Raw genomic sequence first — 69,718 nt, 5'->3', positions numbered from 1 at the left:
ACGAAAGAAAGCACAGAGCCCCAGATTCTATGTTGTCCTGGAGAGCTTGCAGAGCACTGGGGAAATGCAGGCAGAGAATTCCCTGCTAGCACCTTCTCTGTGCCTGGGAAGCAGAAGTGTTCACATTGCTTCGCAGAATCGCTTTAGTGCAGAAAAAACTAACACTTGTTCAGAAAGAAAGAAAGCACAGAGCCCCAGATTCTATGTTGTCCTGGAGAGCTTGCAGAGCACTGGGGAAATGCAGGCAGAGAATTCCCTGCTAGCACCTTCTCTGTTCCGGGGAAGCAGAAGTGTTCACATTGCTTCGCAGAATCGCTTTTGTGCAGAAAACAGTAACACTTGTTCAGAACGAAAGAAAGCAGAGAGCCCCAGATTTTATGTTGTCCTGGAGAGCTTGCAGAGCACTGGGGAAAGGCAGGCAGAGAATTCCCTGCTAGCACCTTCTCTGTGCCTGTTCACATTGCTTCGCAGAATCGCTTTTGTGCAGAAAACAGTAACACTTGTTCAGAATGAAAGAAAGCACAGAGCCCCAGATTCTATGTTGTCCTGGAGAGCTTGCAGAGCACTGGGGAAAGGCAGGCAGAGAATTCCCTGCTAGCACCTTCTCTGTGCCTGGGAAGCAGAAGTGTTCACATTGCTTCGCGGAATCGCTTTTGTGCAGAAAACAGTAACACTTGTTCAGAACGAAAGAAAGCAGAGCGCCACAGATTCTATGTTGTCCTGGAGAGCTTGCAGAGCACTGGGGAAAGGCAGGCAGAGAATTCCCTGCTAGCACCTTCTCTGTGCCTGGGAAGCAGATGTGTTCACATTGCTTCGCAGAATCGCTTTTGTGCAGAAAACAGTAACACTTGTTCAGAACGAAAGAAAGCAGAGAGCCCCAGATTTTATGTTGTCCTGGAGAGCTTGCAGAGCACTGGGGAAAGGCAGGCAGAGAATTCCCTGCTAGCACCTTCTCTGTGCCTGGGAAGCAGAAGTGTTCACATTGCTTCGCAAGAATCGCTTTTGTGCAGAAAACACTAACACTTGTTCAGAAGGAAAGAAAGCACAGAGCCCCAGATTCTATGTTGTCCTGGAGAGCTTGCAGAGCACTGGGGAAAGGCAGGCACAGAATTCCCTGGTAGCACCTTCTCTGTGCCTGTTCACATTGCTTCGCAGAATCGCTTTTGTGCAGAAAACACTAACACTTGTTCAGAACGAAAGAAAGCACAGAGCCCCAGATTCTATGTTGTCCTGGAGAGCTTGCAGAGCACTGGGGAAAGGCAGGCAGAGAATTCCTTGCTAGCACCTTCTCTGTGCCTGGGAAGCAGAAGTGTTCACATTGCTTCGCAGAATCGCTTTTGTGCAGAAAACAGTAACACTTGTTCAGAAGGAAAGAAAGCACAGAGCCCCTGATTCTATGTTGTCCTGGAGAGTTTGCAGAGCACTGGGGAAAGGCAGGCAGAGAATTCCCTGCTAGCACCTTCTCTGTTCCTGGGAAGCAGATGTGTTCACATTGCTTCGCAGAATCGCTTTTGTGCAGAAAACAGTAACACTTGTTCAGAACGAAAGAAAGCACAGAGCCCCAGATTCTATGTTGTCCTGGAGAGCTTGCAGAGCACTGGGGAAATGCAGGCAGAGAATTCCCTGCTAGCACCTTCTCTGTGCCTGGGAAGCAGAAGTGTTCACATTGCTTCGCAAGAATCGCTTTTGTGCAGAAAACAGTAACACTTGTTCAGAACGAAAGAAAGCAGAGAGCCCCAGATTCTATGTTGTCCTGGAGAGCTTGCAGAGCACTGGGGAAAGGCAGGCAGAGAATTCCCTGGTAGAACCTTCTCTGTGCCTGGGAAGCAGAAGTGTTCACATTGCTTCGCAAGAATCGCTTTTGTGCAGAAAACACTAACACTTGTTCAGAAGGAAAGAAAGCACAGAGCCCCAGATTCTATGTTGTCCTGGAGAGCTTGCAGAGCACTGGGGAAAGGCAGGCAGAGAATTCCTTGCTAGCACCTTCTCTGTGCCTGGGAAGCAGAAGTGTTCACATTGCTTCGCAGAATCGCTTTTGTGCAGAAAACAGTAACACTTGTTCAGAAGGAAAGAAAGCACAGAGCCCCAGATTTTATGTTGTCCTGGAGAGCTTGCAGAGCACTGGGGAAAGGCAGGCAGAGAATTCCTTGCTAGCACCTTCTCTGTGCCTGTTCACATTGCTTCGCAGAATCGCTTTTGTGCAGAAAACAGTAACACTTGTTCAGAACGAAAGAAGGCACAGAGCCCCAGATTCTATGTTGTCCTGGAGAGCTTGCAGAGCACTGGGGAAAGGCAGGCAGAGAATTCCCTGGTAGCACCTTCTCTGTGCCTGTTCACATTGCTTCGCACAATCGCTTTTGTGCAGAAAACAGTAACACTTGTTCAGAACGAAAGAAAGCACAGAGCCCCAGATTCTATGTTGTCCTGGAGAGCTTGCAGAGCACTGGGGAAAGGCAGGCAGAGAATTCCCTGCTAGCACCTTCTCTGTGCCTGTTCACATTGCTTCGCAGAATCGCTTTTGTGCAGAAAACACTAACACTTGTTCAGAACGAAAGAAAGCACAGAGCCCCAGATTCTATGTTGTCCTGGAGAGCTTGCAGAGCACTGGGGAAAGGCAGGCAGAGAATTCCTTGCTAGCACCTTCTCTGTGCCTGGGAAGCAGAAGTGTTCACATTGCTTCGCAGAATCGCTTTTGTGCAGAAAACAGTAACACTTGTTCAGAAGGAAAGAAAGCACAGAGCCCCTGATTCTATGTTGTCCTGGAGAGTTTGCAGAGCACTGGGGAAAGGCAGGCAGAGAATTCCTTGCTAGCACCTTCTCTGTGCCTGGGAAGCAGAAGTGTTCACATTGCTTCGCAGAATCGCTTTTGTGCAGAAAACAGTAACACTTGTTCAGAAGGAAAGAAAGCACAGAGCCCCAGATTCTATGTTGTCCTGGAGAGCTTGCAGAGCACTGGGGAAAGGCAGGCAGAGAATTCCCTGCTAGCACCTTCTCTGTGCCTGTTCACATTGCTTCGCAGAATCGCTTTTGTGCAGAAAACAGTAACACTTGTTCAGAACGAAAGAAAGCAGAGAGCCCCAGATTCTATGTTGTCCTGGAGAGCTTGCAGAGCACTGGGGAAAGGCAGGCAGAGAATTCCCTGCTAGCACCTTCTCTGTGCCTGGGAAGCAGAAGTGTTCACATTGCTTCGCAAGAATCGCTTTTGTGCAGAAAACACTAACACTTGTTCAGAAGGAAAGAAAGCACAGAGCCCCAGATTTGCTGTTGTCCTGGAGAGCTTGCAGAGCACTGGGGAAAGGCAGGCAGAGAATTCCTTGCTAGCACCTTCTCTGTGCCTGGGAAGCAGAAGTGTTCACATTGCTTCGCAGAATCGCTTTTGTGCAGAAAACAGTAACACTTGTTCAGAAGGAAAGAAAGCAGAGAGCCCCAGATTCTATGTTGTCCTGGAGAGCTTGCAGAGCACTGGGGAAAGGCAGGCAGAGAATTCCCTGCTAGCACCTTCTCTGTTCCTGGGAAGCAGAAGTGTTCACATTGCTTTGCAGAATCGCTTTTGTGCAGAAAACAGTAACACTTGTTCAGAACGAAAGAAAGCACAGAGCCCCAGATTCTATGTTGTCCTGGAGAGCTTGCAGAACACTGGGGAAATGGAGGCAGAGAATTCCCTGCTAGCACCTTCTCTGTGCCTGGGAAGCAGATGTGTTCACATTGCTTCGCAGAATCGCTTTTGTGCAGAAAACAGTAACACTTGTTCAGAAGGAAAGAAAGCAGAGAGCCCCAGATTCTATGTTGTCCTGGAGAGCTTGCAGAGTACTGGGGATAGGCAGGCATAGAATTCCTTGCTAGCACCTTCTCTGTGCCTGGGAAGCAGAAGTGTTCACATTGCTTCGCAAGAATCGCTTTTGTGCAGAAAACAGTAACACTTGTTCAGAAGGAAAGAAAGCACAGAGCCCCAGATTTTATGTTGTCCTGGAGAGCTTGCAGAGCACTGGGGAAAGGCAGGCAGAGAATTCCTTGCTAGCACCTTCTCTGTGCCTGTTCACATTGCTTCGCAGAATCGCTTTTGTGCAGAAAACAGTAACACTTGTTCAGAACGAAAGAAAGCACAGAGCCCCAGATTCTATGTTGTCCTGGAGAGCTTGCAGAGCACTGGGGAAAGGCAGGCAGAGAATTCCCTGCTAGCACCTTCTCTGTGCCTGGGAAGCAGAAGTGTTCACATTGCTTCGCAAGAATCGCTTTTGTGCAGAAAACACTAACACTTGTTCAGAAGGAAAGAAAGCACAGAGCCCCAGATTCTATGTTGTCCTGGAGAGCTTGCAGAGCACTGGGGAAAGGCAGGCACAGAATTCCCTGGTAGCACCTTCTCTGTGTCTGTTCACATTGCTTCGCACAATCGCTTTTGTGCAGAAAACAGTAACACTTGTTCAGAACGAAAGAAAGCACAGAGCCCCAGATTCTATGTTGTCCTGGAGAGCTTGCAGAGCACTGGGGAAAGGCAGGCAGAGAATTCCCTGCTAGCACCTTCTCTGTGCCTGGGAAGCAGAAGTGTTCACATTGCTTCGCAAGAATCGCTTTTGTGCAGAAAACACTAACACTTGTTCAGAAGGAAAGAAAGCACAGAGCCCCAGATTTTATGTTGTCCTGGAGAGCTTGCAGAGCACTGGCGAAAGGCAGGCAGAGAATTCCCTGCTAGCACCTTCTCTGTGCCTGTTCACATTGCTTCGCAGAATCGCTTTTGTGCAGAAAACACTAACACTTGTTCAGAACGAAAGAAAGCACAGAGCCCCAGATTCTATGTTGTCCTGGAGAGCTTGCAGAGCACTGGGGAAAGGCAGGCAGAGAATTCCCTGCTAGCACCTTCTCTGTGCCTGGGAAGCAGATGTGTTCACATTGCTTCGCAGAATCGCTTTTGTGCAGAAAACAGTAACACTTGTTCAGAAGGAAAGAAAGCAGAGAGCCCCAGATTCTATGTTGTCCTGGAGAGCTTGCAGAGCACTGGGGAAAGGCAGGCAGAGAATTCCCTGCTAGCACCTTCTCTGTTCCTGGGAAGCAGAAGTGTTCACATTGCTTCGCAGAATCGCTTTTGTGCAGAAAACAGTAACACTTGTTCAGAACGAAAGAAGGCACAGAGCCCCAGATTCTATGTTGTCCTGGAGAGCTTGCAGAGCACTGGGGAAAGGCAGGCAGAGAATTCCCTGGTAGCACCTTCTCTGTGCCTGGGAAGCAGAAGTGTTCACATTGCTTCGCAGAATTGCTTTTGTGCAGAAAACAGTAACACTTGTTCAGAACGAAAGAAAGCAGAGAGCCCCAGATTTTATGTTGTCCTGGAGAGCTTGCAGAGCACTGGGGAAAGGCAGGCAGAGAATTCCCTGCTAGCACCTTCTCTGTGCCTGTTCACATTGCTTCGCAGAATCGCTTTTGTGCAGAAAACAGTAACACTTGTTCAGAACGAAAGAAAGCAGAGAGCCCCAGATTCTATGTTGTCCTGGAGAGCTTGCAGAGCACTGGGGAAAGGCAGGCAGAGAATTCCTTGCTAGCACCTTCTCTGTGCCTGGGAAGCAGAAGTGTTCACATTGCTTCGCAGAATCGCTTTTGTGCAGAAAACACTAACACTTGTTCAGAACGAAAGAAAGCACAGAGCCCCAGATTCTATGTTGTCCTGGAGAGCTTGCAGAGCACTGGGGAAAGGCAGGCAGAAAATTCCCTGCTAGCACCTTCTCTGTTCCTGGGAAGCAGATGTGTTCACATTGCTTCGCAGAATCGCTTTTGTGCAGAAAACAGTAACACTTGTTCAGAAGGAAAGAAAGCAGAGAGCCCCAGATTCTATGTTGTCCTGGAGAGCTTGCAGAGCACTGGGGAAAGGCAGGCAGAGAATTCCCTGCTAGCACCTTCTCTGTTCCTGGGAAGCAGAAGTGTTCACATTGCTTCGCAGAATCGCTTTTGTGCAGAAAACAGTAACACTTGTTCAGAACGAAAGAAGGCACAGAGCCCCAGATTCTATGTTGTCCTGGAGAGCTTGCAGAGCACTGGGGAAAGGCAGGCAGAGAATTCCCTGGTAGCACCTTCTCTGTGCCTGGGAAGCAGAAGTGTTCACATTGCTTCGCAGAATTGCTTTTGTGCAGAAAACAGTAACACTTGTTCAGAACGAAAGAAAGCAGAGAGCCCCAGATTTTATGTTGTCCTGGAGAGCTTGCAGAGCACTGGGGAAAGGCAGGCAGAGAATTCCCTGCTAGCACCTTCTCTGTGCCTGTTCACATTGCTTCGCAGAATCGCTTTTGTGCAGAAAACAGTAACACTTGTTCAGAACGAAAGAAAGCAGAGAGCCCCAGATTCTATGTTGTCCTGGAGAGCTTGCAGAGCACTGGGGAAAGGCAGGCAGAGAATTCCTTGCTAGCACCTTCTCTGTGCCTGGGAAGCAGAAGTGTTCACATTGCTTCGCAGAATCGCTTTTGTGCATAAAACAGTAACACTTGTTCAGAACGAAAGAAAGCAGAGAGCCCCAGATTCTATGTTGTCCTGGAGAGCTTGCAGAGCACTGGGGAAAGGCAGGCAGAGAATTCCCTGCTAGCACCTTCTCTGTGCCTGGGAAGCAGAAGTGTTCACATTGCTTCGCAAGAATCGCTTTTGTGCAGAAAACACTAACACTTGTTCAGAAGGAAAGAAAGCACAGAGCCCCAGATTCTATGTTGTCCTGTAGAGCTTGCAGAGCACTGGGGAAATGCAGGCAGAGAATTCCTTGCTAGCACCTTCTCTGTGCCTGGGAAGCAGAAGTGTTCACATTGCTTCGCAGAATCGCTTTTGTGCAGAAAACAGTAACACTTGTTCAGAACGAAAGAAAGCAGAGAGCCCCAGATTCTATGTTGTCCTGGAGAGCTTGCAGAGCACTGGGGAAAGGCAGGCAGAGAATTCCCTGCTAGCACCTTCTCTGTGCCTGGGAAGCAGAAGTGTTCACATTGCTTCGCAAGAATCGCTTTTGTGCAGAAAACAGTAACACTTGTTCAGAAGGAAAGAAAGCACAGAGCCCCAGATTCTATGTTGTCCTGGAGAGCTTGCAGAGCACTGGGGAAAGGCAGGCAGAGAATTCCCTGGTAGCACCTTCTCTGTGCCTGTTCACATTGCTTCGCAGAATCGCTTTTGTGCAGAAAACACTAACACTTGTTCAGAAGGAAAGAAAGCAGAGAGCCCCAGATTCTATGTTGTCCTGGAGAGCTTGCAGAGCACTGGGGAAAGGCAGGCAGAGAATTCCCTGCTAGCACCTTCTCTGTGCCTGTTCACATTGCTTCGCAGAATCGCTTTTGTGCAGAAAACAGTAACACTTGTTCAGAACGAAAGAAAGCACAGAGCCCCAGATTCTATGTTGTCCTGGAGAGCTTGCAGAGCACTGGGGAAAGGCAGGCAGAGAATTCCTTGCTAGCACCTTCTCTGTGCCTGGGAAGCAGAAGTGTTCACATTGCTTCGCAGAATCGCTTTTGTGCAGAAAAAAGTAACACTTGTTCAGAACGAAAGAAAGCACAGAGCCCCAGATTCTATGTTGTCCTGGAGAGCTTGCAGAGCACTGGGGAAAGGCAGGCAGAGAATTCCCTGCTAGCACCTTCTCTGTGCCTGGGAAGCAGAAGTGTTCACATTGCTTCGCAGAATCGCTTTCGTGCAGAAAACAGTAACACTTGTTCAGAACGAAAGAAAGCAGAGAGCCCCAGATTCTATGTTGTCCTGGAGAGCTTGCAGAGCACTGGGGAAATGCAGGCAGAGAATTCCCTGCTAGCACCTTCTCTGTGCCTGGGAAGCAGAAGTGTTCACATTGCTTCGCAGAATCGCTTTAGTGCAGAAAACACTAACACTTGTTCAGAAAGAAAGAAAGCACAGAGCCCCAGATTCTATGTTGTCCTGGAGAGCTTGCAGAGCACTGGGGAAATGCAGGCAGAGAATTCCCTGCTAGCACCTTCTCTGTTCCGGGGAAGCAGAAGTGTTCACATTGCTTCGCAGAATTGCTTTTGTGCAGAAAACAGTAACACTTGTTCAGAAGGAAAGAAAGCACAGAGCCCCAGATTCTATGTTGTCCTGGAGAGCTTGCAGAGCACTGGGGAAAGGCAGGCATAGAATTCCTTGCTAGCACCTTCTCTGTGCCTGGGAAGCAGAAGTGTTCACATTGCTTCGCAGAATTGCTTTTGTGCAGAAAAAAGTAACACTTGTTCAGAAGGAAAGAAAGCAGAGAGCCCCAGATTTTATGTTGTCCTGGAGAGCTTGCAGAGCACTGGGGAAAGGCAGGCAGAGAATTCCCTGCTAGCACCTTCTCTGTGCCTGTTCACATTGCTTCGCAGAATCGCTTTTGTGCAGAAAACAGTAACACTTGTTCAGAACGAAAGAAAGCACAGAGCCCCAGATTCTATGTTGTCCTGGAGAGCTTGCAGAGCACTGGGGAAAGGCAGGCAGAGAATTCCCTGCTAGCACCTTCTCTGTGCCTGGGAAGCAGAAGTGTTCACATTGCTTCGCAGAATCGCTTTTGTGCAGAAAACAGTAACACTTGTTCAGAACGAAAGAAAGCAGAGAGCCCCAGATTTTATGTTGTCCTGGAGAGCTTGCAGAGCACTGGGGAAAGGCAGGCAGAGAATTCCCTGCTAGCACCTTCTCTGTGCCTGTTCACATTGCTTCGCAGAATCGCTTTTGTGCAGAAAACAGTAACACTTGTTCAGAAGGAAAGAAAGCACAGAGCCCCAGATTCTATGTTGTCCTGGAGAGCTTGCAGAGCACTGGGGAAAGGCAGGCAGAGAATTCCCTGCTAGCACCTTCTCTGTGCCTGGGAAGCAGAAGTGTTCACATTGCTTCGCAGAATCGCTTTTGTGCAGAAAACAGTAACACTTGTTCAGAACGAAAGAAAGCAGAGCGCCCCAGATTCTATGTTGTCCTGGAGAGCTTGCAGAGCACTGGGGAAAGGCAGGCAGAGAATTCCCTGCTAGCACCTTCTCTGTGCCTGGGAAGCAGAAGTGTTCACATTGCTTCGCAGAATCGCTTTTGTGCAGAAAACAGTAACACTTGTTCAGAACGAAAGAAAGCAGAGAGCCCCAGATTTTATGTTATCCTGGAGAGCTTGCAGAGCACTGGGGAAAGGCAGGCAGAGAATTCCCTGCTAGCACCTTCTCTGTGCCTGGGAAGCAGAAGTGTTCACATTGCTTCGCAAGAATCGCTTTTGTGCAGAAAACACTAACACTTGTTGAGAAGGAAAGAAAGCACAGAGCCCCAGATTCTATGTTGTCCTGGAGAGCTTGCAGAGCACTGGGGAAAGGCAGGCACAGAATTCCCTGGTAGCACCTTCTCTGTGCCTGTTCACATTGCTTCGCAGAATCGCTTTTGTGCAGAAAACAGTAACACTTGTTCAGAATGAAAGAAAGCACAGAGCCCCAGATTCTATGTTGTCCTGGAGAGCTTGCAGAGCACTGGGGAAAGGCAGGCAGAGAATTCCCTGCTAGCACCTTCTCTGTGCCTGGGAAGCAGATGTGTTCACATTGCTTCGCAGAATCGCTTTTGTGCAGAAAACAGTAACACTTGTTCAGAACGAAAGAAAGCAGAGAGCCCCAGATTTTATGTTGTCCTGGAGAGCTTGCAGAGCACTGGGGAAAGGCAGGCAGAGAATTCCCTGCTAGCACCTTCTCTGTGCCTGTTCACATTGCTTCGCAGAATCGCTTTTGTGCAGAAAACAGTAACACTTGTTCAGAATGAAAGAAAGCACAGAGCCCCAGATTCTATGTTGTCCTGGAGAGCTTGCAGAGCACTGGGGAAAGGCAGGCAGAGAATTCCCTGCTAGCACCTTCTCTGTGCCTGGGAAGCAGAAGTGTTCACATTGCTTCGCAGAATCGCTTTTGTGCAGAAAACAGTAACACTTGTTCAGAACGAAAGAAAGCAGAGCGCCCCAGATTCTATGTTGTCCTGGAGAGCTTGCAGAGCACTGGGGAAAGGCAGGCAGAGAATTCCCTGCTAGCACCTTCTCTGTGCCTGGGAAGCAGAAGTGTTCACATTGCTTCGCAGAATCGCTTTTGTGCAGAAAACAGTAACACTTGTTCAGAACGAAAGAAAGCAGAGAGCCCCAGATTTTATGTTGTCCTGGAGAGCTTGCAGAGCACTGGGGAAAGGCAGGCAGAGAATTCCCTGCTAGCACCTTCTCTGTGCCTGGGAAGCAGAAGTGTTCACATTGCTTCGCAAGAATCGCTTTTGTGCAGAAAACACTAACACTTGTTGAGAAGGAAAGAAAGCACAGAGCCCCAGATTCTATGTTGTCCTGGAGGGCTTGCAGAGCACTGGGGAAAGGCAGGCACAGAATTCCCTGGTAGCACCTTCTCTGTGCCTGTTCACATTGCTTCGCAGAATCGCTTTTGTGCAGAAAACACTAACACTTGTTCAGAACGAAAGAAAGCACAGAGCCCCAGATTCTATGTTGTCCTGGAGAGCTTGCAGAGCACTGGGGAAAGGCAGGCAGAGAATTCCTTGCTAGCACCTTCTCTGTGCCTGGGAAGCAGAAGTGTTCACATTGCTTCGCAGAATCGCTTTTGTGCAGAAAACAGTAACACTTGTTCAGAAGGAAAGAAAGCACAGAGCCCCTGATTCTATGTTGTCCTGGAGAGTTTGCAGAGCACTGGGGAAAGGCAGGCAGAGAGTTCCCTGCTAGCACCTTCTCTGTTCCTGGGAAGCAGATGTGTTCACATTGCTTCGCAGAATCGCTTTTGTGCAGAAAACAGTAACACTTGTTCAGAACGAAAGAAAGCACAGAGCCCCAGATTCTATGTTGTCCTGGAGAGCTTGCAGAGCACTGGGGAAATGCAGGCAGAGAATTCCCTGCTAGCACCTTCTCTGTGCCTGGGAAGCAGAAGTGTTCACATTGCTTCGCAAGAATCGCTTTTGTGCAGAAAACAGTAACACTTGTTCAGAACGAAAGAAAGCAGAGAGCCCCAGATTCTATGTTGTCCTGGAGAGCTTGCAGAGCACTGGGGAAAGGCAGGCAGAGAATTCCCTGGTAGAACCTTCTCTGTGCCTGGGAAGCAGAAGTGTTCACATTGCTTCGCAAGAATCGCTTTTGTGCAGAAAACAGTAACACTTGTTCAGAAGGAAAGAAAGCACAGAGCCCCAGATTCTATGTTGTCCTGGAGAGCTTGCAGAGCACTGGGGAAAGGCAGGCAGAGAATTCCTTGCTAGCACCTTCTCTGTGCCTGGGAAGCAGAAGTGTTCACATTGCTTCGCAGAATCGCTTTTGTGCAGAAAACAGTAACACTTGTTCAGAAGGAAAGAAAGCACAGAGCCCCAGATTTTATGTTGTCCTGGAGAGCTTGCAGAGCACTGGGGAAAGGCAGGCAGAGAATTCCTTGCTAGCACCTTCTCTGTGCCTGTTCACATTGCTTCGCAGAATCGCTTTTGTGCAGAAAACAGTAACACTTGTTCAGAACGAAAGAAGGCACAGAGCCCCAGATTCTATGTTGTCCTGGAGAGCTTGCAGAGCACTGGGGAAAGGCAGGCAGAGAATTCCCTGGTAGCACCTTCTCTGTGCCTGTTCACATTGCTTCGCAGAATCGCTTTTGTGCAGAAAACAGTAACACTTGTTCAGAACGAAAGAAAGCACAGAGCCCCAGATTCTATGTTGTCCTGGAGAGCTTGCAGAGCACTGGGGAAAGGCAGGCAGAGAATTCCTTGCTAGCACCTTCTCTGTGCCTGGGAAGCAGAAGTGTTCACATTGCTTCGCAGAATCGCTTTTGTGCAGAAAACAGTAACACTTGTTCAGAAGGAAAGAAAGCACAGAGCCCCTGATTCTATGTTGTCCTGGAGAGTTTGCAGAGCACTGGGGAAAGGCAGGCAGAAAATTCCCTGCTAGCACCTTCTCTGTTCCTGGGAAGCAGATGTGTTCACATTGCTTCGCAGAATCGCTTTTGTGCAGAAAACAGTAACACTTGTTCAGAACGAAAGAAAGCACAGAGCCCCAGATTCTATGTTGTCCTGGAGAGCTTGCAGAGCACTGGGGAAATGCAGGCAGAGAATTCCCTGCTAGCACCTTCTCTGTGCCTGGGAAGCAGAAGTGTTCACATTGCTTCGCAGAATCGCTTTTGTGCAGAAAACAGTAACACTTGTTCAGAACGAAAGAAAGCAGAGAGCCCCAGATTCTATGTTGTCCTGGAGAGCTTGCAGAGCACTGGGGAAAGGCAGGCAGAGAATTCCCTGCTAGCACCTTCTCTGTGCCTGGGAAGCAGAAGTGTTCACATTGCTTCACAGAATCGCTTTTGTGCAGAAAAAAGTAACACTTGTTCAGAAGGAAAGAAAGCACAGAGCCCCAGATTTTATGTTGTCCTGGAGAGCTTGCAGAGCACTGGGGAAAGGCAGGCAGAGAATTCCCTGCTAGCACCTTCTCTGTGCCTGTTCACATTGCTTCGCAGAATCGCTTTTGTGCAGAAAACACTAACACTTGTTCAGAAGGAAAGAAAGCACAGAGCCCCAGATTCTATGTTGTCCTGGAGAGCTTGCAGAGCACTGGGGAAAGGAAGGCAGAGAATTCCTTGCTAGCACCTTCTCTGTGCCTGGGAAGCAGAAGTGTTCACATTGCTTCGCAGAATCGCTTTTGTGCAGAAAACAGTAACACTTGTTCAGAAGGAAAGAAAGCACAGAGCCCCAGATTCTATGTTGTCCTGGAGAGCTTGCAGAGCACTGGGGAAAGGCAGGCAGAGAATTCCCTGCTAGCACCTTCTCTGTGCCTGTTCACATTGCTTCGCAGAATCGCTTTTGTGCAGAAAACAGTAACACTTGTTCAGAACGAAAGAAAGCAGAGAGCCCCAGATTCTATGTTGTCCTGGAGAGCTTGCAGAGCACTGGGGAAAGGCAGGCAGAGAATTCCCTGCTAGCACCTTCTCTGTGCCTGGGAAGCAGAAGTGTTCACATTGCTTCGCAAGAATCGCTTTTGTGCAGAAAACACTAACACTTGTTCAGAAGGAAAGAAAGCACAGAGCCCCAGATTTGCTGTTGTCCTGGAGAGCTTGCAGAGCACTGGGGAAAGGCAGGCAGAGAATTCCTTGCTAGCACCTTCTCTGTGCCTGGGAAGCAGAAGTGTTCACATTGCTTCGCAGAATCGCTTTTGTGCAGAAAACAGTAACACTTGTTCAGAAGGAAAGAAAGCAGAGAGCCCCAGATTCTATGTTGTCCTGGAGAGCTTGCAGAGCACTGGGGAAAGGCAGGCAGAGAATTCCCTGCTAGCACCTTCTCTGTTCCTGGGAAGCAGAAGTGTTCACATTGCTTTGCAGAATCGCTTTTGTGCAGAAAACAGTAACACTTGTTCAGAACGAAAGAAAGCACAGAGCCCCAGATTCTATGTTGTCCTGGAGAGCTTGCAGAACACTGGGGAAATGGAGGCAGAGAATTCCCTGCTAGCACCTTCTCTGTGCCTGGGAAGCAGATGTGTTCACATTGCTTCGCAGAATCGCTTTTGTGCAGAAAACAGTAACACTTGTTCAGAAGGAAAGAAAGCAGAGAGCCCCAGATTCTATGTTGTCCTGGAGAGCTTGCAGAGTACTGGGGATAGGCAGGCATAGAATTCCTTGCTAGCACCTTCTCTGTGCCTGGGAAGCAGAAGTGTTCACATTGCTTCGCAAGAATCGCTTTTGTGCAGAAAACACTAACACTTGTTCAGAAGGAAAGAAAGCACAGAGCCCCAGATTTTATGTTGTCCTGGAGAGCTTGCAGAGCACTGGGGAAAGGCAGGCAGAGAATTCCTTGCTAGCACCTTCTCTGTGCCTGTTCACATTGCTTCGCAGAATCGCTTTTGTGCAGAAAACAGTAACACTTGTTCAGAACGAAAGAAAGCACAGAGCCCCAGATTTTATGTTGTCCTGGAGAGCTTGCAGAGCACTGGGGAAAGGCAGGCAGAGAATTCCCTGCTAGCACCTTCTCTGTGCCTGGGAAGCAGAAGTGTTCACATTGCTTCGCAAGAATCGCTTTTGTGCAGAAAACACTAACACTTGTTCAGAAGGAAAGAAAGCACAGAGCCCCAGATTTTATGTTGTCCTGGAGAGCTTGCAGAGCACTGGGGAAAGGCAGGCACAGAATTCCCTGGTAGCACCTTCTCTGTGTCTGTTCACATTGCTTCGCACAATCGCTTTTGTGCAGAAAACAGTAACACTTGTTCAGAACGAAAGAAAGCAGAGAGCCCCAGATTCTATGTTGTCCTGGAGAGCTTGCAGAGCACTGGGGAAAGGCAGGCAGAGAATTCCCTGCTAGCACCTTCTCTGTGCCTGGGAAGCAGAAGTGTTCACATTGCTTCGCAAGAATCGCTTTTGTGCAGAAAACACTAACACTTGTTCAGAAGGAAAGAAAGCACAGAGCCCCAGATTTTATGTTGTCCTGGAGAGCTTGCAGAGCACTGGCGAAAGGCAGGCAGAGAATTCCCTGCTAGCACCTTCTCTGTGCCTGTTCACATTGCTTCGCAGAATCGCTTTTGTGCAGAAAACACTAACACTTGTTCAGAAGGAAAGAAAGCAGAGAGCCCCAGATTCTATGTTGTCCTGGAGAGCTTGCAGAGTACTGGGGATAGGCAGGCATAGAATTCCTTGCTAGCACCTTCTCTGTGCCTGGGAAGCAGAAGTGTTCACATTGCTTCGCAAGAATCGCTTTTGTGCAGAAAACACTAACACTTGTTCAGAAGGAAAGAAAGCACAGAGCCCCAGATTTTATGTTGTCCTGGAGAGCTTGCAGAGCACTGGGGAAAGGCAGGCAGAGAATTCCTTGCTAGCACCTTCTCTGTGCCTGTTCACATTGCTTCGCAGAATCGCTTTTGTGCAGAAAACAGTAACACTTGTTCAGAACGAAAGAAAGCACAGAGCCCCAGATTCTATGTTGTCCTGGAGAGCTTGCAGAGCACTGGGGAAAGGCAGGCAGAGAATTCCCTGCTAGCACCTTCTCTGTGCCTGGGAAGCAGAAGTGTTCACATTGCTTCGCAAGAATCGCTTTTGTGCAGAAAACACTAACACTTGTTCAGAAGGAAAGAAAGCACAGAGCCCCAGATTTTATGTTGTCCTGGAGAGCTTGCAGAGCACTGGGGAAAGGCAGGCACAGAATTCCCTGGTAGCACCTTCTCTGTGTCTGTTCACATTGCTTCGCAGAATCGCTTTTGTGCAGAAAACAGTAACACTTGTTCAGAACGAAAGAAAGCAGAGAGCCCCAGATTCTATGTTGTCCTGGAGAGCTTGCAGAGCACTGGGGAAAGGCAGGCAGAGAATTCCCTGCTAGCACCTTCTCTGTGCCTGGGAAGCAGAAGTGTTCACATTGCTTCGCAAGAATCGCTTTTGTGCAGAAAACACTAACACTTGTTCAGAAGGAAAGAAAGCACAGAGCCCCAGATTTTATGTTGTCCTGGAGAGCTTGCAGAGCACTGGCGAAAGGCAGGCAGAGAATTCCCTGCTAGCACCTTCTCTGTGCCTGTTCACATTGCTTCGCAGAATCGCTTTTGTGCAGAAAACACTAACACTTGTTCAGAACGAAAGAAAGCACAGAGCCCCAGATTCTATGTTGTCCTGGAGAGCTTGCAGAGCACTGGGGAAAGGCAGGCAGAGAATTCCTTGCTAGCACCTTCTCTGTGCCTGGGAAGCAGAAGTGTTCACATTGCTTCGCAGAATCGCTTTTGTGCAGAAAACAGTAACACTTGTTCAGAAGGAAAGAAAGCACAGAGCCCCTGATTCTATGTTGTCCTGGAGAGTTTGCAGAGCACTGGGGAAAGGCAGGCAGAAAATTCCCTGCTAGCACCTTCTCTGTTCCTGGGAAGCAGATGTGTTCACATTGCTTCGCAGAATCGCTTTTGTGCAGAAAACAGTAACACTTGTTCAGAACGAAAGAAAGCACAGAGCCCCAGATTCTATGTTGTCCTGGAGAGCTTGCAGAGCACTGGGGAAATGCAGGCAGAGAATTCCCTGCTAGCACCTTCTCTGTGCCTGGGAAGCAGAAGTGTTCACATTGCTTCGCAGAATCGCTTTTGTGCAGAAAACAGTAACACTTGTTCAGAACGAAAGAAAGCAGAGAGCCCCAGATTCTATGTTGTCCTGGAGAGCTTGCAGAGCACTGGGGAAAGGCAGGCAGAGAATTCCCTGCTAGCACCTTCTCTGTGCCTGGGAAGCAGAAGTGTTCACATTGCTTCACAGAATCGCTTTTGTGCAGAAAAAAGTAACACTTGTTCAGAAGGAAAGAAAGCACAGAGCCCCAGATTTTATGTTGTCCTGGAGAGCTTGCAGAGCACTGGGGAAAGGCAGGCAGAGAATTCCCTGCTAGCACCTTCTCTGTGCCTGTTCACATTGCTTCGCAGAATCGCTTTTGTGCAGAAAACACTAACACTTGTTCAGAAGGAAAGAAAGCACAGAGCCCCAGATTCTATGTTGTCCTGGAGAGCTTGCAGAGCACTGGGGAAAGGAAGGCAGAGAATTCCTTGCTAGCACCTTCTCTGTGCCTGGGAAGCAGAAGTGTTCACATTGCTTCGCAGAATCGCTTTTGTGCAGAAAACAGTAACACTTGTTCAGAAGGAAAGAAAGCACAGAGCCCCAGATTCTATGTTGTCCTGGAGAGCTTGCAGAGCACTGGGGAAAGGCAGGCAGAGAATTCCCTGCTAGCACCTTCTCTGTGCCTGTTCACATTGCTTCGCAGAATCGCTTTTGTGCAGAAAACAGTAACACTTGTTCAGAACGAAAGAAAGCAGAGAGCCCCAGATTCTATGTTGTCCTGGAGAGCTTGCAGAGCACTGGGGAAAGGCAGGCAGAGAATTCCCTGCTAGCACCTTCTCTGTGCCTGGGAAGCAGAAGTGTTCACATTGCTTCGCAAGAATCGCTTTTGTGCAGAAAACACTAACACTTGTTCAGAAGGAAAGAAAGCACAGAGCCCCAGATTTGCTGTTGTCCTGGAGAGCTTGCAGAGCACTGGGGAAAGGCAGGCAGAGAATTCCTTGCTAGCACCTTCTCTGTGCCTGGGAAGCAGAAGTGTTCACATTGCTTCGCAGAATCGCTTTTGTGCAGAAAACAGTAACACTTGTTCAGAAGGAAAGAAAGCAGAGAGCCCCAGATTCTATGTTGTCCTGGAGAGCTTGCAGAGCACTGGGGAAAGGCAGGCAGAGAATTCCCTGCTAGCACCTTCTCTGTTCCTGGGAAGCAGAAGTGTTCACATTGCTTTGCAGAATCGCTTTTGTGCAGAAAACAGTAACACTTGTTCAGAACGAAAGAAAGCACAGAGCCCCAGATTCTATGTTGTCCTGGAGAGCTTGCAGAACACTGGGGAAATGGAGGCAGAGAATTCCCTGCTAGCACCTTCTCTGTGCCTGGGAAGCAGATGTGTTCACATTGCTTCGCAGAATCGCTTTTGTGCAGAAAACAGTAACACTTGTTCAGAAGGAAAGAAAGCAGAGAGCCCCAGATTCTATGTTGTCCTGGAGAGCTTGCAGAGTACTGGGGATAGGCAGGCATAGAATTCCTTGCTAGCACCTTCTCTGTGCCTGGGAAGCAGAAGTGTTCACATTGCTTCGCAAGAATCGCTTTTGTGCAGAAAACACTAACACTTGTTCAGAAGGAAAGAAAGCACAGAGCCCCAGATTTTATGTTGTCCTGGAGAGCTTGCAGAGCACTGGGGAAAGGCAGGCAGAGAATTCCTTGCTAGCACCTTCTCTGTGCCTGTTCACATTGCTTCGCAGAATCGCTTTTGTGCAGAAAACAGTAACACTTGTTCAGAACGAAAGAAAGCACAGAGCCCCAGATTTTATGTTGTCCTGGAGAGCTTGCAGAGCACTGGGGAAAGGCAGGCAGAGAATTCCCTGCTAGCACCTTCTCTGTGCCTGGGAAGCAGAAGTGTTCACATTGCTTCGCAAGAATCGCTTTTGTGCAGAAAACACTAACACTTGTTCAGAAGGAAAGAAAGCACAGAGCCCCAGATTTTATGTTGTCCTGGAGAGCTTGCAGAGCACTGGGGAAAGGCAGGCACAGAATTCCCTGGTAGCACCTTCTCTGTGTCTGTTCACATTGCTTCGCACAATCGCTTTTGTGCAGAAAACACTAACACTTGTTCAGAACGAAAGAAAGCAGAGAGCCCCAGATTCTATGTTGTCCTGGAGAGCTTGCAGAGCACTGGGGAAAGGCAGGCAGAGAATTCCCTGCTAGCACCTTCTCTGTGCCTGGGAAGCAGAAGTGTTCACATTGCTTCGCAAGAATCGCTTTTGTGCAGAAAACACTAACACTTGTTCAGAAGGAAAGAAAGCACAGAGCCCCAGATTTTATGTTGTCCTGGAGAGCTTGCAGAGCACTGGCGAAAGGCAGGCAGAGAATTCCCTGCTAGCACCTTCTCTGTGCCTGTTCACATTGCTTCGCAGAATCGCTTTTGTGCAGAAAACACTAACACTTGTTCAGAAGGAAAGAAAGCAGAGAGCCCCAGATTCTATGTTGTCCTGGAGAGCTTGCAGAGTACTGGGGATAGGCAGGCATAGAATTCCTTGCTAGCACCTTCTCTGTGCCTGGGAAGCAGAAGTGTTCACATTGCTTCGCAAGAATCGCTTTTGTGCAGAAAACACTAACACTTGTTCAGAAGGAAAGAAAGCACAGAGCCCCAGATTTTATGTTGTCCTGGAGAGCTTGCAGAGCACTGGGGAAAGGCAGGCAGAGAATTCCTTGCTAGCACCTTCTCTGTGCCTGTTCACATTGCTTCGCAGAATCGCTTTTGTGCAGAAAACAGTAACACTTGTTCAGAACGAAAGAAAGCACAGAGCCCCAGATTCTATGTTGTCCTGGAGAGCTTGCAGAGCACTGGGGAAAGGCAGGCAGAGAATTCCCTGCTAGCACCTTCTCTGTGCCTGGGAAGCAGAAGTGTTCACATTGCTTCGCAAGAATCGCTTTTGTGCAGAAAACACTAACACTTGTTCAGAAGGAAAGAAAGCACAGAGCCCCAGATTTTATGTTGTCCTGGAGAGCTTGCAGAGCACTGGGGAAAGGCAGGCACAGAATTCCCTGGTAGCACCTTCTCTGTGTCTGTTCACATTGCTTCGCACAATCGCTTTTGTGCAGAAAACAGTAACACTTGTTCAGAACGAAAGAAAGCAGAGAGCCCCAGATTCTATGTTGTCCTGGAGAGCTTGCAGAGCACTGGGGAAAGGCAGGCAGAGAATTCCCTGCTAGCACCTTCTCTGTGCCTGGGAAGCAGAAGTGTTCACATTGCTTCGCAAGAATCGCTTTTGTGCAGAAAACACTAACACTTGTTCAGAAGGAAAGAAAGCACAGAGCCCCAGATTTTATGTTGTCCTGGAGAGCTTGCAGAGCACTGGCGAAAGGCAGGCAGAGAATTCCCTGCTAGCACCTTCTCTGTGCCTGTTCACATTGCTTCGCAGAATCGCTTTTGTGCAGAAAACACTAACACTTGTTCAGAACGAAAGAAAGCACAGAGCCCCAGATTCTATGTTGTCCTGGAGAGCTTGCAGAGCACTGGGGAAAGGCAGGCAGAAAATTCCCTGCTAGCACCTTCTCTGTTCCTGGGAAGCAGATGTGTTCACATTGCTTCGCAGAATCGCTTTTGTGCAGAAAACAGTAACACTTGTTCAGAAGGAAAGAAAGCAGAGAGCCCCAGATTCTATGTTGTCCTGGAGAGCTTGCAGAGCACTGGGGAAAGGCAGGCAGAGAATTCCCTGCTAGCACCTTCTCTGTTCCTGGGAAGCAGAAGTGTTCACATTGCTTCGCAGAATCGCTTTTGTGCAGAAAACAGTAACACTTGTTCAGAACGAAAGAAGGCACAGAGCCCCAGATTCTATGTTGTCCTGGAGAGCTTGCAGAGCACTGGGGAAAGGCAGGCAGAGAATTCCCTGCTAGCACCTTCTCTGTGCCTGGGAAGCAGAAGTGTTCACATTGCTTCGCAGAATTGCTTTTGTGCAGAAAACAGTAACACTTGTTCAGAACGAAAGAAAGCAGAGAGCCCCAGATTTTATGTTGTCCTGGAGAGCTTGCAGAGCACTGGGGAAAGGCAGGCAGAGAATTCCCTGCTAGCACCTTCTCTGTGCCTGTTCACATTGCTTCGCAGAATCGCTTTTGTGCAGAAAACAGTAACACTTGTTCAGAATGAAAGAAAGCAGAGAGCCCCAGATTCTATGTTGTCCTGGAGAGCTTGCAGAGCACTGGGGAAAGGCAGGCAGAGAATTCCTTGCTAGCACCTTCTCTGTGCCTGGGAAGCAGAAGTGTTCACATTGCTTCGCAGAATCGCTTTTGTGCAGAAAACAGTAACACTTGTTCAGAACGAAAGAAAGCAGAGAGCCCCAGATTCTATGTTGTCCTGGAGAGCTTGCAGAGCACTGGGGAAAGGCAGGCAGAGAATTCCCTGCTAGCACCTTCTCTGTGCCTGGGAAGCAGAAGTGTTCACATTGCTTCGCAAGAATCGCTTTTGTGCAGAAAACACTAACACTTGTTCAGAAGGAAAGAAAGCACAGAGCCCCAGATTCTATGTTGTCCTGGAGAGCTTGCAGAGCACTGGGGAAAGGCAGGCAGAGAATTCCCTGCTAGCACCTTCTCTGTTCCTGGGAAGCAGAAGTGTTCACATTGCTTCGCAGAATCGCTTTTGTGCAGAAAACAGTAACACTTGTTCAGAAGGAAAGAAAGCACAGAGCCCCAGATTCTATGTTGTCCTGGAGAGCTTGCAGAGCACTGGGGAAATGCAGGCAGAGAATTCCCTGCTAGCACCTTCTCTGTGCCTGGGAAGCAGATGTGTTCACATTGCTTCGCAGAATCGCTTTTGTGCAGAAAACAGTAACACTTGTTCAGAACGAAAGAAAGCACAGAGCCCCAGATTCTATGTTGTCCTGGAGAGCTTGCAGAGCACTGGGGAAAGGCAGGCAGAGAATTCCTTGCTAGCACCTTCTCTGTGCCTGTTCACATTGCTTCGCAGAATCGCTTTTGTGCAGAAAACAGTAACACTTGTTCAGAACGAAAGAAGGCACAGAGCCCCAGATTCTATGTTGTCCTGGAGAGCTTGCAGAGCACTGGGGAAAGGCAGGCAGAGAATTCCCTGGTAGCACCTTCTCTGTGCCTGGGAAGCAGAAGTGTTCACATTGCTTCGCAGAATCGCTTTTGTGCAGAAAACAGTAACACTTGTTCAGAACGAAAGAAAGCACAGAGCCCCAGATTCTATGTTGTCCTGGAGAGCTTGCAGAGCACTGGGGAAAGGCAGGCAGAGAATTCCCTGCTAGCACCTTCTCTGTGCCTGGGAAGCAGAAGTGTTCACATTGCTTCGCAGAATCGCTTTTGTGCAGAAAACAGTAACACTTGTTCAGAACGAAAGAAAGCACAGAGCCCCAGATTCTATGTTGTCCTGGAGAGCTTGCAGAGCACTGGGGAAAGGCAGGCAGAGAATTCCCTGCTAGCACCTTCTCTGTGCCTGGGAAGCAGAAGTGTTCACATTGCTTCGCAGAATCGCTTTTGTGCAGAAAACAGTAACACTTGTTCAGAACGAAAGAAAGCACAGAGCCCCAGATTTTATGTTGTCCTGGAGAGCTTGCAGAGCACTGGGGAAAGGCAGGCAGAGAATTCCTTGCTAGCACCTTCTCTGTGCCTGGGAAGCAGAAGTGTTCACATTGCTTCGCAAGAATCGCTTTTGTGCAGAAAACAGTAACACTTGTTCAGAAGGAAAGAAAGCACAGAGCCCCAGATTTTATGTTGTCCTGGAGAGCTTGCAGAGCACTGGGGAAAGGCAGGCACAGAATTCCCTGCTAGCACCTTCTCTGTGCCTGTTCACATTGCTTCGCAGAATCGCTTTTGTGCAGAAAACAGTAACACTTGTTCAGAACGAAAGAGAGCACAGAGCCCCAGATTCTATGTTGTCCTGGAGAGCTTGCAGAGCACTGGGGAAAGGCAGGCAGAGAATTACCTGCTAGCACCTTCTCTGTGCCTGGGAAGCAGAAGTGTTCACATTGCTTCGCAGAATTGCTTTTGTGCAGAAATCAGTAACACTTGTTCAGAAAGAAAGAAAGCACAGAGCCCCAGATTTTATGTTGTCCTGGAGAGCTTGCAGAGCACTGGGGAAAGGCAGGCAGAGAATTCCCTGCTAGCACCTTCTCTGTGCCTGTTCACATTGCTTCGCAGAATCGCTTTTGTGCAGAAAACAGTAACACTTGTTCAGAACGAAAGAAAGCACAGAGCCCCAGATTCTATGTTGTCCTGGAGAGCCTGCAGAGCACTGGGGAAAGGCAGGCAGAGAATTCCCTGCTAGCACCTTCTCTGTGCCTGTTCACATTGCTTCGCAGAATCGCTTTTGTGCATAAAACAGTAACACTTGTTCAGAACGAAAGAAAGCAGAGAGCCCCAGATTCTATGTTGTCCTGGAGAGCTTGCAGAGCACTGGGGAAAGGCAGGCAGAGAATTCCCTGCTAGCACCTTCTCTGTGCCTGGGAAGCAGAAGTGTTCACATTGCTTCGCAAGAATCGCTTTTGTGCAGAAAACAGTAACACTTGTTCAGAAGGAAAGAAAGCACAGAGCCCCAGATTTTATGTTGTCCTGGAGAGCTTGCAGAGCACTGGGGAAAGGCAGGCACAGAATTCCCTGCTAGCACCTTCTCTGTGCCTGTTCACATTGCTTCGCAGAATCGCTTTTGTGCAGAAAACAGTAACACTTGTTCAGAACGAAAGAGAGCACAGAGCCCCAGATTCTATGTTGTCCTGGAGAGCTTGCAGAGCACTGGGGAAAGGCAGGCAGAGAATTCCCTGGTAGCACCTTCTCTGTGCCTGGGAAGCAGAAGTGTTCACATTGCTTCGCAGAATCGCTTTTGTGCAGAAAACAGTAACACTTGTTCAGAAGGAAAGAAAGCACAGAGCCCCAGATTTTATGTTGTCCTGGAGAGCTTGCAGAGCACTGGGGAAAGGCAGGCAGAGAATTCCTTGCTAGCACCTTCTCTGTGCCTGGGAAGCAGAAGTGTTCACATTGCTTCGCAGAATCGCTTTTGTGCAGAAAACACTAACACTTGTTCAGAACGAAAGAAAGCACAGAGCCCCAGATTTTATGTTGTCCTGGAGAGCTTGCAGAGCACTGGGGAAAGGCAGGAAGAGAATTCCCTGCTAGCACCTTCTCTGTGCCTGTTCACATTGCTTCGCAGAATCGCTTTTGTGCAGAAAAAAGTAACACTTGTTCAGAACGAAAGAAAGCACAGAGCCCCAGATTCTATGTTGTCCTGGAGAGCTTGCAGAGCACTGGGGAAAGGCAGGCATAGAATTCCTTGCTAGCACCTTCTCTGTGCCTGGGAAGCAGAAGTGTTCACATTGCTTCGCAGAATCGCTTTTGTGCAGAAAACAGTAACACTTGTTCAGAAGGAAAGAAAGCACAGAGCCCCAGATTCTATGTTGTCCTGGAGAGCTTGCAGAGCACTGGGGAAAGGCTGGCAGAGAATTCCTTGCTAGCACCTTCTCTGTGCCTGGGAAGCAGAAGTGTTCACATTGCTTCGCAGAATCGCTTTTGCGGAGAAAACAGTAACACTTGTTCAGAACGAAAGAAAGCACAGAGCCCCAGATTTTATGTTGTCCTGGAGAACTTGCAGAGCACTGGGGAAAGGCAGGCAGAGAATTCCCTGCTAGCACCTTCTCTGTGCCTGTTCACATTGCTTCGCAGAATCGCTTTTGTGCAGAAAACAGTAACACTTGTTCAGAACGAAAGAAAGCACAGAGCCCCAGATTCTATGTTGTCCTGGAGAGCTTGCAGAGCACTGGGGAAAGGCAGGCAGAGAATTCCCTGCTAGCACCTTCTCTGTGCCTGGGAAGCAGAAGTGTTCACATTGCTTCGCAGAATCGCTTTTGTGCAGAAAACAGTAACACTTGTTCAGAACGAAAGAAAGCAGAGAGCCCCAGATTTTATGTTGTCCTGGAGAGCTTGCAGAGCACTGGGGAAAGGCAGGCATAGAATTCCTTGCTAGCACCTTCTCTGTGCCTGGGAAGCAGAAGTGTTCACATTGCTTCGCAAGAATCGCTTTTGTGCAGAAAACAGTAACACTTGTTCAGAACAAAAGAAAGCACAGAGCCCCAGATTCTATGTTGTCCTGGAGAGCTTGCAGAGCACTGGGGAAAGGCAGGCAGAGAATTCCCTACTAGCACCTTCTCTGTGCCTGGGAAGCAGAAGTGTTCACATTGCTTCGCAGAATCGCTTTTGTGCAGAAAACAGTAACACTTGTTCAGAACGAAAGAAAGCACAGAGCCCCAGATTCTATGTTGTCCTGGAGAGCTTGCAGAGCACTGGGGAAAGGCAGGCAGAGAATTCCCTGCTAGCACCTTCTCTGTGCCTGGGAAGCAGATGTGTTCACATTGCTTCGCAGAATCGCTTTTGTGCAGAAAACAGTAACACTTGTTCAGAACGAAAGAAAGCAGAGAGCCCCAGATTTTATGTTGTCCTGGAGAGCTTGCAGAGCACTGGGGAAAGGCAGGCAGAGAATTCCCTGCTAGCACCTTCTCTGTGCCTGGGAAGCAGAAGTGTTCACATTGCTTCGCAAGAATCGCTTTTGTGCAGAAAACAGTAACACTTGTTCAGAAGGAAAGAAAGCACAGAGCCCCAGATTTTATGTTGTCCTGGAGAGCTTGCAGAGCACTGGGGAAAGGCAGGCAGAGAATTCCCTGCTAGCACCTTCTCTGTGCCTGTTCACATTGCTTCGCACAATCGCTTTTGTGCAGAAAACACTAACACTTGTTCAGAAGGAAAGAAAGCACAGAGCCCCAGATTCTATGTTGTCCTGGAGAGCTTGCAGAGCACTGGGGAAAGGCAGGCAGAGAATTCCTTGCTAGCACCTTCTCTGTGCCTGGGAAGCAGAAGTGTTCACATTGCTTCGCAGAATCGCTTTTGTGCAGAAAACAGTAACACTTGTTCAGAAGGAAAGAAAGCACAGAGCCCCAGATTCTATGTTGTCCTGGAGAGCTTGCAGAGCACTGGGGAAAGGCAGGCAGAGAATTCCCTGCTAGCACCTTCTGTGTGCCTGGGAAGCAGAAGTGTTCACATTGCTTCGCAGAATCGCTTTTGTGCAGAAAACAGTAACACTTGTTCAGAACGAAAGAAAGCAGAGAGCCCCAGATTCTATGTTGTCCTGGAGAGCTTGCAGAGCACTGGGGAAATGCAGGCAGAGAATTCCCTGCTAGCACCTTCTCTGTGCCTGGGAAGCAGAAGTGTTCACATTGCTTCGCAGAATCGCTTTTGAGCAGAAAACAGTAACACTTGTTCAGAATGAAAGAAAGCAGAGAGCCCCAGATTCTATGTTGTCCTGGAGAGCTTGCAGAGCACTGGGGAAAGGCAGGCATAGAATTCCTTGCTAGCACCTTCTCTGTGCCTGGGAAGCAGAAGTGTTCACATTGCTTCGCAAGAATCGCTTTTGTGCAGAAAACAGTAACACTTGTTCAGAAGGAAAGAAAGCACAGAGTCCCAGATTTTATGTTGTCCTGGAGAGCTTGCAGAGCACTGGGGAAAGGCAGGCAGAGAATTCCCTGCTAGCACCTTCTCTGTGCCTGTTCACATTGCTTCGCACAATCGCTTTTGTGCAGAAAACACTAACACTTGTTCAGAAGGAAAGAAAGCACAGAGCCCCAGATTCTATGTTGTCCTGGAGAGCTTGCAGAGCACTGGGGAAAGGCAGGCAGAGAATTCCCTGCTAGCACCTTCTCTGTTCCTGGGAAGCAGAAGTGTTCACATTGCTTCGCAGAATCGCTTTTGTGCAGAAAACAGTAACACTTGTTCAGAAGGAAAGAAAGCACAGAGCCCCAGATTCTATGTTGTCCTGGAGAGCTTGCAGAGCACTGGGGAAATGCAGGCAGAGAATTCCCTGCTAGCACCTTCTCTGTGCCTGGGAAGCAGATGTGTTCACATTGCTTCGCAGAATCGCTTTTGTGCAGAAAACAGTAACACTTGTTCAGAACGAAAGAAAGCACAGAGCCCCAGATTCTATGTTGTCCTGGAGAGCTTGCAGAGCACTGGGGAAAGGCAGGCAGAGAATTCCTTGCTAGCACCTTCTCTGTGCCTGTTCACATTGCTTCGCAGAATCGCTTTTGTGCAGAAAACAGTAACACTTGTTCAGAACGAAAGAAGGCACAGAGCCCCAGATTCTATGTTGTCCTGGAGAGCTTGCAGAGCACTGGGGAAAGGCAGGCAGAGAATTCCCTGGTAGCACCTTCTCTGTGCCTGGGAAGCAGAAGTGTTCACATTGCTTCGCAGAATCGCTTTTGTGCAGAAAACAGTAACACTTGTTCAGAACGAAAGAAAGCACAGAGCCCCAGATTCTATGTTGTCCTGGAGAGCTTGCAGAGCACTGGGGAAAGGCAGGCAGAGAATTCCCTGCTAGCACCTTCTCTGTGCCTGGGAAGCAGAAGTGTTCACATTGCTTCGCAGAATCGCTTTTGTGCAGAAAACAGTAACACTTGTTCAGAACGAAAGAAAGCACAGAGCCCCAGATTCTATGTTGTCCTGGAGAGCTTGCAGAGCACTGGGGAAAGGCAGGCAGAGAATTCCCTGCTAGCACCTTCTCTGTGCCTGGGAAGCAGAAGTGTTCACATTGCTTTGCAGAATCGCTTTTGTGCAGAAAACAGTAACACTTGTTCAGAACGAAAGAAAGCAGAGAGCCCCAGATTTTATGTTGTCCTGGAGAGCTTGCAGAGCACTGGGGAAAGGCAGGCAGAGAATTCCTTGCTAGCACCTTCTCTGTGCCTGGGAAGCAGAAGTGTTCACATTGCTTCGCAAGAATCGCTTTTGTGCAGAAAACAGTAACACTTGTTCAGAAGGAAAGAAAGCACAGAGCCCCAGATTTTATGTTGTCCTGGAGAGCTTGCAGAGCACTGGGGAAAGGCAGGCACAGAATTCCCTGCTAGCACCTTCTCTGTGCCTGTTCACATTGCTTCGCAGAATCGCTTTTGTGCAGAAAACAGTAACACTTGTTCAGAACGAAAGAGAGCACAGAGCCCCAGATTCTATGTTGTCCTGGAGAGCTTGCAGAGCACTGGGGAAAGGCAGGCAGAGAATTACCTGCTAGCACCTTCTCTGTGCCTGGGAAGCAGAAGTGTTCACATTGCTTCGCAGAATTGCTTTTGTGCAGAAATCAGTAACACTTGTTCAGAAAGAAAGAAAGCACAGAGCCCCAGATTTTATGTTGTCCTGGAGAGCTTGCAGAGCACTGGGGAAAGGCAGGCAGAGAATTCCCTGCTAGCACCTTCTCTGTGCCTGTTCACATTGCTTCGCAGAATCGCTTTTGTGCAGAAAACAGTAACACTTGTTCAGAACGAAAGAAAGCACAGAGCCCCAGATTCTATGTTGTCCTGGAGAGCCTGCAGAGCACTGGGGAAAGGCAGGCAGAGAATTCCCTGCTAGCACCTTCTCTGTGCCTGTTCACATTGCTTCGCAGAATCGCTTTTGTGCATAAAACAGTAACACTTGTTCAGAACGAAAGAAAGCAGAGAGCCCCAGATTCTATGTTGTCCTGGAGAGCTTGCAGAGCACTGGGGAAAGGCAGGCAGAGAATTCCCTGCTAGCACCTTCTCTGTGCCTGGGAAGCAGAAGTGTTCACATTGCTTCGCAAGAATCGCTTTTGTGCAGAAAACAGTAACACTTGTTCAGAAGGAAAGAAAGCACAGAGCCCCAGATTTTATGTTGTCCTGGAGAGCTTGCAGAGCACTGGGGAAAGGCAGGCACAGAATTCCCTGCTAGCACCTTCTCTGTGCCTGTTCACATTGCTTCGCAGAATCGCTTTTGTGCAGAAAACAGTAACACTTGTTCAGAACGAAAGAGAGCACAGAGCCCCAGATTCTATGTTGTCCTGGAGAGCTTGCAGAGCACTGGGGAAAGGCAGGCAGAGAATTCCCTGGTAGCACCTTCTCTGTGCCTGGGAAGCAGAAGTGTTCACATTGCTTCGCAGAATCGCTTTTGTGCAGAAAACAGTAACACTTGTTCAGAAGGAAAGAAAGCACAGAGCCCCAGATTTTATGTTGTCCTGGAGAGCTTGCAGAGCACTGGGGAAAGGCAGGCAGAGAATTCCTTGCTAGCACCTTCTCTGTGCCTGGGAAGCAGAAGTGTTCACATTGCTTCGCAGAATCGCTTTTGTGCAGAAAACACTAACACTTGTTCAGAACGAAAGAAAGCACAGAGCCCCAGATTTTATGTTGTCCTGGAGAGCTTGCAGAGCACTGGGGAAAGGCAGGAAGAGAATTCCCTGCTAGCACCTTCTCTGTGCCTGTTCACATTGCTTCGCAGAATCGCTTTTGTGCAGAAAAAAGTAACACTTGTTCAGAACGAAAGAAAGCACAGAGCCCCAGATTCTATGTTGTCCTGGAGAGCTTGCAGAGCACTGGGGAAAGGCAGGCATAGAATTCCTTGCTAGCACCTTCTCTGTGCCTGGGAAGCAGAAGTGTTCACATTGCTTCGCAGAATCGCTTTTGTGCAGAAAACAGTAACACTTGTTCAGAAGGAAAGAAAGCACAGAGCCCCAGATTCTATGTTGTCCTGGAGAGCTTGCAGAGCACTGGGGAAAGGCTGGCAGAGAATTCCTTGCTAGCACCTTCTCTGTGCCTGGGAAGCAGAAGTGTTCACATTGCTTCGCAGAATCGCTTTTGCGGAGAAAACAGTAACACTTGTTCAGAACGAAAGAAAGCACAGAGCCCCAGATTTTATGTTGTCCTGGAGAACTTGCAGAGCACTGGGGAAAGGCAGGCAGAGAATTCCCTGCTAGCACCTTCTCTGTGCCTGTTCACATTGCTTCGCAGAATCGCTTTTGTGCAGAAAACAGTAACACTTGTTCAGAACGAAAGAAAGCACAGAGCCCCAGATTCTATGTTGTCCTGGAGAGCTTGCAGAGCACTGGGGAAAGGCAGGCAGAGAATTCCCTGCTAGCACCTTCTCTGTGCCTGGGAAGCAGAAGTGTTCACATTGCTTCGCAGAATCGCTTTTGTGCAGAAAACAGTAACACTTGTTCAGAACGAAAGAAAGCAGAGAGCCCCAGATTTTATGTTGTCCTGGAGAGCTTGCAGAGCACTGGGGAAAGGCAGGCATAGAATTCCTTGCTAGCACCTTCTCTGTGCCTGGGAAGCAGAAGTGTTCACATTGCTTCGCAAGAATCGCTTTTGTGCAGAAAACAGTAACACTTGTTCAGAACAAAAGAAAGCACAGAGCCCCAGATTCTATGTTGTCCTGGAGAGCTTGCAGAGCACTGGGGAAAGGCAGGCAGAGAATTCCCTACTAGCACCTTCTCTGTGCCTGGGAAGCAGAAGTGTTCACATTGCTTCGCAGAATCGCTTTTGTGCAGAAAACAGTAACACTTGTTCAGAACGAAAGAAAGCACAGAGCCCCAGATTCTATGTTGTCCTGGAGAGCTTGCAGAGCACTGGGGAAAGGCAGGCAGAGAATTCCCTGCTAGCACCTTCTCTGTGCCTGGGAAGCAGATGTGTTCACATTGCTTCGCAGAATCGCTTTTGTGCAGAAAACAGTAACACTTGTTCAGAACGAAAGAAAGCAGAGAGCCCCAGATTTTATGTTGTCCTGGAGAGCTTGCAGAGCACTGGGGAAAGGCAGGCAGAGAATTCCCTGCTAGCACCTTCTCTGTGCCTGGGAAGCAGAAGTGTTCACATTGCTTCGCAAGAATCGCTTTTGTGCAGAAAACAGTAACACTTGTTCAGAAGGAAAGAAAGCACAGAGCCCCAGATTTTATGTTGTCCTGGAGAGCTTGCAGAGCACTGGGGAAAGGCAGGCAGAGAATTCCCTGCTAGCACCTTCTCTGTGCCTGTTCACATTGCTTCGCACAATCGCTTTTGTGCAGAAAACACTAACACTTGTTCAGAAGGAAAGAAAGCACAGAGCCCCAGATTCTATGTTGTCCTGGAGAGCTTGCAGAGCACTGGGGAAAGGCAGGCAGAGAATTCCTTGCTAGCACCTTCTCTGTGCCTGGGAAGCAGAAGTGTTCACATTGCTTCGCAGAATCGCTTTTGTGCAGAAAACAGTAACACTTGTTCAGAAGGAAAGAAAGCACAGAGCCCCAGATTCTATGTTGTCCTGGAGAGCTTGCAGAGCACTGGGGAAAGGCAGGCAGAGAATTCCCTGCTAGCACCTTCTGTGTGCCTGGGAAGCAGAAGTGTTCACATTGCTTCGCAGAATCGCTTTTGTGCAGAAAACAGTAACACTTGTTCAGAACGAAAGAAAGCAGAGAGCCCCAGATTCTATGTTGTCCTGGAGAGCTTGCAGAGCACTGGGGAAATGCAGGCAGAGAATTCCCTGCTAGCACCTTCTCTGTGCCTGGGAAGCAGAAGTGTTCACATTGCTTCGCAGAATCGCTTTTGAGCAGAAAACAGTAACACTTGTTCAGAATGAAAGAAAGCAGAGAGCCCCAGATTCTATGTTGTCCTGGAGAGCTTGCAGAGCACTGGGGAAAGGCAGGCATAGAATTCCTTGCTAGCACCTTCTCTGTGCCTGGGAAGCAGAAGTGTTCACATTGCTTCGCAAGAATCGCTTTTGTGCAGAAAACAGTAACACTTGTTCAGAAGGAAAGAAAGCACAGAGTCCCAGATTTTATGTTGTCCTGGAGAGCTTGCAGAGCACTGGGGAAAGGCAGGCAGAGAATTCCCTGCTAGCACCTTCTCTGTGCCTGTTCACATTGCTTCGCACAATCGCTTTTGTGCAGAAAACACTAACACTTGTTCAGAAGGAAAGAAAGCACAGAGCCCCAGATTCTATGTTGTCCTGGAGAGCTTGCAGAGCACTGGGGAAAGGCAGGCAGAGAATTCCTTGCTAGCACCTTCTCTGTGCCTGGGAAGCAGAAGTGTTCACATTGCTTCGCAGAATCGCATTTGTGCAGAAAACAGTAACACTTGTTCAGAAGGAAAGAAAGCACAGAGCCCCAGATTCTATGTTGTCCTGGAGAGCTTGCAGAGCACTGGGGAAAGGCAGGCAGAGAATTCCCTGCTAGCACCTTCTGTGTGCCTGGGAAGCAGAAGTGTTCACATTGCTTCGCAGAATCGCTTTTGTGCAGAAAACAGTAACACTTGTTCAGAACGAAAGAAAGCACAGAACCCCAGATTCTATGTTGTCCTGGAGAGCTTGCAGAGCACTGGGGAAATGCAGGCAGAGAATTCCCTGCTAGCACCTTCTCTGTGCCTGGGAAGCAGAAGTGTTCACATTGCTTCGCAGAATCGCTTTTGTGCAGAAAACAGTAACACTTGTTCAGAACGAAAGAAGGCACAGAGCCCCAGATTCTATGTTGTCCTGGAGAGCTTGCAGAGCACTGGGGAAAGGCAGGCAGAGAATTCCTTGCTAGCACCTTCTCTGTGCCTGGGAAGCAGAAGTGTTCACATTGCTTCGCAGAATCGCATTTGTGCAGAAAACAGTAACACTTGTTCAGAAGGAAAGAAAGCACAGAGCCCCAGATTCTATGTTGTCCTGGAGAGCTTGCAGAGCACTGGGGAAAGGCAGGCAGAGAATTCCCTGCTAGCACCTTCTGTGTGCCTGGGAAGCAGAAGTGTTCACATTGCTTCGCAGAATCGCTTTTGTGCAGAAAACAGTAACACTTGTTCAGAACGAAAGAAAGCACAGAACCCCAGATTCTATGTTGTCCTGGAGAGCTTGCAGAGCACTGGGGAAATGCAGGCAGAGAATTCCCTGCTAGCACCTTCTCTGTGCCTGGGAAGCAGAAGTGTTCACATTGCTTCGCAGAATCGCTTTTGTGCAGAAAACAGTAACACTTGTTCAGAAGGAAAGAAAGCAGAGAGCCCCAGATTCTATGTTGTCCTGGAGAGCTTGCAGAGCACTGGGGAAAGGCAGGCAGAGAATTCCCTGCTAGCACCTTCTCTGTGCCTGGGAAGCAGAAGTGTTCACATTGCTTCGCAAGAATCGCTTTTGTGCAGAAAACAGTAACACTTGTTCAGAAGGAAAGAAAGCACAGAGCCCCAGATTTTATGTTGTCCTGGAGAGCTTGCAGAGCACTGGGGAAAGGCAGGCAGAGAATTCCCTGCTAGCACCTTCTCTGTGCCTGTTCACATTGCTTCGCAGAATCGCTTTTGTGCAGAAAACACTAACACTTGTTCAGAACGAAAGAAAGCACAGAGCCCCAGATTCTATGTTGTCCTGGAGAGCTTGCAGAGCACTGGGGAAAGGCAGGCAGAGAATTCCTTGCTAGCACCTTCTCTGTGCCTGGGAAGCAGAAGTGTTCACATTGCTTCGCAGAATCGCTTTTGTGCAGAAAACAGTAACACTTGTTCAGAAGGAAAGAAAGCACAGAGCCCCTGATTCTATGTTGTCCTGGAGAGTTTGCAGAGCACTGGGGAAAGGCAGGCAGAAAATTCCCTGCTAGCACCTTCTCTGTTCCTGGGAAGCAGATGTGTTCACATTGCTTCGCAGAATCGCTTTTGTGCAGAAAACAGTAACACTTGTTCAGAACGAAAGAAAGCACAGAGCCCCAGATTCTATGTTGTCCTGGAGAGCTTGCAGAGCACTGGGGAAATGCAGGCAGAGAATTCCCTGCTAGCACCTTCTCTGTGCCTGGGAAGCAGAAGTGTTCACATTGCTTCGCAGAATCGCTTTTGTGCAGAAAACAGTAACACTTGTTCAGAACGAAAGAAAGCAGAGAGCCCCAGATTCTATGTTGTCCTGGAGAGCTTGCAGAGCACTGCAGAAAGGCAGGCAGAGAATTCCCTGCTAGCACCTTCTCTGTGCCTGGGAAGCAGAAGTGTTCACATTGCTTCATAGAATCGCTTTTGTGCAGAAAACAGTAACACTTGTTCAGAAGGAAAGAAAGCACAGAGCCCCAGATTTTATGTTGTCCTGGAGAGCTTGCAGAGCACTGGGGAAAGGCAGGCAGAGAATTCCCTGCTAGCACCTTCTCTGTGCCTGTTCACATTGCTTCGCAGAATCGCTTTTGTGCAGAAAACACTAACACTTGTTCAGAAGGAAAGAAAGCACAGAGCCCCAGATTCTATGTTGTCCTGGAGAGCTTGCAGAGCACTGGGGAAAGGCAGGCAGAGAATTCCCTGCTAGCACCTTCTCTGTGCCTGTTCACATTGCTTCGCAGAATCGCTTTTGTGCAGAAAACACTAACACTTGTTCAGAACGAAAGAAAGCACAGAGCCCCAGATTCTATGTTGTCCTGGAGAGCTTGCAGAGCACTGGGGAAAGGCAGGCAGAGAATTCCTTGCTAGCACCTTCTCTGTGCCTGGGAAGCAGAAGTGTTCACATTGCTTCGCAGAATCGCTTTTGTGCAGAAAACAGTAACACTTGTTCAGAACGAAAGAGAGCACAGAGCCCCAGATTCTATGTTGTCCTGGAGAGCTTGCAGAGCACTGGGGAAAGGCAGGCAGAGAATTACCTGCTAGCACCTTCTCTGTGCCTGGGAAGCAGAAGTGTTCACATTGCTTCGCAGAATTGCTTTTGTGCAGAAATCAGTAACACTTGTTCAGAAAGAAAGAAAGCACAGAGCCCCAGATTTTATGTTGTCCTGGAGAGCTTGCAGAGCACTGGGGAAAGGCAGGCAGAGAATTCCCTGCTAGCACCTTCTCTGTGCCTGTTCACATTGCTTCGCAGAATCGCTTTTGTGCAGAAAACAGTAACACTTGTTCAGAACGAAAGAAAGCACAGAGCCCCAGATTCTATGTTGTCCTGGAGAGCCTGCAGAGCACTGGGGAAAGGCAGGCAGAGAATTCCCTGCTAGCACCTTCTCTGTGCCTGTTCACATTGCTTCGCAGAATCGCTTTTGTGCATAAAACAGTAACACTTGTTCAGAACGAAAGAAAGCAGAGAGCCCCAGATTCTATGTTGTCCTGGAGAGCTTGCAGAGCACTGGGGAAAGGCAGGCAGAGAATTCCCTGCTAGCACCTTCTCTGTGCCTGGGAAGCAGAAGTGTTCACATTGCTTCGCAAGAATCGCTTTTGTGCAGAAAACAGTAACACTTGTTCAGAAGGAAAGAAAGCACAGAGCCCCAGATTTTATGTTGTCCTGGAGAGCTTGCAGAGCACTGGGGAAAGGCAGGCACAGAATTCCCTGCTAGCACCTTCTCTGTGCCTGTTCACATTGCTTCGCAGAATCGCTTTTGTGCAGAAAACAGTAACACTTGTTCAGAACGAAAGAGAGCACAGAGCCCCAGATTCTATGTTGTCCTGGAGAGCTTGCAGAGCACTGGGGAAAGGCAGGCAGAGAATTCCCTGGTAGCACCTTCTCTGTGCCTGGGAAGCAGAAGTGTTCACATTGCTTCGCAGAATCGCTTTTGTGCAGAAAACAGTAACACTTGTTCAGAAGGAAAGAAAGCACAGAGCCCCAGATTTTATGTTGTCCTGGAGAGCTTGCAGAGCACTGGGGAAAGGCAGGCAGAGAATTCCTTGCTAGCACCTTCTCTGTGCCTGGGAAGCAGAAGTGTTCACATTGCTTCGCAGAATCGCTTTTGTGCAGAAAACACTAACACTTGTTCAGAACGAAAGAAAGCACAGAGCCCCAGATTTTATGTTGTCCTGGAGAGCTTGCAGAGCACTGGGGAAAGGCAGGAAGAGAATTCCCTGCTAGCACCTTCTCTGTGCCTGTTCACATTGCTTCGCAGAATCGCTTTTGTGCAGAAAAAAGTAACACTTGTTCAGAACGAAAGAAAGCACAGAGCCCCAGATTCTATGTTGTCCTGGAGAGCTTGCAGAGCACTGGGGAAAGGCAGGCATAGAATTCCTTGCTAGCACCTTCTCTGTGCCTGGGAAGCAGAAGTGTTCACATTGCTTCGCAGAATCGCTTTTGTGCAGAAAACAGTAACACTTGTTCAGAAGGAAAGAAAGCACAGAGCCCCAGATTCTATGTTGTCCTGGAGAGCTTGCAGAGCACTGGGGAAAGGCTGGCAGAGAATTCCTTGCTAGCACCTTCTCTGTGCCTGGGAAGCAGAAGTGTTCACATTGCTTCGCAGAATCGCTTTTGCGGAGAAAACAGTAACACTTGTTCAGAACGAAAGAAAGCACAGAGCCCCAGATTTTATGTTGTCCTGGAGAACTTGCAGAGCACTGGGGAAAGGCAGGCAGAGAATTCCCTGCTAGCACCTTCTCTGTGCCTGTTCACATTGCTTCGCAGAATCGCTTTTGTGCAGAAAACAGTAACACTTGTTCAGAACGAAAGAAAGCACAGAGCCCCAGATTCTATGTTGTCCTGGAGAGCTTGCAGAGCACTGGGGAAAGGCAGGCAGAGAATTCCCTGCTAGCACCTTCTCTGTGCCTGGGAAGCAGAAGTGTTCACATTGCTTCGCAGAATCGCTTTTGTGCAGAAAACAGTAACACTTGTTCAGAACGAAAGAAAGCAGAGAGCCCCAGATTTTATGTTGTCCTGGAGAGCTTGCAGAGCACTGGGGAAAGGCAGGCATAGAATTCCTTGCTAGCACCTTCTCTGTGCCTGGGAAGCAGAAGTGTTCACATTGCTTCGCAAGAATCGCTTTTGTGCAGAAAACAGTAACACTTGTTCAGAACAAAAGAAAGCACAGAGCCCCAGATTCTATGTTGTCCTGGAGAGCTTGCAGAGCACTGGGGAAAGGCAGGCAGAGAATTCCCTACTAGCACCTTCTCTGTGCCTGGGAAGCAGAAGTGTTCACATTGCTTCGCAGAATCGCTTTTGTGCAGAAAACAGTAACACTTGTTCAGAACGAAAGAAAGCACAGAGCCCCAGATTCTATGTTGTCCTGGAGAGCTTGCAGAGCACTGGGGAAAGGCAGGCAGAGAATTCCCTGCTAGCACCTTCTCTGTGCCTGGGAAGCAGATGTGTTCACATTGCTTCGCAGAATCGCTTTTGTGCAGAAAACAGTAACACTTGTTCAGAACGAAAGAAAGCAGAGAGCCCCAGATTTTATGTTGTCCTGGAGAGCTTGCAGAGCACTGGGGAAAGGCAGGCAGAGAATTCCCTGCTAGCACCTTCTCTGTGCCTGGGAAGCAGAAGTGTTCACATTGCTTCGCAAGAATCGCTTTTGTGCAGAAAACAGTAACACTTGTTCAGAAGGAAAGAAAGCACAGAGCCCCAGATTTTATGTTGTCCTGGAGAGCTTGCAGAGCACTGGGGAAAGGCAGGCAGAGAATTCCCTGCTAGCACCTTCTCTGTGCCTGTTCACATTGCTTCGCACAATCGCTTTTGTGCAGAAAACACTAACACTTGTTCAGAAGGAAAGAAAGCACAGAGCCCCAGATTCTATGTTGTCCTGGAGAGCTTGCAGAGCACTGGGGAAAGGCAGGCAGAGAATTCCTTGCTAGCACCTTCTCTGTGCCTGGGAAGCAGAAGTGTTCACATTGCTTCGCAGAATCGCTTTTGTGCAGAAAACAGTAACACTTGTTCAGAAGGAAAGAAAGCACAGAGCCCCAGATTCTATGTTGTCCTGGAGAGCTTGCAGAGCACTGGGGAAAGGCAGGCAGAGAATTCCCTGCTAGCACCTTCTGTGTGCCTGGGAAGCAGAAGTGTTCACATTGCTTCGCAGAATCGCTTTTGTGCAGAAAACAGTAACACTTGTTCAGAACGAAAGAAAGCAGAGAGCCCCAGATTCTATGTTGTCCTGGAGAGCTTGCAGAGCACTGGGGAAATGCAGGCAGAGAATTCCCTGCTAGCACCTTCTCTGTGCCTGGGAAGCAGAAGTGTTCACATTGCTTCGCAGAATCGCTTTTGAGCAGAAAACAGTAACACTTGTTCAGAATGAAAGAAAGCAGAGAGCCCCAGATTCTATGTTGTCCTGGAGAGCTTGCAGAGCACTGGGGAAAGGCAGGCATAGAATTCCTTGCTAGCACCTTCTCTGTGCCTGGGAAGCAGAAGTGTTCACATTGCTTCGCAAGAATCGCTTTTGTGCAGAAAACAGTAACACTTGTTCAGAAGGAAAGAAAGCACAGAGTCCCAGATTTTATGTTGTCCTGGAGAGCTTGCAGAGCACTGGGGAAAGGCAGGCAGAGAATTCCCTGCTAGCACCTTCTCTGTGCCTGTTCACATTGCTTCGCACAATCGCTTTTGTGCAGAAAACACTAACACTTGTTCAGAAGGAAAGAAAGCACAGAGCCCCAGATTCTATGTTGTCCTGGAGAGCTTGCAGAGCACTGGGGAAAGGCAGGCAGAGAATTCCTTGCTAGCACCTTCTCTGTGCCTGGGAAGCAGAAGTGTTCACATTGCTTCGCAGAATCGCATTTGTGCAGAAAACAGTAACACTTGTTCAGAAGGAAAGAAAGCACAGAGCCCCAGATTCTATGTTGTCCTGGAGAGCTTGCAGAGCACTGGGGAAAGGCAGGCAGAGAATTCCCTGCTAGCACCTTCTGTGTGCCTGGGAAGCAGAAGTGTTCACATTGCTTCGCAGAATCGCTTTTGTGCAGAAAACAGTAACACTTGTTCAGAACGAAAGAAAGCACAGAACCCCAGATTCTATGTTGTCCTGGAGAGCTTGCAGAGCACTGGGGAAATGCAGGCAGAGAATTCCCTGCTAGCACCTTCTCTGTGCCTGGGAAGCAGAAGTGTTCACATTGCTTCGCAGAATCGCTTTTGTGCAGAAAACAGTAACACTTGTTCAGAACGAAAGAAGGCACAGAGCCCCAGATTCTATGTTGTCCTGGAGAGCTTGCAGAGCACTGGGGAAAGGCAGGCAGAGAATTCCTTGCTAGCACCTTCTCTGTGCCTGGGAAGCAGAAGTGTTCACATTGCTTCGCAGAATCGCATTTGTGCAGAAAACAGTAACACTTGTTCAGAAGGAAAGAAAGCACAGAGCCCCAGATTCTATGTTGTCCTGGAGAGCTTGCAGAGCACTGGGGAAAGGCAGGCAGAGAATTCCCTGCTAGCACCTTCTGTGTGCCTGGGAAGCAGAAGTGTTCACATTGCTTCGCAGAATCGCTTTTGTGCAGAAAACAGTAACACTTGTTCAGAACGAAAGAAAGCACAGAACCCCAGATTCTATGTTGTCCTGGAGAGCTTGCAGAGCACTGGGGAAATGCAGGCAGAGAATTCCCTGCTAGCACCTTCTCTGTGCCTGGGAAGCAGAAGTGTTCACATTGCTTCGCAGAATCGCTTTTGTGCAGAAAACAGTAACACTTGTTCAGAAGGAAAGAAAGCAGAGAGCCCCAGATTCTATGTTGTCCTGGAGAGCTTGCAGAGCACTGGGGAAAGGCAGGCAGAGAATTCCCTGCTAGCACCTTCTCTGTGCCTGGGAAGCAGAAGTGTTCACATTGCTTCGCAAGAATCGCTTTTGTGCAGAAAACAGTAACACTTGTTCAGAAGGAAAGAAAGCACAGAGCCCCAGATTTTATGTTGTCCTGGAGAGCTTGCAGAGCACTGGGGAAAGGCAGGCAGAGAATTCCCTGCTAGCACCTTCTCTGTGCCTGTTCACATTGCTTCGCAGAATCGCTTTTGTGCAGAAAACACTAACACTTGTTCAGAACGAAAGAAAGCACAGAGCCCCAGATTCTATGTTGTCCTGGAGAGCTTGCAGAGCACTGGGGAAAGGCAGGCAGAGAATTCCTTGCTAGCACCTTCTCTGTGCCTGGGAAGCAGAAGTGTTCACATTGCTTCGCAGAATCGCTTTTGTGCAGAAAACAGTAACACTTGTTCAGAAGGAAAGAAAGCACAGAGCCCCTGATTCTATGTTGTCCTGGAGAGTTTGCAGAGCACTGGGGAAAGGCAGGCAGAAAATTCCCTGCTAGCACCTTCTCTGTTCCTGGGAAGCAGATGTGTTCACATTGCTTCGCAGAATCGCTTTTGTGCAGAAAACAGTAACACTTGTTCAGAACGAAAGAAAGCACAGAGCCCCAGATTCTATGTTGTCCTGGAGAGCTTGCAGAGCACTGGGGAAATGCAGGCAGAGAATTCCCTGCTAGCACCTTCTCTGTGCCTGGGAAGCAGAAGTGTTCACATTGCTTCGCAGAATCGCTTTTGTGCAGAAAACAGTAACACTTGTTCAGAACGAAAGAAAGCAGAGAGCCCCAGATTCTATGTTGTCCTGGAGAGCTTGCAGAGCACTGCAGAAAGGCAGGCAGAGAATTCCCTGCTAGCACCTTCTCTGTGCCTGGGAAGCAGAAGTGTTCACATTGCTTCATAGAATCGCTTTTGTGCAGAAAACAGTAACACTTGTTCAGAAGGAAAGAAAGCACAGAGCCCCAGATTTTATGTTGTCCTGGAGAGCTTGCAGAGCACTGGGGAAAGGCAGGCAGAGAATTCCCTGCTAGCACCTTCTCTGTGCCTGTTCACATTGCTTCGCAGAATCGCTTTTGTGCAGAAAACACTAACACTTGTTCAGAAGGAAAGAAAGCACAGAGCCCCAGATTCTATGTTGTCCTGGAGAGCTTGCAGAGCACTGGGGAAAGGCAGGCAGAGAATTCCCTGCTAGCACCTTCTCTGTGCCTGTTCACATTGCTTCGCAGAATCGCTTTTGTGCAGAAAACACTAACACTTGTTCAGAACGAAAGAAAGCACAGAGCCCCAGATTCTATGTTGTCCTGGAGAGCTTGCAGAGCACTGGGGAAAGGCAGGCAGAGAATTCCTTGCTAGCACCTTCTCTGTGCCTGGGAAGCAGAAGTGTTCACATTGCTTCGCAGAATCGCTTTTGTGCAGAAAACAGTAACACTTGTTCAGAAGGAAAGAAAGCACAGAGCCCCTGATTCTATGTTGTCCTGGAGAGTTTGCAGAGCACTGGGGAAAGGCAGGCAGAAAATTCCCTGCTAGCACCTTCTCTGTTCCTGGGAAGCAGATGTGTTCACATTGCTTCGCAGAATCGCTTTTGTGCAGAAAACAGTAACACTTGTTCAGAACGAAAGAAAGCAGAGAGCCCCAGATTCTATGTTGTCCTGGAGAGCTTGCAGAGCACTGGGGAAATGCAGGCAGAGAATTCCCTGCTAGCACCTTCTCTGTGCCTGGGAAGCAGAAGTGTTCACATTGCTTCGCAGAATCGCTTTTGTGCAGAAAACAGTAACACTTGTTCAGAACGAAAGAAAGCAGAGAGCCCCAGATTCTATGTTGTCCTGGAGAGCTTGCAGAGCACTGCAGAAAGGCAGGCAGAGAATTCCCTGCTAGCACCTTCTCTGTGCCTGGGAAGCAGAAGTGTTCACATTGCTTCACAGAATCGCTTTTGTGCAGAAAACAGTAACACTTGTTCAGAAGGAAAGAAAGCACAGAGCCCCAGATTTTATGTTGTCCTGGAGAGCTTGCAGAGCACTGGGGAAAGGCAGGCAGAGAATTCCCTGCTAGCACCTTCTCTGTGCCTGTTCACATTGCTTCGCAGAATCGCTTTTGTGCAGAAAACACTAACACTTGTTCAGAAGGAAAGAAAGCACAGAGCCCCAGATTCTATGTTGTCCTGGAGAGCTTGCAGAGCACTGGGGAAAGGCAGGCAGAGAATTCCCTGCTAGCACCTTCTCTGTGCCTGTTCACATTGCTTCGCAGAATCGCTTTTGTGCAGAAAACACTAACACTTGTTCAGAACGAAAGAAAGCACAGAGCCCCAGATTCTATGTTGTCCTGGAGAGCTTGCAGAGCACTGGGGAAAGGCAGGCAGAGAATTCCTTGCTAGCACCTTCTCTGTGCCTGGGAAGCAGAAGTGTTCACATTGCTTCGCAGAATCGCTTTTGTGCAGAAAACAGTAACACTTGTTCAGAAGGAAAGAAAGCACAGAGCCCCTGATTCTATGTTGTCCTGGAGAGTTTGCAGAGCACTGGGGAAAGGCAGGCAGAAAATTCCCTGCTAGCACCTTCTCTGTTCCTGGGAAGCAGATGTGTTCACATTGCTTCGCAGAATCGCTTTTGTGCAGAAAACAGTAACACTTGTTCAGAACGAAAGAAAGCAGAGAGCCCCAGATTCTATGTTGTCCTGGAGAGCTTGCAGAGCACTGCAGAAAGGCAGGCAGAGAATTCCCTGCTAGCACCTTCTCTGTGCCTGGGAAGCAGAAGTGTTCACATTGCTTCACAGAATCGCTTTTGTGCAGAAAACAGTAACACTTGTTCAGAAGGAAAGAAAGCACAGAGCCCCAGATTTTATGTTGTCCTGGAGAGCTTGCAGAGCACTGGGGAAAGGCAGGCAGAGAATTCCCTGCTAGCACCTTCTCTGTGCCTGTTCACATTGCTTCGCAGAATCGCTTTTGTGCAGAAAACACTAACACTTGTTCAGAAGGAAAGAAAGCACAGAGCCCCAGATTCTATGTTGTCCTGGAGAGCTTGCAGAGCACTGGGGAAAGGCAGGCAGAGAATTCCCTGCTAGCACCTTCTCTGTGCCTGTTCACATTGCTTCGCAGAATCGCTTTTGTGCAGAAAACACTAACACTTGTTCAGAACGAAAGAAAGCACAGAGCCCCAGATTCTATGTTGTCCTGGAGAGCTTGCAGAGCACTGGGGAAAGGCAGGCAGAGAATTCCTTGCTAGCACCTTCTCTGTGCCTGGGAAGCAGAAGTGTTCACATTGCTTCGCAGAATCGCTTTTGTGCAGAAAACAGTAACACTTGTTCAGAAGGAAAGAAAGCACAGAGCCCCTGATTCTATGTTGTCCTGGAGAGTTTGCAGAGCACTGGGGAAAGGCAGGCAGAAAATTCCCTGCTAGCACCTTCTCTGTTCCTGGGAAGCAGATGTGTTCACATTGCTTCGCAGAATCGCTTTTGTGCAGAAAACAGTAACACTTGTTCAGAACGAAAGAAAGCACAGAGCCCCAGATTCTATGTTGTCCTGGAGAGCTTGCAGAGCACTGGGGAAATGCAGGCAGAGAATTCCCTGCTAGCACCTTCTCTGTGCCTGGGAAGCAGAAGTGTTCACATTGCTTCGCAGAATCGCTTTTGTGCAGAAAACAGTAACACTTGTTCAGAACGAAAGAAAGCAGAGAGCCCCAGATTCTATGTTGTCCTGGAGAGCTTGCAGAGCACTGGGGAAAGGCAGGCAGAGAATTCCCTGCTAGCACCTTCTCTGTGCCTGGGAAGCAGAAGTGTTCACATTGCTTCACAGAATCGCTTTTGTGCAGAAAACAGTAACACTTGTTCAGAAGGAAAGAAAGCACAGAGCCCCAGATTTTATGTTGTCCTGGAGAGCTTGCAGAGCACTGGGGAAAGGCAGGCAGAGAATTCCCTGCTAGCACCTTCTCTGTGCCTGTTCACATTGCTTCGCAGAATCGCTTTTGTGCAGAAAACACTAACACTTGTTCAGAAGGAAAGAAAGCACAGAGCCCCAGATTCTATGTTGTCCTGGAGAGCTTGCAGAGCACTGGGGAAAGGCAGGCAGAGAATTCCCTGCTAGCACCTTCTCTGTGCCTGTTCACATTGCTTCGCAGAATCGCTTTTGTGCAGAAAACAGTAACACTTGTTCAGAACGAAAGAAAGCACAGAGCCCCAGATTCTGTGTTGTCCTGGAGAGCTTGCAGAGCACTGGGGAAAGGCAGGCAGAGAATTCCTTGCTAGCACCTTCTCTGTGCCTGGGAAGCAGAAGTGTTCACATTGCTTCGCAGAATCGCTTTTGTGCAGAAAAAAGTAACACTTGTTCAGAACGAAAGAAAGCACAGAGCCCCAGATTCTATGTTGTCCTGGAGAGCTTGCAGAGCACTGGGGAAAGGCAGGCAGAGAATTCCCTGCTAGCACCTTCTCTGTGCCTGGGAAGCAGAAGTGTTCACATTGCTTCGCAGAATCGCTTTCGTGCAGAAAACAGTAACACTTGTTCAGAACGAAAGAAAGCAGAGAGCCCCAGATTCTATGTTGTCCTGGAGAGCTTGCAGAGCACTGGGGAAATGCAGGCAGAGAATTCCCTGCTAGCACCTTCTCTGTGCCTGGGAAGCAGAAGTGTTCACATTGCTTCGCAGAATCGCTTTAGTGCAGAAAACACTAACACTTGTTCAGAAAGAAAGAAAGCACAGAGCCCCAGATTCTATGTTGTCCTGGAGAGCTTGCAGAGCACTGGGGAAATGCAGGCAGAGAATTCCCTGCTAGCACCTTCTCTGTTCCGGGGAAGCAGAAGTGTTCACATTGCTTCGCAGAATCGCTTTTGTGCAGAAAACAGTAACACTTGTTCAGAAGGAAAGAAAGCACAGAGCCCCAGATTCTATGTTGTCCTGGAGAGCTTGCAGAGCACTGGGGAAAGGCAGGCATAGAATTCCTTGCTAGCACCTTCTCTGTGCCTGGGAAGCAGAAGTGTTCACATTGCTTCGCAGAATTGCTTTTGTGCAGAAAACAGTAACACTTGTTCAGAACGAAAGAAAGCAGAGAGCCCCAGATTTTATGTTGTCCTGGAGAGCTTGCAGAGCACTGGGGAAAGGCAGGCAGAGAATTCCCTGCTAGCACCTTCTCTGTGCCTGTTCACATTGCTTCGCAGAATCGCTTTTGTGCAGAAAACAGTAACACTTGTTCAGAATGAAAGAAAGCACAGAGCCCCAGATTCTATGTTGTCCTGGAGAGCTTGCAGAGCACTGGGGAAAGGCAGGCAGAGAATTCCCTGCTAGCACCTTCTCTGTGCCTGGGAAGCAGAAGTGTTCACATTGCTTCGCAGAATCGCTTTTGTGCAGAAAACAGTAACACTTGTTCAGAACGAAAGAAAGCAGAGCGCCCCAGATTCTATGTTGTCCTGGAGAGCTTGCAGAGCACTGGGGAAAGGCAGGCAGAGAATTCCCTGCTAGCACCTTCTCTGTGCCTGGGAAGCAGATGTGTTCACATTGCTTCGCAGAATCGCTTTTGTGCAGAAAACAGTAACACTTGTTCAGAACGAAAGAAAGCAGAGAGCCCCAGATTTTATGTTGTCCTGGAGAGCTTGCAGAGCACTGGGGAAAGGCAGGCAGAGAATTCCCTGCTAGCACCTTCTCTGTGCCTGGGAAGCAGAAGTGTTCACATTGCTTCGCAAGAATCGCTTTTGTGCAGAAAACACTAACACTTGTTCAGAAGGAAAGAAAGCACAGAGCCCCAGATTCTATGTTGTCCTGGAGAGCTTGCAGAGCACTGGGGAAAGGCAGGCACAGAATTCCCTGGTAGCACCTTCTCTGTGCCTGTTCACATTGCTTCGCAGAATCGCTTTTGTGCAGAAAACACTAACACTTGTTCAGAACGAAAGAAAGCACAGAGCCCCAGATTCTATGTTGTCCTGGAGAGCTTGCAGAGCACTGGGGAAAGGCAGGCAGAGAATTCCTTGCTAGCACCTTCTCTGTGCCTGGGAAGCAGAAGTGTTCACATTGCTTCGCAGAATCGCTTTTGTGCAGAAAACAGTAACACTTGTTCAGAACGAAAGAAAGCACAGAGCCCCAGATTCTATGTTGTCCTGGAGAGCTTGCAGAGCACTGGGGAAAGGCAGGCAGAGAATTCCCTGCTAGCACCTTCTCTGTGCCTGTTCACATTGCTTCGCAGAATCGCTTTTGTGCAGAAAACACTAACACTTGTTCAGAACGAAAGAAAGCACAGAGCCCCAGATTCTATGTTGTCCTGGAGAGCTTGCAGAGCACTGGGGAAAGGCAGGCAGAGAATTCCTTGCTAGCACCTTCTCTGTGCCTGGGAAGCAGAAGTGTTCACATTGCTTCGCAGAATCGCTTTTGTGCAGAAAAAAGTAACACTTGTTCAGAACGAAAGAAAGCACAGAGCCCCAGATTCTATGTTGTCCTGGAGAGCTTGCAGAGCACTGGGGAAAGGCAGGCAGAGAATTCCCTGCTAGCACCTTCTCTGTGCCTGGGAAGCAGAAGTGTTCACATTGCTTCGCAGAATCGCTTTCGTGCAGAAAACAGTAACACTTGTTCAGAACGAAAGAAAGCAGAGAGCCCCAGATTCTATGTTGTCCTGGAGAGCTTGCAGAGCACTGGGGAAATGCAGGCAGAGAATTCCCTGCTAGCACCTTCTCTGTGCCTGGGAAGCAGAAGTGTTCACATTGCTTCGCAGAATCGCTTTAGTGCAGAAAACACTAACACTTGTTCAGAAAGAAAGAAAGCACAGAGCCCCAGATTCTATGTTGTCCTGGAGAGCTTGCAGAGCACTGGGGAAATGCAGGCAGAGAATTCCCTGCTAGCACCTTCTCTGTTCCGGGGAAGCAGAAGTGTTCACATTGCTTCGCAGAATCGCTTTTGTGCAGAAAACAGTAACACTTGTTCAGAAGGAAAGAAAGCACAGAGCCGCAGATTCTATGTTGTCCTGGAGAGCTTGCAGAGCACTGGGGAAAGGCAGGCATAGAATTCCTTGCTAGCACCTTCTCTGTGCCTGGGAAGCAGAAGTGTTCACATTGCTTCGCAGAATTGCTTTTGTGCAGAAAAAAGTAACACTTGTTCAGAAGGAAAGAAAGCAGAGAGCCCCAGATTTTATGTTGTCCTGGAGAGCTTGCAGAGCACTGGGGAAAAGCAGGCAGAGAATTCCCTGCTAGCACCTTCTCTGTGCCTGTTCACATTGCTTCGCAGAATCGCTTTTGTGCAGAAAACAGTAACACTTGTTCAGAAGGAAAGAAAGCAGAGAGCCCCAGATTCTATGTTGTCCTGGAGAGCTTGCAGAGCACTGGGGAAAGGCAGGCAGAGAATTCCCTGCTAGCACCTTCTCTGTGCCTGGGAAGCAGATGTGTTCACATTGCTTTGCAGAATCGCTTTTGTGCAGAAAACAGTAACACTTGTTCAGAACGAAAGAAAGCAGAGAGCCCCAGATTTTATGTTGTCCTGGAGAGCTTGCAGAGCACTGGGGAAAGGCAGGCAGAGAATTCCCTGCTAGCACCTTCTCTGTGCCTGTTCACATTGCTTCGCAGAATCGCTTTTGTGCAGAAAACAGTAACACTTGTTCAGAATGAAAGAAAGCACAGAGCCCCAGATTCTATGTTGTCCTGGAGAGCTTGCAGAGCACTGGGGAAAGGCAGGCAGAGAATTCCCTGCTAGCACCTTCTCTGTGCCTGGGAAGCAGAAGTGTTCACATTGCTTCGCAGAATCGCTTTTGTGCAGAAAACAGTAACACTTGTTCAGAACGAAAGAAAGCAGAGCGCCCCAGATTCTATGTTGTCCTGGAGAGCTTGCAGAGCACTGGGGAAAGGCAGGCAGAGAATTCCCTGCTAGCACCTTCTCTGTGCCTGGGAAGCAGATGTGTTCACATTGCTTCGCAGAATCGCTTTTGTGCAGAAAACAGTAACACTTGTTCAGAACGAAAGAAAGCAGAGAGCCCCAGATTTTATGTTGTCCTGGAGAGCTTGCAGAGCACTGGGGAAAGGCAGGCAGAGAATTCCCTGCTAGCACCTTCTCTGTGCCTGGGAAGCAGAAGTGTTCACATTGCTTCGCAAGAATCGCTTTTGTGCAGAAAACACTAACACTTGTTCAGAAGGAAAGAAAGCACAGAGCCCCAGATTCTATGTTGTCCTGGAGAGCTTGCAGAGCACTGGGGAAAGGCAGGCAGAGAATTCCCTGCTAGCACCTTCTCTGTGCCTGTTCACATTGCTTCGCAGAATCGCTTTTGTGCAGAAAACAGTAACACTTGTTCAGAAGGAAAGAAAGCACAGAGCCCCTGATTCTATGTTGTCCTGGAGAGTTTGCAGAGCACTGGGGAAAGGCAGGCAGAGAATTCCCTGCTAGCACCTTCTCTGTTCCTGGGAAGCAGATGTGTTCACATTGCTTCGCAGAATCGCTTTTGTGCAGAAAACAGTAACACTTGTTCAGAACGAAAGAAAGCACAGAGCCCCAGATTCTATGTTGTCCTGGAGAGCTTGCAGAGCACTGGGGAAATGCAGGCAGAGAATTCCCTGCTAGCACCTTCTCTGTGCCTGGGAAGCAGAAGTGTTCACATTGCTTCGCAAGAATCGCTTTTGTGCAGAAAACAGTAACACTTGTTCAGAACGAAAGAAAGCAGAGAGCCCCAGATTCTATGTTGTCCTGGAGAGCTTGCAGAGCACTGGGGAAAGGCAGGCAGAGAATTCCCTGGTAGAACCTTCTCTGTGCCTGGGAAGCAGAAGTGTTCACATTGCTTCGCAAGAATCGCTTTTGTGCAGAAAACACTAACACTTGTTCAGAAGGAAAGAAAGCACAGAGCCCCAGATTCTATGTTGTCCTGGAGAGCTTGCAGAGCACTGGGGAAAGGCAGGCAGAGAATTCCTTGCTAGCACCTTCTCTGTGCCTGGGAAGCAGAAGTGTTCACATTGCTTCGCAGAATCGCTTTTGTGCAGAAAACAGTAACACTTGTTCAGAAGGAAAGAAAGCACAGAGCCCCAGATTTTATGTTGTCCTGGAGAGCTTGCAGAGCACTGGGGAAAGGCAGGCAGAGAATTCCTTGCTAGCACCTTCTCTGTGCCTGTTCACATTGCTTCGCAGAATCGCTTTTGTGCAGAAAACAGTAACACTTGTTCAGAACGAAAGAAGGCACAGAGCCCCAGATTCTATGTTGTCCTGGAGAGCTTGCAGAGCACTGGGGAAAGGCAGGCAGAGAATTCCCTGGTAGCACCTTCTCTGTGCCTGTTCACATTGCTTCGCACAATCGCTTTTGTGCAGAAAACAGTAACACTTGTTCAGAACGAAAGAAAGCACAGAGCCCCAGATTCTATGTTGTCCTGGAGAGCTTGCAGAGCACTGGGGAAAGGCAGGCAGAGAATTCCCTGCTAGCACCTTCTCTGTGCCTGTTCACATTGCTTCACAGAATCGCTTTTGTGCAGAAAACACTAACACTTGTTCAGAACGAAAGAAAGCACAGAGCCCCAGATTCTATGTTGTCCTGGAGAGCTTGCAGAGCACTGGGGAAAGGCAGGCAGAGAATTCCTTGCTAGCACCTTCTCTGTGCCTGGGAAGCAGAAGTGTTCACATTGCTTCGCAGAATCGCTTTTGTGCAGAAAACAGTAACACTTGTTCAGAACGAAAGAAAGCAGAGAGCCCCAGATTCTATGTTGTCCTGGAGAGCTTGCAGAGCACTGGGGAAAGGCAGGCAGAGAATTCCCTGCTAGCACCTTCTCTGTGCCTGGGAAGCAGAAGTGTTCACATTGCTTCACAGAATCGCTTTTGTGCAGAAAACACTAACACTTGTTCAGAAGGAAAGAAAGCACAGAGCCCCAGATTTTATGTTGTCCTGGAGAGCTTGCAGAGCACTGGGGAAAGGCAGGCAGAGAATTCCCTGCTAGCACCTTCTCTGTGCCTGTTCACATTGCTTCGCAGAATCGCTTTTGTGCAGAAAACACTAACACTTGTTCAGAACGAAAGAAAGCACAGAGCCCCAGATTCTATGTTGTCCTGGAGAGCTTGCAGAGCACTGGGGAAAGGCAGGCAGAGAATTCCTTGCTAGCACCTTCTCTGTGCCTGGGAAGCAGAAGTGTTCACATTGCTTCGCAGAATCGCTTTTGTGCAGAAAACAGTAACACTTGTTCAGAAGGAAAGAAAGCACAGAGCCCCTGATTCTATGTTGTCCTGGAGAGTTTGCAGAGCACTGGGGAAAGGCAGGCAGAAAATTCCCTGCTAGCACCTTCTCTGTTCCTGGGAAGCAGATGTGTTCACATTGCTTCGCAGAATCGCTTTTGTGCAGAAAACAGTAACACTTGTTCAGAACGAAAGAAAGCACAGAGCCCCAGATTCTATGTTGTCCTGGAGAGCTTGCAGAGCACTGGGGAAATGCAGGCAGAGAATTCCCTGCTAGCACCTTCTCTGTGCCTGGGAAGCAGAAGTGTTCACATTGCTTCGCAGAATCGCTTTTGTGCAGAAAACAGTAACACTTGTTCAGAACGAAAGAAAGCAGAGAGCCCCAGATTCTATGTTGTCCTGGAGAGCTTGCAGAGCACTGGGGAAAGGCAGGCAGAGAATTCCCTGCTAGCACCTTCTCTGTGCCTGGGAAGCAGAAGTGTTCACATTGCTTCACAGAATCGCTTTTGTGCAGAAAACACTAACACTTGTTCAGAAGGAAAGAAAGCACAGAGCCCCAGATTTTATGTTGTCCTGGAGAGCTTGCAGAGCACTGGGGAAAGGCAGGCAGAGAATTCCCTGCTAGCACCTTCTCTGTGCCTGTTCACATTGCTTCGCAGAATCGCTTTTGTGCAGAAAACACTAACACTTGTTCAGAAGGAAAGAAAGCACAGAGCCCCAGATTCTATGTTGTCCTGGAGAGCTTGCAGAGCACTGGGCAAAGGAAGGCAGAGAATTCCTTGCTAGCACCTTCTCTGTGCCTGGGAAGCAGAAGTGTTCACATTGCTTCGCAGAATCGCTTTTGTGCAGAAAACAGTAACACTTGTTCAGAACGAAAGAAAGCACAGAGCCCCAGATTCTATGTTGTCCTGGAGAGCTTGCAGAACACTGGGGAAATGGAGGCAGAGAATTCCCTGCTAGCACCTTCTCTGTGCCTGGGAAGCAGATGTGTTCACATTGCTTCGCAGAATCGCTTTTGTGCAGAAAACAGTAACACTTGTTCAGAAGGAAAGAAAGCAGAGAGCCCCAGATTCTATGTTGTCCTGGAGAGCTTGCAGAGTACTGGGGATAGGCAGGCATAGAATTCCTTGCTAGCACCTTCTCTGTGCCTGGGAAGCAGAAGTGTTCACATTGCTTCGCAAGAATCGCTTTTGTGCAGAAAACAGTAACACTTGTTCAGAAGGAAAGAAAGCACAGAGCCCCAGATTTTATGTTGTCCTGGAGAGCTTGCAGAGCACTGGGGAAAGGCAGGCAGAGAATTCCTTGCTAGCACCTTCTCTGTGCCTGTTCACATTGCTTCGCAGAATCGCTTTTGTGCAGAAAACAGTAACACTTGTTCAGAACGAAAGAAAGCACAGAGCCCCAGATTCTATGTTGTCCTGGAGAGCTTGCAGAGCACTGGGGAAAGGCAGGCAGAGAATTCCCTGCTAGCACCTTCTCTGTGCCTGGGAAGCAGAAGTGTTCACATTGCTTCGCAAGAATCGCTTTTGTGCAGAAAAGACTAACACTTGTTCAGAAGGAAAGAAAGCACAGAGCCCCAGATTTTATGTTGTCCTGGAGAGCTTGCAGAGCACTGGGGAAAGGCAGGCACAGAATTCCCTGGTAGCACCTTCTCTGTGTCTGTTCACATTGCTTCGCAGAATCGCTTTTGTGCAGAAAACAGTAACACTTGTTCAGAACGAAAGAAAGCACAGAGCCCCAGATTCTATGTTGTCCTGGAGAGCTTGCAGAGCACTGGGGAAAGGCAGGCAGAGAATTCCCTGCTAGCACCTTCTCTGTGCCTGGGAAGCAGAAGTGTTCACATTGCTTCGCAAGAATCGCTTTTGTGCAGAAAACACTAACACTTGTTCAGAAGGAAAGAAAGCACAGAGCCCCAGATTTTATGTTGTCCTGGAGAGCTTGCAGAGCACTGGCGAAAGGCAGGCAGAGAATTCCCTGCTAGCACCTTCTCTGTGCCTGTTCACATTGCTTCGCAGAATCGCTTTTGTGCAGAAAACACTAACACTTGTTCAGAACGAAAGAAAGCACAGAGCCCCAGATTCTATGTTGTCCTGGAGAGCTTGCAGAGCACTGGGGAAAGGCAGGCAGAAAATTCCCTGCTAGCACCTTCTCTGTTCCTGGGAAGCAGATGTGTTCACATTGCTTCGCAGAATCGCTTTTGTGCAGAAAACAGTAACACTTGTTCAGAAGGAAAGAAAGCAGAGAGCCCCAGATTCTATGTTGTCCTGGAGAGCTTGCAGAGCACTGGGGAAAGGCAGGCAGAGAATTCCCTGCTAGCACCTTCTCTGTTCCTGGGAAGCAGAAGTGTTCACATTGCTTCGCAGAATCGCTTTTGTGCAGAAAACAGTAACACTTGTTCAGAACGAAAGAAGGCACAGAGCCCCAGATTCTATGTTGTCCTGGAGAGCTTGCAGAGCACTGGGGAAAGGCAGGCAGAGAATTCCTTGCTAGCACCTTCTCTGTGCCTGGGAAGCAGAAGTGTTCACATTGCTTCGCAGAATTGCTTTTGTGCAGAAAACAGTAACACTTGTTCAGAACGAAAGAAAGCAGAGAGCCCCAGATTTTATGTTGTCCTGGAGAGCTTGCAGAGCACTGGGGAAAGGCAGGCAGAGAATTCCCTGCTAGCACCTTCTCTGTGCCTGTTCACATTGCTTCGCAGAATCGCTTTTGTGCAGAAAACAGTAACACTTGTTCAGAACGAAAGAAAGCAGAGAGCCCCAGATTCTATGTTGTCCTGGAGAGCTTGCAGAGCACTGGGGAAAGGCAGGCAGAGAATTCCTTGCTAGCACCTTCTCTGTGCCTGGGAAGCAGAAGTGTTCACATTGCTTCGCAGAATCGCTTTTGTGCATAAAACAGTAACACTTGTTCAGAACGAAAGAAAGCAGAGAGCCCCAGATTCTATGTTGTCCTGGAGAGCTTGCAGAGCACTGGGGAAAGGCAGGCAGAGAATTCCCTGCTAGCACCTTCTCTGTGCCTGGGAAGCAGAAGTGTTCACATTGCTTCGCAAGAATCGCTTTTGTGCAGAAAACACTAACACTTGTTCAGAAGGAAAGAAAGCACAGAGCCCCAGATTCTATGTTGTCCTGGAGAGCTTGCAGAGCACTGGGGAAAGGCAGGCAGAGAATTCCCTGCTAGCACCTTCTCTGTTCCTGGGAAGCAGAAGTGTTCACATTGCTTCGCAGAATCGCTTTTGTGCAGAAAACAGTAACACTTGTTCAGAAGGAAAGAAAGCACAGAGCCCCTGATTCTATGTTGTCCTGGAGAGCTTGCAGAGCACTGGGGAAATGCAGGCAGAGAATTCCCTGCTAGCACCTTCTCTGTGCCTGGGAAGCAGATGTGTTCACATTGCTTCGCAGAATCGCTTTTGTGCAGAAAACAGTAACACTTGTTCAGAACGAAAGAAAGCACAGAGCCCCAGATTCTATGTTGTCCTGGAGAGCTTGCAGAGCACTGGGGAAAGGCAGGCAGAGAATTCCTTGCTAGCACCTTCTCTGTGCCTGTTCACATTGCTTCGCAGAATCGCTTTTGTGCAGAAAACAGTAACACTTGTTCAGAACGAAAGAAGGCACAGAGCCCCAGATTCTATGTTGTCCTGGAGAGCTTGCAGAGCACTGGGGAAAGGCAGGCAGAGAATTCCCTGGTAGCACCTTCTCTGTGCCTGGGAAGCAGAAGTGTTCACATTGCTTCGCAGAATCGCTTTTGTGCAGAAAACAGTAACACTTGTTCAGAAGGAAAGAAAGCAGAGAGCCCCAGATTTTATGTTGTCCTGGAGAGCTTGCAGAGCACTGGGGAAAGGCAGGCAGAGAATTCCCTGCTAGCACCTTCTCTGTGCCTGTTCACATTGCTTCGCAGAATCGCTTTTGTGCAGAAAACACTAACACTTGTTCAGAACGAAAGAAAGCACAGAGCCCCAGATTCTATGTTGTCCTGGAGAGCTTGCAGAGCACTGGGGAAAGGCAGGCAGAGAATTCCCTGCTAGCACCTTCTCTGTGCCTGGGAAGCAGAAGTGTTCACATTGCTTCGCAGAATCGCTTTTGTGCAGAAAACAGTAACACTTGTTCAGAACGAAAGAAAGCAGAGAGCCCCAGATTTTATGTTGTCCTGGAGAGCTTGCAGAGCACTGGGGAAAGGCAGGCAGAGAATTCCCTGCTAGCACCTTCTCTGTGCCTGTTCACATTGCTTCGCAGAATCGCTTTTGTGCAGAAAACAGTAACACTTGTTCAGAACGAAAGAAAGCACAGAGCCCCAGATTTTATGTTGTCCTGGAGAGCTTGCAGAGCACTGGGGAAAGGCAGGCAGAGAATTCCCTGCTAGCACCTTCTCTGTGCCTGGGAAGCAGAAGTGTTCACATTGCTTCGCAGAATCGCTTTTGTGCAGAAAACAGTAACACTTGTTCAGAACGAAAGAAAGCAGAGAGCCCCAGATTTTATGTTGTCCTGGAGAGCTTGCAGAGCACTGGGGAAAGGCAGGCAGAGAATTCCTTGCTAGCACCTTCTCTGTGCCTGGGAAGCAGAAGTGTTCACATTGCTTCGCAAGAATCGCTTTTGTGCAGAAAACAGTAACACTTGTTCAGAAGGAAAGAAAGCACAGAGCCCCAGATTTTATGTTGTCCTGGAGAGCTTGCAGAGCACTGGGGAAAGGCAGGCACAGAATTCCCTGCTAGCACCTTCTCTGTGCCTGTTCACATTGCTTCGCAGAATCGCTTTTGTGCAGAAAACAGTAACACTTGTTCAGAACGAAAGAAAGCACAGAGCCCCAGATTCTATGTTGTCCTGGAGAGCTTGCAGAGCACTGGGGAAAGGCAGGCAGAGAATTACCTGCTAGCACCTTCTCTGTGCCTGGGAAGCAGAAGTGTTCACATTGCTTCGCAGAATTGCTTTTGTGCAGAAATCAGTAACACTTGTTCAGAAAGAAAGCACAGAGCCCCAGATTTTATGTTGTCCTGGAGAGCTTGCAGAGCACTGGGGAAAGGCAGGCAGAGAATTCCCTGCTAGCACCTTCTCTGTGCCTGTTCACATTGCTTCGCAGAATCGCTTTTGTGCAGAAAACACTAACACTTGTTCAGAACGAAAGAAAGCACAGAGCCCCAGATTGTATGTTGTCCTGGAGAGCCTGCAGAGCACTGGGGAAAGGCAGGCAGAGAATTCCCTGCTAGCACCTTCTCTGTGCCTGTTCACATTGCTTCGCAGAATCGCTTTTGTGCAGAAAACACTAACACTTGTTCAGAACGAAAGAAAGCAGAGAGCCCCAGATTCTATGTTGTCCTGGAGAGCTTGCAGAGCACTGGGGAAAGGCAGGCAGAGAATTCCTTGCTAGCACCTTCTCTGTGCCTGGGAAGCAGAAGTGTTCACATTGCTTCGCAAGAATCGCTTTTGTGCAGAAAACAGTAACACTTGTTCAGAAGGAAAGAAAGCACAGAGCCCCAGATTTTATGTTGTCCTGGAGAGCTTGCAGAGCACTGGGGAAAGGCAGGCACAGAATTCCCTGCTAGCACCTTCTCTGTGCCTGTTCACATTGCTTCGCAGAATCGCTTTTGTGCAGAAAACAGTAACACTTGTTCAGAACGAAAGAGAGCACAGAGCCCCAGATTCTATGTTGTCCTGGAGAGCTTGCAGAGCACTGGGGAAAGGCAGGCAGAGAATTACCTACTAGCACCTTCTCTGTGCCTGGGAAGCAGAAGTGTTCACATTGCTTCGCAGAATCGCTTTTGTGCAGAAAACAGTAACACTTGTTCAGAAGGAAAGAAAGCACAGAGCCCCAGATTTTATGTTGTCCTGGAGAGCTTGCAGAGCACTGGGGAAAGGCAGGCAGAGAATTCCTTGCTAGCACCTTCTCTGTGCCTGGGAAGCAGAAGTGTTCACATTGCTTCGCAGAATCGCTTTTGTGCAGAAAACACTAACACTTGTTCAGAACGAAAGAAAGCACAGAGCCCCAGATTTTATGTTGTCCTGGAGAGCTTGCAGAGCACTGGGGAAAGGCAGGAAGAGAATTCCCTGCTAGCACCTTCTCTGTGCCTGTTCACATTTCTTCGCAGAATCGCTTTTGTGCAGAAAAAAGTAACACTTGTTCAGAACGAAAGAAAGCACAGAGCCCCAGATTCTATGTTGTCCTGGAGAGCTTGCAGAGCACTGGGGAAAGGCAGGCATAGAATTCCTTGCTAGCACCTTCTCTGTGCCTGGGAAGCAGAAGTGTTCACATTGCTTCGCAGAATCGCTTTTGTGCAGAAAACAGTAACACTTGTTCAGAAGGAAAGAAAGCAGAGAGCCCCAGATTCTATGTTGTCCTGGAGAGCTTGCAGAGCACTGGGGAAAGGCAGGCAGAGAATTCCCTGCTAGCACCTTCTCTGTGCCTGGGAAGCAGATGTGTTCACATTGCTTCGCAGAATCGCTTTTGTGCAGAAAACAGTAACACTTGTTCAGAACGAAAGAAAGCATAGAGCCCCAGATTCTATGTTGTCCTGGAGAGCTTGCAGAGCACTGGGGAAAGGCAGGCAGAGAATTCCCTGCTAGCACCTTCTCTGTGCCTGTTCACATTGCTTCGCAGAATCGCTTTTGTGCAGAAAACACTAACACTTGTTCAGAACGAAAGAAAGCAGAGAGCCCCAGATTCTATGTTGTCCTGGAGAGCTTGCAGAGCACTGGGGAAAGGCTGGCAGAGAATTCCTTGCTAGCACCTTCTCTGTGCCTGGGAAGCAGAAGTGTTCACATTGCTTCGCAGAATCGCTTTTGCGGAGAAAACAGTAACACTTGTTCAGAACGAAAGAAAGCACAGAGCCCCAGATTTTATGTTGTCCTGGAGAACTTGCAGAGCACTGGGGAAAGGCAGGCAGAGAATTCCCTGCTAGCACCTTCTCTGTGCCTGTTCACATTGCTTCGCAGAATCGCTTTTGTGCAGAAAACAGTAACACTTGTTCAGAAGGAAAGAAAGCACAGAGCCCCAGATTCTATGTTGTCCTGGAGAGCTTGCAGAGCACTGGGGAAAGGCAGGCAGAGAATTCCTTGCTAGCACCTTCTCTGTGCCTGGGAAGCAGAAGTGTTCACATTGCTTCGCAGAATCGCTTTTGTGCAGAAAACAGTAACACTTGTTCAGAACGAAAGAAAGCAGAGAGCCCCAGATTTTATGTTGTCCTGGAGAGCTTGCAGAGCACTGGGGAAAGGCAGGCATAGAATTCCTTGCTAGCACCTTCTCTGTGCCTGGGAAGCAGAAGTGTTCACATTGCTTCGCAAGAATCGCTTTTGTGCAGAAAACAGTAACACTTGTTCAGAACAAAAGAAAGCACAGAGCCCCAGATTCTATGTTGTCCTGGAGAGCTTGCAGAGCACTGGGGAAAGGCAGGCAGAGAATTCCCTACTAGCACCTTCTCTGTGCCTGGGAAGCAGAAGTGTTCACATTGCTTCGCAGAATCGCTTTTGTGCAGAAAACAGTAACACTTGTTCAGAACGAAAGAAAGCACAGAGCCCCAGATTCTATGTTGTCCTGGAGAGCTTGCAGAGCACTGGGGAAAGGCAGGCAGAGAATTCCTTGCTAGCACCTTCTCTGTGCCTGGGAAGCAGATGTGTTCACATTGCTTCGCAGAATCGCTTTTGTGCAGAAAACAGTAACACTTGTTCAGAACGAAAGAAAGCAGAGAGCCCCAGATTTTATGTTGTCCTGGAGAGCTTGCAGAGCACTGGGGAAAGGCAGGCAGAGAATTCCCTGCTAGCACCTTCTCTGTGCCTGGGAAGCAGAAGTGTTCACATTGCTTCGCAAGAATCGCTTTTGTGCAGAAAACAGTAACACTTGTTCAGAAGGAAAGAAAGCACAGAGCCCCAGATTTTATGTTGTCCTGGAGAGCTTGCAGAGCACTGGGGAAAGGCAGGCAGAGAATTCCCTGCTAGCACCTTCTCTGTGCCTGTTCACATTGCTTCGCACAATCGCTTTTGTGCAGAAAACACTAACACTTGTTCAGAAGGAAAGAAAGCACAGAGCCCCAGATTCTATGTTGTCCTGGAGAGCTTGCAGAGCACTGGGGAAAGGCAGGCAGAGAATTCCTTGCTAGCACCTTCTCTGTGCCTGGGAAGCAGAAGTGTTCACATTGCTTCGCAGAATCGCTTTTGTGCTGAAAACAGTAACACTTGTTCAGAAGGAAAGAAAGCACAGAGCCCCAGATTCTATGTTGTCCTGGAGAGCTTGCAGAGCACTGGGGAAAGGCAGGCAGAGAATTCCCTGCTAGCACCTTCTGTGTGCCTGGGAAGCAGAAGTGTTCACATTGCTTCGCAGAATCGCTTTTGTGCAGAAAACAGTAACACTTGTTCAGAACGAAAGAAAGCACAGAACCCCAGATTCTATGTTGTCCTGGAGAGCTTGCAGAGCACTGGGGAAATGCAGGCAGAGAATTCCCTGCTAGCACGTTCTCTGTGCCTGGGAAGCAGAAGTGTTCACATTGCTTCGCAGAATCGCTTTTGTGCAGAAAACAGTAACACTTGTTCAGAAGGAAAGAAAGCAGAGAGCCCCAGATTCTATGTTGTCCTGGAGAGCTTGCAGAGCACTGGGGAAAGGCAGGCATAGAATTCCTTGCTAGCACCTTCTCTGTGCCTGGGAAGCAGAAGTGTTCACATTGCTTCGCAAGAATCGCTTTTGTGCAGAAAACAGTAACACTTGTTCAGAAGGAAAGAAAGCACAGAGCCCCAGATTTTATGTTGTCCTGGAGAGCTTGCAGAGCACTGGGGAAAGGCAGGCAGAGAATTCCCTGCTAGCACCTTCTCTGTGCCTGTTCACATTGCTTCGCACAATCGCTTTTGTGCAGAAAACACTAACACTTGTTCAGAAGGAAAGAAAGCACAGAGCCCCAGATTCTATGTTGTCCTGGAGAGCTTGCAGAGCACTGGGGAAAGGCAGGCAGAGAATTCCTTGCTAGCACCTTCTCTGTGCCTGGGAAGCAGAAGTGTTCACATTGCTTCGCAGAATCGCTTTTGTGCAGAAAACAGTAACACTTGTTCAGAAGGAAAGAAAGCACAGAGCCCCAGATTCTATGTTGTCCTGGAGAGCTTGCAGAGCACTGGGGAAAGGCAGGCAGAGAATTCCCTGCTAGCACCTTCTGTGTGCCTGGGAAGCAGAAGTGTTCACATTGCTTCGCAGAATCGCTTTTGTGCAGAAAACAGTAACACTTGTTCAGAACGAAAGAAAGCAGAGAGCCCCAGATTCTATGTTGTCCTGGAGAGCTTGCAGAGCACTGGGGAAATGCAGGCAGAGAATTCCCTGCTAGCACCTTCTCTGTGCCTGGGAAGCAGAAGTGTTCACATTGCTTCGCAGAATCGCTTTTGTGCAGAAAACAGTAACACTTGTTCAGAAGGAAAGAAAGCAGAGAGCCCCAGATTCTATGTTGTCCTGGAGAGCTTGCAGAGCACTGGGGAAAGGCAGGCATAGAATTCCTTGCTAGCACCTTCTCTGTGCCTGGGAAGCAGAAGTGTTCACATTGCTTCGCAAGAATCGCTTTTGTGCAGAAAACAGTAACACTTGTTCAGAAGGAAAGAAAGCACAGAGCCCCAGATTTTATGTTGTCCTGGAGAGCTTGCAGAGCACTGGGGAAAGGCAGGCAGAGAATTCCTTGCTAGCACCTTCTCTGTGCCTGTTCACATTGCTTCGCAGAATCGCTTTTGTGCAGAAAACAGTAACACTTGTTCAGAACGAAAGAAAGCATAGAGCCCCAGATTCTATGTTGTCCTGGAGAGCTTGCAGAGCACTGGGGAAAGGCAGGCAGAGAATTCCCTGGTAGCACCTTCTCTGTGCCTGGGAAGCAGAAGTGTTCACATTGCTTCGCAGAATTGCTTTTGTGCAGAAAACAGTAACACTTGTTCAGAAGGAAAGAAAGCAGAGAGCCCCAGATTTTATGTTGTCCTGGAGAGCTTGCAGAGCACTGGGGAAAGGCAGGCAGAGAATTCCCTTCTAGCACCTTCTCTGTGCCTGTTCACATTGCTTCGCACAATCGCTTTTGTGCAGAAAACAGTAACACTTGTTCAGAACGAAAGAAAGCACAGAGCCCCAGATTCTATGTTGTCCTGGAGAGCTTGCAGAGCACTGGGGAAAGGCAGGCAGAGAATTCCCTGCTAGCACCTTCTCTGTGCCTGGGAAGCAGATGTGTTCACATTGCTTTGCAGAATCGCTTTTGTGCAGAAAACAGTAACACTTGTTCAGAACGAAAGAAAGCAGAGAGCCCCAGATTTTATGTTGTCCTGGAGAGCTTGCAGAGCACTGGGGAAAGGCAGGCAGAGAATTCCCTGCTAGCACCTTCTCTGTGCCTGTTCACATTGCTTCGCAGAATCGCTTTTGTGCAGAAAACAGTAACACTTGTTCAGAACGAAAGAAAGCACAGAGCCCCAGATTCTATGTTGTCCTGGAGAGCTTGCAGAGCACTGGGGAAAGGCAGGCAGAGAATTCCTTGCTAGCACCTTCTCTGTGCCTGGGAAGTAGAAGTGTTCACATTGCTTTGCAGAATCGCTTTTGTGCAGAAAACAGTAACACTTGTTCAGAACGAAAGAAAGCACAGAGCCCCAGATTTTATGTTGTCCTGGAGAGCTTGCAGAGCACTGGGGAAAGGCAGGCAGAGAATTCCCTGCTAGCACCTTCTCTGTGCCTGTTCACATTGCTTCGCACAATCGCTTTTGTGCAGAAAACAGTAACACTTGTTCAGAAAGAAAGAAAGCAGAGAGCCCCAGATTCTATGTTATCCTGGAGAGCTTGCAGAGCACTGGGGAAAGGCAGGCAGAGAATTCCTTGCTAGCACCTTCTCTGTGCCTGGGAAGCAGAAGTGTTCACATTGCTTCGCAGAATCGCTTTTGTGCAGAAAACAGTAACACTTGTTCAAAACGAAAGAAAGCAGAGAGCCCCAGATTCTATGTTGTCCTGGAGAGCTTGCAGAGCACTGGGGAAAGGCAGGCAGAGAATTCCCTGCTAGCACCTTCTCTGTGCCTGGGAAGCAGAAGTGTTCACATTGCTTCGCAAGAATCGCTTTTGTGCAGAAAACACTAACACTTATTCAGAAGGAAAGAAAGCACAGAGCCCCAGATTTTATGTTGTCCTGGAGAGCTTGCAGAGCACTGGGGAAAGGCAGGCAGAGAATTCCCTGCTAGCACCTTCTCTGTGCCTGTTCACATTGCTTCGCAGAATCGCTTTTGTGCAGAAAACAGTAACACTTGTTCAGAACGAAAGAAAGCACAGAGCCCCAGATTCTATGTTGTCCTGGAGAGCTTGCAGAGCACTGGGTAAAGGCAGGCAGAGAATTCCTTGCTAGCACCTTCTCTGTGCCTGGGAAGCAGAAGTGTTCACATTGCTTCGCAGAATCGCTTTTGTGCATAAAACAGTAACACTTGTTCAGAACGAAAGAAAGCAGAGAGCCCCAGATTCTATGTTGTCCTGGAGAGCTTGCAGAGCACTGGGGAAAGGCAGGCAGAGAATTCCCTGCTAGCACCTTCTCTGTGCCTGGGAAGCAGAAGTGTTCACATTGCTTCGCAAGAATCGCTTTTGTGCAGAAAACACTAACACTTGTTCAGAAGGAAAGAAAGCACAGAGCCCCAGATTCTATGTTGTCCTGGAGAGCTTGCAGAGCACTGGGGAAAGGCAGGCAGAGAATTCCCTGCTAGCACCTTCTCTGTTCCTGGGAAGCAGAAGTGTTCACATTGCTTCGCAGAATCGCTTTTGTGCAGAAAACAGTAACACTTGTTCAGAAGGAAAGAAAGCACAGAGCCCCAGATTCTATGTTGTCCTGGAGAGCTTGCAGAGCACTGGGGAAATGCAGGCAGAGAATTCCCTGCTAGCACCTTCTCTGTGCCTGGGAAGCAGATGTGTTCACATTGCTTCGCAGAATCGCTTTTGTGCAGAAAACAGTAACACTTGTTCAGAAGGAAAGAAAGCAGAGAGCCCCAGATTCTATGTTGTCCTGGAGAGCTTGCAGAGCACTGGGGAAAGGCAGGCAGAGAATTCCTTGCTAGCACCTTCTCTGTGCCTGTTCACATTGCTTCGCAGAATCGCTTTTGTGCAGAAAACAGTAACACTTGTTCAGAAGGAAAGAAGGCACAGAGCCCCAGATTCTATGTTGTCCTGGAGAGCTTGCAGAGCACTGGGGAAAGGCAGGCAGAGAATTCCCTGGTAGCACCTTCTCTGTGCCTGGGAAGCAGAAGTGTTCACATTGCTTCGCAGAATCGCTTTTGTGCAGAAAACTGTAACACTTGTTCAGAAGGAAAGAAAGCAGAGAGCCCCAGATTTTATGTTGTCCTGGAGAGCTTGCAGAGCACTGGGGAAAGGCAGGCAGAGAATTCCCTGATAGCACCTTCTCTGTGCCTGTTCACATTGCTTCGCAGAATCGCTTTTGTGCAGAAAACAGTAACACTTGTTCAGAACGAAAGAAAGCACAGAGCCCCAGATTTTATGTTGTCCTGGAGAGCTTGCAGAGCACTGGGGAAAGGCAGGCAGAGAATTCCCTGCTAGCACCTTCTCTGTGCCTGGGAAGCAGAAGTGTTCACATTGCTTTGCAGAATCGCTTTTGTGCAGAAAACAGTAACACTTGTTCAGAAGGAAAGAAAGCACAGAGCCCCAGATTTTATGTTGTCCTGGAGAGCTTGCAGAGCACTGGGGAAAGGCAGGCAGAGAATTCCTTGCTAGCACCTTCTCTGTGCCTGGGAAGCAGAAGTGTTCACATTGCTTCGCAAGAATCGCTTTTGTGCAGAAAACAGTAACACTTGTTCAGAAGGAAAGAAAGCACAGAGCCCCAGATTTTATGTTGTCCTGGAGAGCTTGCAGAGCACTGGGGAAAGGCAGGCACAGAATTCCCTGCTAGCACCTTCTCTGTGCCTGTTCACATTGCTTCGCAGAATCGCTTTTGTGCAGAAAACAGTAACACTTGTTCAGAACGAAAGAGAGCACAGAGCCCCAGATTCTATGTTGTCCTAGAGAGCTTGCAGAGCACTGGGGAAAGGCAGGCAGAGAATTACCTGCTAGCACCTTCTCTGTGCCTGGGAAGCAGAAGTGTTCACATTGCTTCGCAGAATTGCTTTTGTGCAGAAATCAGTAACACTTGTTCAGAAAGAAAGAAAGCACAGAGCCCCAGATTTTATGTTGTCCTGGAGAGCTTGCAGAGCACTGGGGAAAGGCAGGCAGAGAATTCCCTGCTAGCACCTTCTCTGTGCCTGTTCACATTGCTTCGCAGAATCGCTTTTGTGCAGAAAACAGTAACACTTGTTCAGAACGAAAGAAAGCACAGAGCCCCAGATTCTATGTTGTCCTGGAGAGCCTGCAGAGCACTGGGGAAAGGCAGGCAGAGAATTCCCTGCTAGCACCTTCTCTGTGCCTGTTCACATTGCTTCGCAGAATCGCTTTTGTGCAGAAAACAGTAACACTTTTTCAGAACGAAAGAAAGCAGAGAGCCCCAGATTCTATGTTGTCCTGGAGAGCTTGCAGAGCACTGGGGAAAGGCAGGCAGAGAATTCCTTGCTAGCACCTTCTCTGTGCCTGGGAAGCAGAAGTGTTCACATTGCTTCGCAAGAATCGCTTTTGTGCAGAAAACAGTAACACTTGTTCAGAAGGAAAGAAAGCACAGAGCCCCAGATTTTATGTTGTCCTGGAGAGCTTGCAGAGCACTGGGGAAAGGCAGGCACAGAATTCCCTGCTAGCACCTTCTCTGTGCCTGTTCACATTGCTTCGCAGAATCGCTTTTGTGCAGAAAACAGTAACACTTGTTCAGAACGAAAGAGAGCACAGAGCCCCAGATTCTATGTTGTCCTGGAGAGCTTGCAGAGCACTGGGGAAAGGCAGGCAGAGAATTACCTGCTAGCACCTTCTCTGTGCCTGGGAAGCAGAAGTGTTCACATTGCTTCGCAGAATTGCTTTTGTGCAGAAATCAGTAACACTTGTTCAGAACGAAAGAAAGCACAGAGCCCCAGATTTTATGTTGTCCTGGAGAGCTTGCAGAGCACTGGGGAAAGGCAGGCAGAGAATTCCCTGCTAGCACCTTCTCTGTGCCTGTTCACATTGCTTCGCAGAATCGCTTTTGTGCAGAAAACAGTAACACTTGTTCAGAACGAAAGAAAGCACAGAGCCCCAGATTCTATGTTGTCCTGGAGAGCCTGCAGAGCACTGGGGAAAGGCAGGCAGAGAATTCCCTGCTAGCACCTTCTCTGTGCCTGTTCACATTGCTTCGCAGAATCGCTTTTGTGCAGAAAACAGTAACACTTGTTCAGAAGGAAAGAAAGCACAGAGCCCCAGATTTTATGTTGTCCTGGAGAGCTTGCAGAGCACTGGGGAAAGGCAGGCACAGAATTCCCTGCTAGCACCTTCTCTGTGCCTGTTCACATTGCTTCGCAGAATCGCTTTTGTGCAGAAAACAGTAACACTTGTTCAGAACGAAAGAGAGCACAGAGCCCGAGATTCTATGCTGTCCTGGAGAGCTTGCAGAGCACTGGGGAAAGGCAGGCAGAGAATTACCTGCTAGCACCTTCTCTGTGCCTGGGAAGCAGAAGTGTTCACATTGCTTCGCAGAATCGCTTTTGTGCAGAAAACAGTAACACTTGTTCAGAAGGAAAGAAAGCACAGAGCCCCAGATTTTATGTTGTCCTGGAGAGCTTGCAGAGCACTGGGGAAAGGCAGGCAGAGAATTCCTTGCTAGCACCTTCTCTGTGCCTGGGAAGCAGAAGTGTTCACATTGCTTCGCAGAATCGCTTTTGTGCAGGAAACACTAACACTTGTTCAGAACGAAAGAAAGCACAGAGCCCCAGATTTTATGTTGTCCTGGAGAGCTTGCAGAGCACTGGGGAAAGGCAGGAAGAGAATTCCCTGCTAGCACCTTCTCTGTGCCTGTTCACATTGCTTCGCAGAATCGCTTTTGTGCAGAAAAAAGTAACACTTGTTCAGAACGAAAGAAAGCACAGAGCCCCAGATTCTATGTTGTCCTGGAGAGCTTGCAGAGCACTGGGGAAAGGCAGGCATAGAATTCCTTGCTAGCACCTTCTCTGTGCCTGGGAAGCAGAAGTGTTCACATTGCTTCGCAGAATCGCTTTTGTGCAGAAAACAGTAACACTTGTTCAGAAGGAAAGAAAGCACAGAGCCCCAGATTCTATGTTGTCCTGGAGAGCTTGCAGAGCACTGGGGAAAGGCAGGCAGAGAATTCCCTGCTAGCACCTTCTCTGTGCCTGGGAAGCAGATGTGTTCACATTGCTTCGCAGAATCGCTTTTGTGCAGAAAACAGTAACACTTGTTCAGAACGAAAGAAAGCAGAGAGCCCCAGATTCTATGTTGTCCTGGAGAGCTTGCAGAGCACTGGGGAAAGGCAGGCAGAGAATTCCCTGCTAGCACCTTCTCTGTGCCTGTTCACATTGCTTCGCAGAATCGCTTTTGTGCAGAAAACAGTAACACTTGTTCAGAACGAAAGAAAGCAGAGAGCCCCAGATTCTATGTTGTCCTGGAGAGCTTGCAGAGCACTGGGGAAAGGCTGGCAGAGAATTCCTTGCTAGCACCTTCTCTGTGCCTGGGAAGCAGAAGTGTTCACATTGCTTCGCAGAATCGCTTTTGCGGAGAAAACAGTAACACTTGTTCAGAACGAAAGAAAGCACAGAGCCCCAGATTTTATGTTGTCCTGGAGAACTTGCAGAGCACTGGGGAAAGGCAGGCAGAGAATTCCCTGCTAGCACCTTCTCTGTGCCTGTTCACATTGCTTCGCAGAATCGCTTTTGTGCAGAAAACAGTAACACTTGTTCAGAACGAAAGAAGGCACAGAGCCCCAGATTCTATGTTGTCCTGGAGAGCTTGCAGAGCACTGGGGAAAGGCAGGCAGAGAATTCCTTGCTAGCACCTTCTCTGTGCCTGGGAAGCAGAAGTGTTCACATTGCTTCGCAGAATCGCTTTTGTGCAGAAAACAGTAACACTTGTTCAGAACGAAAGAAAGCAGAGAGCCCCAGATTTTATGTTGTCCTGGAGAGCTTGCAGAGCACTGGGGAAAGGCAGGCATAGAATTCCTTGCTAGCACCTTCTCTGTGCCTGGGAAGCAGAAGTGTTCACATTGCTTCGCAAGAATCGCTTTTGTGCAGAAAACAGTAACACTTGTTCAGAACAAAAGAAAGCACAGAGCCCCAGATTCTATGTTGTCCTGGAGAGCTTGCAGAGCACTGGGGAAAGGCAGGCAGAGAATTCCCTACTAGCACCTTCTCTGTGCCTGGGAAGCAGAAGTATTCACATTGCTTCGCAGAATCGCTTTTGTGCAGAAAACAGTAACACTTGTTCAGAACGAAAGAAAGCACAGAGCCCCAGATTCTATGTTGTCCTGGAGAGCTTGCAGAGCACTGGGGAAAGGCAGGCAGAGAATTCCTTGCTAGCACCTTCTCTGTGCCTGGGAAGCAGATGTGTTCACATTGCTTCGCAGAATCGCTTTTGTGCAGAAAACAGTAACACTTGTTCAGAACGAAAGAAAGCAGAGAGCCCCAGATTTTATGTTGTCCTGGAGAGCTTGCAGAGCACTGGGGAAAGGCAGGCAGAGAATTCCCTGCTAGCACCTTCTCTGTGCCTGGGAAGCAGAAGTGTTCACATTGCTTCGCAAGAATCGCTTTTGTGCAGAAAACAGTAACACTTGTTCAGAAGGAAAGAAAGCACAGAGCCCCAGATTTTATGTTGTCCTGGAGAGCTTGCAGAGCACTGGGGAAAGGCAGGCAGAGAATTCCCTGCTAGCACCTTCTCTGTGCCTGTTCACATTGCTTCGCACAATCGCTTTTGTGCAGAAAACACTAACACTTGTTCAGAAGGAAAGAAAGCACAGAGCCCCAGATTCTATGTTGTCCTGGAGAGCTTGCAGAGCACTGGGGAAAGGCAGGCAGAGAATTCCTTGCTAGCACCTTCTCTGTGCCTGGGAAGCAGAAGTGTTCACATTGCTTCGCAGAATCGCTTTTGTGCAGAAAACAGTAACACTTGTTCAGAAGGAAAGAAAGCACAGAGCCCCAGATTCTATGTTGTCCTGGAGAGCTTGCAGAGCACTGGGGAAAGGCAGGCAGAGAATTCCCTGCTAGCACCTTCTGTGTGCCTGGGAAGCAGAAGTGTTCACATTGCTTCGCAGAATCGCTTTTGTGCAGAAAACAGTAACACTTGTTCAGAACGAAAGAAAGCACAGAACCCCAGATTCTATGCTGTCCTGGAGAGCTTGCAGAGCACTGGGGAAATGCAGGCAGAGAATTCCCTGCTAGCACCTTCTCTGTGCCTGGGAAGCAGAAGTGTTCACATTGCTTCGCAGAATCGCTTTTGTGCAGAAAACAGTAACACTTGTTCAGAAGGAAAGAAAGCAGAGAGCCCCAGATTCTATGTTGTCCTGGAGAGCTTGCAGAGCACTGGGGAAAGGCAGGCATAGAATTCCTTGCTAGCACCTTCTCTGTGCCTGGGAAGCAGAAGTGTTCACATTGCTTCGCAAGAATCGCTTTTGTGCAGAAAACAGTAACACTTGTTCAGAAGGAAAGAAAGCACAGAGCCCCAGATTTTATGTTGTCCTGGAGAGCTTGCAGAGCACTGGGGAAAGGCAGGCAGAGAATTCCCTGCTAGCACCTTCTCTGTGCCTGTTCACATTGCTTCGCACAATCGCTTTTGTGCAGAAAACACTAACACTTGTTCAGAAGGAAAGAAAGCACAGAGCCCCAGATTCTATGTTGTCCTGGAGAGCTTGCAGAGCACTGGGGAAAGGCAGGCAGAGAATTCCTTGCTAGCACCTTCTCTGTGCCTGGGAAGCAGAAGTGTTCACATTGCTTCGCAGAATCGCTTTTGTGCAGAAAACAGTAACACTTGTTCAGAACGAAAGAAAGCACAGAACCCCAGATTCTATGTTGTCCTGGAGAGCTTGCAGAGCACTGGGGAAATGCAGGCAGAGAATTCCCTGCTAGCACCTTCTCTGTGCCTGGGAAGCAGAAGTGTTCACATTGCTTCGCAGAATCGCTTTTGTGCAGAAAACAGTAACACTTGTTCAGAAGGAAAGAAAGCAGAGAGCCCCAGATTCTATGTTGTCCTGGAGAGCTTGCAGAGCACTGGGGAAAGGCAGGCATAGAATTCCTTGCTAGCACCTTCTCTGTGCCTGGGAAGCAGAAGTGTTCACATTGCTTCGCAAGAATCGCTTTTGTGCAGAAAACAGTAACACTTGTTCAGAAGGAAAGAAAGCACAGAGCCCCAGATTTTATGTTGTCCTGGAGAGCTTGCAGAGCACTGGGGAAAGGCAGGCAGAGAATTCCTTGCTAGCACCTTCTCTGTGCCTGTTCACATTGCTTCGCAGAATCGCTTTTGTGCAGAAAACAGTAACACTTGTTCAGAACGAAAGAAGGCACAGAGCCCCAGATTCTATGTTGTCCTGGAGAGCTTGCAGAGCACTGGGGAAAGGCAGGCAGAGAATTCCCTGGTAGCACCTTCTCTGTGCCTGGGAAGCAGAAGTGTTCACATTGCTTCGCAGAATTGCTTTTGTGCAGAAAACAGTAACACTTGTTCAGAAGGAAAGAAAGCAGAGAGCCCCAGATTTTATGTTGTCCTGGAGAGCTTGCAGAGCACTGGGGAAAGGCAGGCAGAGAATTCCCTGCTAGCACCTTCTCTGTGCCTGTTCACATTGCTTCGCAGAATCGCTTTTGTGCAGAAAACAGTAACACTTGTTCAGAACGAAAGAAAGCACAGAGCCCCAGATTCTATGTTGTCCTGGAGAGCCTGCAGAGCACTGGGGAAAGGCAGGCAGAGAATTCCCTGCTAGCACCTTCTCTGTGCCTGTTCACATTGCTTCGCAGAATCGCTTTTGTGCAGAAAACACTAACACTTGTTCAGAAGGAAAGAAAGCACAGAGCCCCAGATTTTATGTTGTCCTGGAGAGCTTGCAGAGCACTGGGGAAAGGCAGGCACAGAATTCCCTGCTAGCACCTTCTTTGTGCCTGTTCACATTGCTTCGCAGAATCGCTTTTGTGCAGAAAACAGTAACACTTGTTCAGAACGAAAGAGAGCACAGAGCCCCAGATTCTATGTTGTCCTGGAGAGCTTGCAGAGCACTGGGGAAAGGCAGGCAGAGAATTACCTACTAGCACCTTCTCTGTGCCTGGGAAGCAGAAGTGTTCACATTGCTTCGCAGAATCGCTTTTGTGCAGAAAACAGTAACACTTGTTCAGAAGGAAAGAAAGCACAGAGCCCCAGATTTTATGTTGTCCTGGAGAGCTTGCAGAGCACTGGGGAAAGGCAGGCAGAGAATTCCTTGCTAGCACCTTCTCTGTGCCTGGGAAGCAGAAGTGTTCACATTGCTTCGCAGAATCGCTTTTGTGCAGAAAACACTAACACTTGTTCAGAACGAAAGAAAGCACAGAGCCCCAGATTTTATGTTGTCCTGGAGAGCTTGCAGAGCACTGGGGAAAGGCAGGAAGAGAATTCCCTGCTAGCACCTTCTCTGTGCCTGTTCACATTGCTTCGCAGAATCGCTTTTGTGCAGAAAAAAGTAACACTTGTTCAGAACGAAAGAAAGCACAGAGCCCCAGATTCTATGTTGTCCTGGAGAGCTTGCAGAGCACTGGGGAAAGGCAGGCATAGAATTCCTTGCTAGCACCTTCTCTGTGCCTGGGAAGCAGAAGTGTTCACATTGCTTCGCAGAATCGCTTTTGTGCAGAAAACAGTAACACTTGTTCAGAAGGAAAGAAAGCACAGAGCCCCAGATTCTATGTTGTCCTGGAGAGCTTGCAGAGCACTGGGGAAAGGCAGGCAGAGAATTCCCTGCTAGCACCTTCTCTGTGCCTGTTCACATTGCTTCGCAGAATCGCTTTTGTGCAGAAAACACTAACACTTGTTCAGAACGAAAGAAAGCAGAGAGCCCCAGATTCTATGTTGTCCTGGAGAGCTTGCAGAGCACTGGGGAAAGGCTGGCAGAGAATTCCTTGCTAGCACCTTCTCTGTGCCTGGGAAGCAGAAGTGTTCACATTGCTTCGCAGAATCGCTTTTGCGGAGAAAACAGTAACACTTGTTCAGAACGAAAGAAAGCACAGAGCCCCAGATTTTATGTTGTCCTGGAGAACTTGCAGAGCACTGGGGAAAGGCAGGCAGAGAATTCCCTGCTAGCACCTTCTCTGTGCCTGTTCACATTGCTTCGCAGAATCGCTTTTGTGCAGAAAACAGTAACACTTGTTCAGAACGAAAGAAAGCACAGAGCCCCAGATTCTATGTTGTCCTGGAGAGCTTGCAGAGCACTGGGGAAAGGCAGGCAGAGAATTCCTTGCTAGCACCTTCTCTGTGCCTGGGAAGCAGAAGTGTTCACATTGCTTCGCAGAATCGCTTTTGTGCAGAAAACAGTAACACTTGTTCAGAACGAAAGAAAGCAGAGAGCCCCAGATTTTATGTTGTCCTGGAGAGCTTGCAGAGCACTGGGGAAAGGCAGGCATAGAATTCCTTGCTAGCACCTTCTCTGTGCCTGGGAAGCAGAAGTGTTCACATTGCTTCGCAAGAATCGCTTTTGTGCAGAAAACAGTAACACTTGTTCAGAACAAAAGAAAGCACAGAGCCCCAGATTCTATGTTGTCCTGGAGAGCTTGCAGAGCACTGGGGAAAGGCAGGCAGAGAATTCCCTACTAGCACCTTCTCTGTGCCTGGGAAGCAGAAGTGTTCACATTGCTTCGCAGAATCGCTTTTGTGCAGAAAACAGTAACACTTGTTCAGAACGAAAGAAAGCACAGAGCCCCAGATTCTATGTTGTCCTGGAGAGCTTGCAGAGCACTGGGGAAAGGCAGGCAGAGAATTCCTTGCTAGCACCTTCTCTGTGCCTGGGAAGCAGATGTGTTCACATTGCTTCGCAGAATCGCTTTTGTGCAGAAAACAGTAACACTTGTTCAGAACGAAAGAAAGCAGAGAGCCCCAGATTTTATGTTGTCCTGGAGAGCTTGCAGAGCACTGGGGAAAGGCAGGCAGAGAATTCCCTGCTAGCACCTTCTCTGTGCCTGGGAAGCAGAAGTGTTCACATTGCTTCGCAAGAATCGCTTTTGTGCAGAAAACAGTAACACTTGTTCAGAAGGAAAGAAAGCACAGAGCCCCAGATTTTATGTTGTCCTGGAGAGCTTGCAGAGCACTGGGGAAAGGCAGGCAGAGAATTACCTGCTAGCACCTTCTCTGTGCCTGTTCACATTGCTTCGCACAATCGCTTTTGTGCAGAAAACACTAACACTTGTTCAGAAGGAAAGAAAGCACAGAGCCCCAGATTCTATGTTGTCCTGGAGAGCTTGCAGAGCACTGGGGAAAGGCAGGCAGAGAATTCCTTGCTAGCACCTTCTCTGTGCCTGGGAAGCAGAAGTGTTCACATTGCTTCGCAGAATCGCTTTTGTGCAGAAAACAGTAACACTTGTTCAGAAGGAAAGAAAGCACAGAGCCCCAGATTCTATGTTGTCCTGGAGAGCTTGCAGAGCACTGGGGAAAGGCAGGCAGAGAATTCCCTGCTAGCACCTTCTGTGTGCCTGGGAAGCAGAAGTGTTCACATTGCTTCGCAGAATCGCTTTTGTGCAG

Source organism: Strix aluco, chromosome 35, assembly GCF_031877795.1.
Source record: "Strix aluco isolate bStrAlu1 chromosome 35, bStrAlu1.hap1, whole genome shotgun sequence".
NCBI classification, from domain to species: Eukaryota; Metazoa; Chordata; class Aves; order Strigiformes; family Strigidae; genus Strix; species Strix aluco.
This window is presented reverse-complemented; position numbering follows the sequence as displayed.